This window comes from Triticum urartu, chromosome 5, assembly GCF_003073215.2.
Source record: "Triticum urartu cultivar G1812 chromosome 5, Tu2.1, whole genome shotgun sequence".
NCBI classification, from domain to species: Eukaryota; Viridiplantae; Streptophyta; class Magnoliopsida; order Poales; family Poaceae; genus Triticum; species Triticum urartu.
The window spans coordinates 6,327,625-6,398,713 of record NC_053026.1 but is presented as its reverse complement, the minus strand read 5'-3'; the positions used below and the strand labels follow the sequence as shown (position 1 = coordinate 6,398,713).

The 71,089-nt window shown below is 43.4% G+C and overlaps 4 protein-coding genes and 1 pseudogene across 10 annotated transcripts; 2 read left to right on the top strand and 3 right to left on the bottom strand.

Annotated features, from left to right (window-relative positions):
• Nucleotides 1–16,035: 16,035 nt before the first annotated feature.
• LOC125555411 (MEIOTIC F-BOX protein MOF-like) lies at nt 16,036–17,572 on the top strand. Its single transcript, XM_048718379.1, has 3 exons — nt 16,036–16,871; nt 17,096–17,251; nt 17,347–17,572. Exons 1-3 carry the CDS (start codon nt 16,044–16,046, stop codon nt 17,542–17,544), a joined length of 1,182 nt encoding a protein of 393 aa, XP_048574336.1. The 5' UTR covers nt 16,036–16,043; the 3' UTR covers nt 17,545–17,572.
• An 835-nt stretch (nt 17,573–18,407) lies between these two features.
• On the bottom strand, nt 18,408–21,702 carry LOC125555698 (annotated as a pseudogene).
• LOC125555410 (obtusifoliol 14-alpha demethylase-like) lies at nt 21,586–25,342 on the top strand. Its single transcript, XM_048718378.1, has 3 exons — nt 21,586–21,680; nt 23,447–23,950; nt 24,236–25,342. Exons 2-3 carry the CDS (start codon nt 23,462–23,464, stop codon nt 25,217–25,219), a joined length of 1,473 nt encoding a protein of 490 aa, XP_048574335.1. The 5' UTR covers nt 21,586–21,680; nt 23,447–23,461; the 3' UTR covers nt 25,220–25,342.
• Nucleotides 25,343–36,110: 10,768 nt separating this feature from the next.
• Nucleotides 36,111–51,148, bottom strand: LOC125506833 (protein ALWAYS EARLY 2-like). Of its 3 annotated transcripts, none has more exons than XM_048671541.1 (21): nt 50,999–51,148; nt 50,613–50,710; nt 47,296–47,426; nt 46,536–46,631; nt 45,750–45,812; nt 45,244–45,321; nt 44,524–44,713; nt 43,449–43,708; nt 42,989–43,361; nt 42,408–42,491; nt 41,278–41,558; nt 41,132–41,179; nt 39,986–40,297; nt 39,708–39,886; nt 39,358–39,640; nt 38,313–38,471; nt 38,022–38,186; nt 37,782–37,922; nt 37,474–37,698; nt 36,574–36,864; nt 36,111–36,472 (listed from the first exon to the last, which is right to left on the bottom strand). In XM_048671541.1, exons 3-21 carry the CDS (start codon nt 47,398–47,400, stop codon nt 36,299–36,301), a joined length of 3,507 nt encoding a protein of 1,168 aa, XP_048527498.1. In that variant the 5' UTR covers nt 47,401–47,426; nt 50,613–50,710; nt 50,999–51,148; the 3' UTR covers nt 36,111–36,298. The 3 variants fall into 3 exon arrangements, with proteins under 3 accessions (XP_048527498.1, XP_048527500.1, XP_048527499.1); XM_048671543.1 differs by having other exon boundaries at nt 43,449–43,696; XM_048671542.1 differs by lacking the exon at nt 50,613–50,710 and having other exon boundaries at nt 50,999–51,142.
• A 3,496-nt stretch (nt 51,149–54,644) lies between these two features.
• LOC125506832 (cysteine-rich receptor-like protein kinase 26) lies at nt 54,645–61,382 on the bottom strand. 5 transcript variants are annotated; one of them, XM_048671538.1, is made up of 11 exons: nt 61,215–61,382; nt 60,606–60,656; nt 60,313–60,497; nt 59,974–60,229; nt 59,508–59,730; nt 59,285–59,405; nt 58,858–59,070; nt 58,524–58,577; nt 57,867–57,983; nt 55,493–55,544; nt 54,645–55,039 (listed from the first exon to the last, which is right to left on the bottom strand). In XM_048671538.1, the coding sequence occupies exons 3-9, from the start codon at nt 60,472–60,474 to the stop codon at nt 57,909–57,911; spliced, it is 1,104 nt and encodes a 367-aa protein (XP_048527495.1). In that variant the 5' UTR covers nt 60,475–60,497; nt 60,606–60,656; nt 61,215–61,382; the 3' UTR covers nt 54,645–55,039; nt 55,493–55,544; nt 57,867–57,908. The 5 variants fall into 5 exon arrangements, with proteins under 5 accessions (XP_048527495.1, XP_048527496.1, XP_048527494.1 ...); XM_048671539.1 differs by lacking the exon at nt 60,606–60,656 and having other exon boundaries at nt 61,215–61,359; XM_048671537.1 differs by lacking the exon at nt 61,215–61,382 and having other exon boundaries at nt 55,493–55,547; nt 60,606–61,205.
• Between the last annotated feature and the right edge of the window lie 9,707 nt (nt 61,383–71,089).

Genomic DNA, 71,089 nt, shown 5'->3' with positions numbered 1-71,089 from the left:
GGAACGGTCTCGGGACGGCGGTGTGGACCACGTGACGTGGCACTACGACCCGAAGGGACGACGCAATGGCGGCGCAGATCGGTGCAGCCATGGGGAGAACCACAGGGTGGCGGCACTGCGGCCCAACGGGGCGACATAGCGGCAGCCCGTTGCTTGATCGGTGGTGGGGCGCGCTGAACTTGGGAACATGGCGGTGATGGCCGGTGCAGGGCGACAGGAGGGCCGACGCGGACGGCGACGGGAGGGCCGACGCGTGGACGGCGGCGGGCCCTGACGGGCTGCCTCAGCGTGCGTGGGTGTCGGGTCGGTGAAGAGGCCGGTCGGTCGTGCCGATGTCGGAGTAGAGGCGCATGGGGGTCGACGGCGGCAGCGGTGGGCGACGCAAACCGATCAAGATTAGATCGAAAAACTAAAAAGAAAAACGCCGATCAAAACGACCGGCAAGAGAGCGAAAAACCCGGAGCAAGGGCTCGGGAAAAAGACTCTCTAGGGCAGCCGGCCAACACGGCCGGCGGACGAACCCTAGGTACAGGCGGCGCGGCCCCCGGCGGTGGTCATGGAGGCCGACTGCACCGGGGGCGGCGCGCGGGTGCGAAAGCGGTGGCGGCTAGGGTTTAGAACGCGAAAACTGATACCATGTTAGAAGGGAGAGAGAGAGAGAGATTTGATGGAATATTTTGACGTATAAGTGTGTTACCTAGTCTCTTACATCAGATCGGTCTGATGGGTGAACTGGTTAGGTGCATAAACTTACAACCAAGAGGTTCAGGGTTTAAAACCCAGTAAACGCAATTAATAATTGCGGCCTGCCCCCGCTTTCGTTGCTCACGTCATATAGCTCCAAAGAAGAATAGACGTGAAGGGGAGTATTGGAGCATAATGTCGTCCGGCCCTCTCCCTTAGATCGGTCTTTTGGTTGCATTGGCTAGAGCATGCACTTCTACATGGTATTGGAGCTAAGAGGTATTAAGTTCAAGACTCGGTTGGCGCAATTAAATTGCAGCCCACTTTCGGTCCATGTTTAGGCCTAAGGGAGCCACACGTGAGGGGGGTGTTGACGTATAAATGTGTTACCTAGTCTCTTTTATCAGATCGATCTTTTGATTGCATTGGGTAGAGCATGCACTTCTACACTTCTCATTCAGCTCAAGACCAATTTTAACATAGTATCTTTTTTAAAAGCCCTAGCGTTGCTGCTTCAAATATCTTGAACCAAAGAATGCGAAGATCGACAAATATTTCACTTTTTTGGAAAAGGAGGATGCACCCCCGGTCTCTGCATCTGGGTGATGCATGCGGCGATTTTATTAACTATTCACAAAGACCTTACAAATTAATACATCAGTAAGCCCGAAGGCACCACCTAGACGACACATGTCACTACTCCTATCTCCTTGATGAAGGGGTGCCGAATGTCCGAGCCAAGTACCAAACAGACATCACACCAAAGTCTAACATCTAAAGCCGGATACCCCATCTAAGCCACAAAGCCGGGACTGGGTGACACACCGGTCCGGCGCACTCTCAGTGAGCACCACACGCGCATGCTGCAAGGGTCGTCACCTCCGTCTTCCATCGATCTATCCTCAAAGAAGATACTGACGCATCGACCTTGTCAGGTCGACGCCACCATGACGCCAGACATCGTCGTCCTCCTGTGCGAGTCCATCACCACACATCAGACGCCGAGCCTCCACTGCTCCACGTTGTCGAGATCCGCCGCCATGAATATCTAGAATGAAAAACCGCGCCACCGAAGATGTTGTCCACTGGTCCCTTGAGCCCGAGTGCACCTCCAAGAATGCCACCCCCAAGGGGTAATGACACAAGATTGCCGCCGTCATCCAATCAACTGATCTAGGGTTTCCCCCGGAGGTATTGGGTGGGGTTGGGGCCTTCACCTCGATGATGCCTTCATGAAGGAAACGGTGATATGGGCGTCGTCATCACTGGCTCCGGCCACCGACCAAAGACTAGGTTTTCACCCGGATCCGTCCCAAGAAATCCACCCGACAACATGTGCACCGTCTCGATCGCCTTCAAAGCCCCAGATCTAGCCACCTAGATCTGGCGACCAACCACAACAGCAGTGCCACCGTAGGAGTCCTGCTGCACCGGCCACTGCTAGAGTGTGACACCATTGGAGCCTGGGAGGTAGGCTCCCACCCAACCTCACCAATACCGGGAGAGCCTCCGAGATGGACCCTGCGCTCGTCACTATCTCTGATCCGAATCAATCCATAGCAAATACCACCAGATCGCCAGTGCAGATCCGCCTTGGACAGGGACTGCACCACGCCATGCCACCGCGGGAGCCTGAGCTTCACCCGCCGCCACCTTCCAGGGTCGCCGCCCCGGGATCCAGACAAAACATCGTCGCTGCACCGGCCACCGTGACCAAGGCCGCCATGACCAAGCGAATCCACCGAGTGGCCAGTGCCACTAGATCTTCCATGAAGCCTAGCAGCTCCGGCGCCTCCGCCTAGCACCATGGCGCCACCTTGCGCCGTCGCTGGAGGCGGACAGTCGCACCACCGCAACACAGATCAGGGAGGAACGCCCAGGTGCCACGGGGTGACCCGCCTCACCCAATTCGGCGCGGGAGGGAAGAGGGCCTCCGCCGCCGCCGTCAGCCACCCAGGGCTTCGCCCGACGACCTCCTCCAGCGGCGGCGGAGGGGAGGATGAGGATGCATGTGCCCGGTCGCCCTAGCCTCCCGAGCTGCCCTAGCGGGGGGCGACGCGGGGGTCCTATCTGTTTTCAGCCATCGGCAGATTCTTGGTCTTGGATGACTCGGCACTCCTCCCCTTTTCCCCCTTTTGTATATGGACGTGGATAGACAGCGCTCGTGCGCTCGATGAATCGTCTAGGCACACTTTCCATATAAAGCAAATATGGTTCGATCAGACATCCAGACATTAAAATTAGAAAAAAGCACCCAGTCCCCATGTCCATGTGCATCCTCCGCACCATGCTTTCTCAGACAAGATCCGTGTCCATTTATTTGGGATTTCAAAACTTTAAAAAGCTGTAACTTTTGATTCGAGTGTCAGTTTTCTGATCCGTTTTCACCACTGGGTTTCTCTTGACGAGTTCTTCAGAACTAGATTCCATATGTGTATGTTTCTATGAAACTTTTTTAGAGCAACTTTGGGTGCTACATAGGAAACTTTAGTACTATAAGAAAACAACTTATTAGTTTTCCTAATATGACTTCCTACCAATGGGAAGTCCTTACATAGTTGGCTACCATGACTATTAAGTTAACTAGATTCACCTCTAAGTTGCCTACCATAAAACTATGGTTCAAATTATAACTACTCGAGCAACGATGATGGACAACTTCCATAATACTATAGGCAACTGATTATCAATGTGATCCTGTTGGGCATCATTGGTAAGAAACTAGTTAACAATATCTATCACCCTTATAGCACCCATCATAGGCAACTAACTATTAATGACAGACAACTGAGCATCGACGATAGACAACTTTGTAGTATTCGAGGGAATTTAGAAACAACAACATACAAGTTTCAATGGAATGCAACCTGGAAGTAGTAGTGAGTAAGTTAGCAGAATGTTAAACAAAATTATCTAGAACACTAAATGTAGTTAAGTTGCCTTTTGTATAACTTGAGTTGTCTCTCGTAGAAGAAAAGTTGCTTAGGAAAAGTGATGTGATATTATCGACATCTGTTTTGAAGTTGTTCACTGTTGCTAACTAGTTACACATTGTTGACTACTGGTTTCTTTTAATGGAGGGAAGTTGTCTACCTTTTTAGCACTAATCCTAATTTGATCGACATTTTACATTGTAGGCAACTTCAAAGAAAACTAGGAGGATGTTTTACCGCCTTTTTAGAAAACATGGATACGATAATAGGACTGTGTATGCATAATATATGTTGTATGCACCTTCATAACATGAGTTGCTTTCTTTAGTGCCGAAGTTACCTCTGTGTAATGCCAAAGTTGCTTACAGTTGATGCTTAGTTGGCTATATATAATGAAAATTTTTCTAGCATGGTTTTTATGCTAGCTACAATATACTTGCTAGATAAATCCACTAGTACATGGGGCACAACAAAGTTGCTTCTGTTTAGCACTGAAGTTCCCTCATCTGGAACCAAAGTTGCTTTTGAAAAAATTCATTAAAACATGTCCATATGGGATCTAGTTCTGAAGATCTCGTCGCGAGAAACCTAATGGTGAAAACGAATCTTAATATTGACGCCCAGTTCACAAGTTATAGCTTTTCAAAAAAACTGAGATGAAATAAAGTAGTATAATGTTAGCACATGCATGCAACTAATCTTTACGGACCATCCATCATTAGATTATGCCCAAAATAACTATACATTACATGCGTGGACATTTTCCCCTGACGCATAGCTGTCAATTCAAATCAGACAGCCAACACGAGGGTGCGCCCGACACAGCAAGATAGCGCAGCTGCACTATTAAGTAATTAGGTTTGTATATTTGCTTGCTGAGGAACGCTCCCTCCCCGACAGCATAGTTGACGGAGATGTCAAAGGGCTCTCTCATCGTCTGCGGGGATTTGTGCCCGGTCTTGTAAGTCAACTCCGGCCATTGGAGGCCAGAAGAGAAGACGATGATCACGTATGTGTCGGGCACTTCGGTCAATTACTTCTTGGCCCAATCAGTTACTAAGCTTTGAAAATGTGTTGCCCAACTTCATCATAAAGAGAAAAAAATTGCTGTTGTTACATGATTGTATAAACCTTAAAAATCTTCTCACATAAAGTCATTCCATCTCCAAAAGCTACAATTGTGCTATTTGTGGTGAGAGTCAGGAGGAAACTCTTTCTTCATCTCTGCTGGAACTGTCCTTTGGCAGAAGACTGTTGGCAGAGTTTTCTTCCTAATAAGCGAAGGGAAATTTCTTTATGATGAAAGCCTGTGAGCAATGCAAGAACTGCCTAAAGCTATTGCTCTAGACATCATGATCAGATCATGGAATGCTAGAGAATATGAAACCAACGAAATGGTAATATCTTTCACGATGCCACTCCTTATGTGCAGAGTTGGATCATAATCTTCAAAGATGGCGTCAAGATCACAGAATTCGGAGCTAAACGTCAAAATGGACCCCATGTCAGGAATTAAATAGATCTCAGCCTCTAACGCTCCATGTAAGATGTAACTGACTTGCTTCTTTCTTATCTTAATGTAAATAACTAAATATCTTGTACATCAACGCTTTTTAACAAAAAAATACCATAGACCGATACAGGGTACAAAAAATAATTCTCCAATGAAGTGCGGATGACCGGAATCGATTTGGTGGTCAACTGCATAAGCGGTCTTCCAGGGCGCCCCTATGTCTCGCTTATAGTGAGATGCAAGGAACCCGAGGTGAAGGCAAGCGCCAGATGGGCCGGCACAGGTGCATGGGAAGCCACAACCTTGTTATTTTTCACTTTTTTTGTTTTTATTTTTTTACTTTTGTCTATACTTCCAAATATTCTAAATATACATATTAGGGAAAAAATCTACATAAAACATTTGGAAAATGCTAACCAAGCACTTGAACAATGTTAAAAGTATATAGAGAAAATGTTTCTCACGTGCACAAAAAATGCATACAAAAAATACAATGTGTATGAAAACAATTGATCATGTATTTCAAAAATGTTAATCAAGCATTTTGGAACAAGTATTTGAAAAAATTTAATCAGGCATTTGAAAATGTTAAAATGTGTATATAAAAGTGTTGGCCATGTATTAAAAAATTTAATTTTGTATTAAAAAATGTTAACCACGCATTTGAAAAAAATGTGCATAGAAAAAAGCTGAACATGTATTAAAGAAATCTTGTATTTAGAAGATGTTAATAAAGCATTTCTAAAATGTGTATAGCAACAATGTTGACCTTGTATTCAAATAATATTAAATTTTATTTTCAAAATGTTAAAAATGTATTAGAAAAATGTATTAGATATATATGCCAAAAATGTATAATGTGTATGGAAAAAATAGACATCAAAATATATCAATTTAAAAAGATGTTAATCATGTATTTTCAAAAGTGCTAAATGTGTATATAAAATGTGTCTGATGTATACAAAATATTTTGATTGTGTCAGGAAACAAAGAAACAAGAAGAACCGAAGAAAACCAAGAAAGAAACCAAACAAACAAAGGAAAAACGATGGAACCAAAGAAATAAGAAAAACAAAAGTAAAACTGAAAAAAAACAAGTGCAAAAGAATGAAAAACAGTGATACCAAGAAATAAACAAAAAAACAGATGAAAATCAAGAAGAAAAACTGAAGAAAGAAATGAAGAAACTAAGTGAAAACCAAGAAAGAAATAAGAAAATATCAAAGGACTACCAGTTGAAACCGATAAAGGAATAAAGAAAACCGGTAAAAAAAGAAAATTCGGAGAAAACCGAAAAACCAAAGAAAGAAACAAATCTATACTTCTCTACCTCTCTATCTCTAATCTCTAACTAATATTAAAGGACGGATCGTTTCTCCACTTTTTTTGGTTTACAGTGAGACCAGGTAATTTTTCGTCCGTCGGACCCAGACGCGCAGCTTTGAACAAAATACGAAAAATAAATCGAACTCCCGATCTAATGCTGTATACCAGCGAAGCCAACCATCCGAGCTAGCGACTTAATATAACTACAAGGCGGTCCAAAAGTTTTTTAAACCCTAACAACAGCAGCAAGTCCGTTTATTCGAGATTTTTTTAGATGGTACGTCGCTCGCATCCAGTCCCGATTAAAATTGGCAGTCGCTACTGCCTGGGCCGTAGCCCATAACCTGCACTATGGCCCAACTACCCTGAGAGACGGCCAATTAATGTCCATGTGTGAAACTTCACGTACTAAGCCAGCTCCAGGATGATTGGTACGTCGGCTACTTGGCTGTGTACGCCAAAAAAAAAACGGACGCCAGGAGTCCAAGGACGCTACAAAAAGGTCGATAGGTCTCACGCTTTCTCAAATATAAGATGGGAAATTAAGTCGAACAAGGACGCTACTACAAAGGCCAACTATATATCCAATTAATTAACTCGTACGTGAACATCAGTTCCGTGCAAAATATGGATTTCTTCCATCAGTGGAATAAAGCAAAAATCATATCCTTCCATGGAAAATATGAATTATTTCCATGACTGGAATAAAGCAAAAATGCCAAAGCAATTGGTCAAAAATGCCAAAACTACGGTACAATTGGAAGGGGAGGGTGTCTTGGCGAGACGCGGGAGAGAAACAAGTTGGCTTTGCTTGCTGTTGTTAGTTGTTACAATAGATTATGTATTTAATGTTTTGTTAATTTGGTAATGTTATTTTTTAAAAATTACTTATAAATTTTGGATTGGAAGGCAGAGGAGGTCAAAATCTTTTAATAATGTTATTTTTCCAAATTTAATTTATATTTCAGAATGGAGTAATAATTTAAACTTGACGTGGTTCATCCTAATCCATTGACCTGGGACCACATCACATGGTCTAAACTAGGGTCTTGAAAAACTCTACCTTCAATCAATCCAATGTTTGACATGTCAGAATTATAGGACGTAGATCTGTGGTCTGTGGATGGTCTTGAGCATGCTTATCAAGCTATGAGGTGTGCTATTTTTTATGTCCCGTTGCAATGCACGGGCATGTTTATGACTAGTACTAATAAAGTACTGAGCGTTTCTACCCATCTGTCGTATTTTTTTTTAAACAGATGTTTTCTTTAAGTAATCCGCAGTCCAGCGTTTAGTGCCCTGTCCTTCCTGTATCTATATTGGTCTTTGGCCCAACACCAGTAGCCACTGTCTCGAGCGCTTGAGCACTGGTTAGTGCCCCGCGTTCAATCATAGGCCTAGTTCGCTCTATTTTCAGCCCTTTTATGTACCTAGCCTTTATTATATATGGAGAATATGTTAAACATGATCCTGCTATAATTTTGCAATTGTAATTTGGACTAAAATAATTTGTATATGTAATTTGACCCAAAAATGCATAGTTTCTAACTGTGCTATTATTTTGTTCCTAATAACCACTTTAAAATTATGTTTAAGGCATAACATGTCAGGACCCCGATTTTAAGTCACACCGATCTAGCATGTAACACATTATATCACTTTGCAGCCTCACACACGGTATTCCCACGGGTGCCACCTTATCTGGCCCGGAACCGTTTGCGCCTTTTGGCTCACGTATATAATAGTGTCGCTAGCATTCATATGACAGAGAATCCGGGCAGACATGACTAGTTGTAAACCCAAAGTGGCGCTAAGTCACAGAGACAGGCATAGATGACCCAGCAATGAACGTGTCGGTCATCAGCGAGTGAATTCGGGCTGTAGCAACTGGGCTAGCAGGACTCCGGAAATCCGGGCTGTACCAGGCTAACAGGACTCCAAAGGACACCGCGTGACATTTTTCCCAAAGGGACAGACACATGATCGAAGAAGGACACATGCCGACCAGGGCCGTACTTAAGAATCTGGGGGCCCGGTGCAAAATTTGAGATTAGGCCTTTACATGGAAATACTAATTAAGTATTTATTAACCAGAAGTAATAGGGTTCAAACTCCACGGAAACCGAAATTCAAACATTTTTCCTTCAAATTTTATGTTTCAAAGAATACACACATACCTATCGATGTATATTACTTTTTGCAAAGTTTAATGCCAAAATATGTTTTATGCAGGTACACAAAAATAACCAAATTATGTATTTCTTGCACATACTATCCACTATAAAGTAGTACATACAAGATTTGTTTTTTGTACAACTCATACCAAAATGTATTTCACAATGAAATGTTTACACAAATCTACAAGTACTTGTGTGTTTATATTCTGTTTTTTTAACTTTAAAAATGTCGATGTTTGAAAAAATAAATAAATGTGGAGCCTGAGAGCTAAAAAGGCTCACTCATTTATTAGCATACAATAAACATAATCTTCTGAGTAATAACACAAGAGCGATGGATGATGGGAAGAAAAACTAAATAGATGACAGCAGAGCGTATGAATCCATTTCTTACCTCAAATATCTCTAAAGAATTTGCAAAGTGATTCGCTGAAATGAGAACAGAGAAGATGTCCCTTTGGATTATGATGCATGCGAAATTTTCTAATTAAACTTATCGTTGATTAATATCACTAACTACTACGTACTATTAGAGAGAGAGGATGGGTACTGGTTGGCGTTGGAAGCTGGAAGGTTCCACTGGACGTTATACATTCCTTCACTGTCCTCTTGATTAACGGTGTTAGTTGCTATTTAAGATAAATTTGGGGGCCCTAAAATTTTACGGGGCCCTGTGCCGTTGCACATCCTGCACCTGCTTGTGGTACGGGGCTGATGCCGACCAGTCTAAGTGTTCCGGAGTAGTAGCAACTGGGCTAACAGGATTCCGGTAAACTGGGCTGTAGCAGACTACCATGACTCAGTGGAAGCACTAGACTACAATTCCCCATAAAAGAGGCTACCAAGGATAACAACTAGGTTGTCGGATCCCACACATACCAAGCATTTCAATCATACACACAATATGCTCGATGTGTGCAAATACAATATGGCATCACAACAAAACTCTACGACTCAAAGTATTTATTCAATAGGCTCTGAGGAGCGAGATATTACAAACATGGATCTCATGACCCAACATTCAGAGCATACAAGTCAAAGCACATGCGGAAGCTTAACATGTCTGAGTACAGACATCTACAAATGAAAAAGGCTGAGAAGCCTGACTATCTACCAGATCCTGCCAAGGGCACAAGATCGTAGCTGAGGTATCAAGCTAAACGTCGAAGTACACGCGGAACTACTAGCAAGACTGAAGTCTCTCTGCAAAAACATAAATTAAGCAAACGTGAGTACAAATGTACTCAGCAAGACTTACATCAGAACTAGCTACATATGCATCAGTATCAACAAAGGGGGTGGTGGAGTTTAACTGCAGCAAGCCAGCTTTGACTCGGTGGCTAACCTGAACTATGGTTGCAAGTAACTCTTTTGAGGTGGCGCACACGAGTCCACATCTTCACCAATCAATACACCATTATGGATCCGCTCCCGTCTCCTTACGAGAACGCCATCCATAGCACTCACGCTTATCTTGCGTATTTTAGAGTATCTACTTTCACTTGTCTATGAACTGTTATAGGCAACCTAGAAGTCCTTTACCGCGGACGCGGCTATTCGAATAGATCATTTATAACCCTGCAGGAGTGTACTTCTTTCATACATGTTTCCACCACTTAGCGTCTGCACACGACATGTGCTCGGCAAACTTCAAGCGAAAGCCGGCGTGGGTGTAGACCATGACCTAACTAACCACACAAGTCTCTAGTCCAGGTTTATCGCCTATTCAGGTTTCATCCGTGAGGAGATCCGGCCGGGGTTTCGCTCACAGCCCCAAATGATGTGTGCAGGGTTCCCGAGGCACCAAACGGGTGCCGGTACACCGTGCCACGGTGTATCTACCGCATCATAGCCCACCCCTAGGGTCAACGCTACGCACGACCTCCAATGCATATCCTACAAACACCAGAAACTAGTTGCAACTCCTGGACAGAGGACATGGGCGGCTAATAAGTCAAGTGGGGTCATATTTCAGGGCCCAACGTGTGGTAGTAGCTGTTCATGGATCACAAACACAGAACTCAGTTCCTAAGGACGCCTTCAATGAGACAACCGACCATGTACTCCTACATGGCCTCTCACCGCTACCTTTACCAAATCGTGTTCACACACTTAGCTCACACACAGTAGGACATGTTCATCACCATTCCAAATCATCCCCGATGAATCAGACCTGACTCAACTCTAAGCAGTAGCAGGCATGAAAAACAAGCATGAATGAGTAGGCACATCAGGGCTCAAACTACTCCTACTCATGCTAGTGGGTTTCATCTATTTACTGTGGCAATGACAGGTCATGCAGAGAAAATGGTTCAACTACCGCAGCATGTAACAGTTGAATCGTTGTTGTCCTAATGCAGTAAAAGAGAGTAGGAGCGAGAGAGTGGGATTGTATCGGAATGAACAATGGGGTTTTGCTTGCCTGGCACTTCTAAAGATAGTATAGCTCTTCATCGGTGTCATCGATCACGTCGTCGGAACACGTCTATCGAGAGGGAACAACCATCGAGAAACAAAGAAGAAACACAATCAATGTCATGCAACAATATGATGCATGAATGTGACATGGCAATATGTTGTTGATTGGCCTAATGCAACTAGCAACAAGTTAAATGGAGTTGGTTTGAACACTAGGTTCAAATTCAAACTCCATATGTGCTTTCTTAAATGCCATTTAATTGAATTGTCCTAAACAGAGGACATAAGTTGCTCTAACATGCATGCAAATGCCATAAACAGATTCTTTGGATTTTTCTGATCATTTTTCATATATAAATTATTTCCATTGGAGTTATAGATTATTTTCTATGGATTTTTTAAGTTTAAGTCATTTTCTGAAATTTTTGGTTATTTCAAAAATAAACTAATTCCAGAAAAGATTAACTACGTCAGCATGACGTTAGCAAGTCAACAGGGTTGGTCCAGGTCAAACCTGACCAGTGGTCCCACTGGTCAGTCTCATAGTGCTGGCTCGTGTCACAGACAGGTGGGACCGGTCCACGGACACGTCAGCAAGGTCAATGCTGGCGTGTGGGCCCCCCGTGTTTGATTAAATCTAATTAAACTTAACCCGAGGTTATTTAGTCGGTGGGTCCCTATTGTCAGTGGCTGAGGTGATTGAACTAAATGTGATTAGGCCATAATTACGACGCCACATCAGCACCACCGGAGTGTAAACGCCGGCGACCAAATCCGCGGTGGAGGGCATCGAGAAAGCGCTATGGGCGGGGGTTTGGCGTGCTGAGGGCACCAGGGCATAGCCCGGGCTCGTCCGCATCCAGGGGAGCAAGCGGGAGGCTGCGGGGACGCCGGAGCTCGCCGGAAACAAGCTCAGGGCGGCGACTGAAGCACGGCCAGGTGCGCGCACGGGGCTGCAGTGCATGACAGGAGCTGCGGGCGGCGGCCAAAGCACGGCCAGGTGTGCGCGCGGGGCTGCAGTGCATGGCAGGAGCTGCGGGCGGCGGCGTTGGCCTTCTGGGAGGCTGCTGAGCGCGGGAACACGCGCGGGCGCGAGCTGCGGTGGCCCTGGCCATGGTGGCGACATGAAACGGTGGCAAGGAGCTACGGCCATGGCGGGGAACGGAGCTAGAGCGCGCATAAACGAGGGGGAGAAGAGAGGTTCGAAGCAGGATCTCACAGCGGATCCAGCGGCGTGTTCTGTGGGCTCGTGGAAGGACGTGTGGCGACGGGGCGTTGACAGCGATCTCAGGCGGCCTGCGATGAAGAAGACGGCGGTGACGGGTCCGCGGGGCGTCCGGCGTCTTGTGGCTTGACGGAGAGGTAGCAAGCGACGTGGCGGAGCTTCTGGGCGCATTGGCGAGGCGTGGGGTGGCCGGTGGCCGCGGTGGTGCTCGGCGGCGCGCTGCGGTGCGCTCGGGCGTGAGAGAGAGGAATCCAGGGAAGGGGGTGAGAGCGAGGAAGAGTGAGAGAGAGACGCAGGGAGGTGCGTGGCGCCATATGGAGTCGTCCAGGGCGTCGGCAGAAGCAGGAGGTGGCCGTCAGTGGCCGCGAGCGTGCTAGTGCACCGCGGGCACACGCCCTCGTGCCCACTGGCACGAGGTTGAGGACGACTGGCGCCAGCAAGTGGACTGGGCCGGCATAGTGCCAGGCCGGCTGGGCTGGACAGGTAAGCCAGGTGAGTTTCTAACCCTTTTCTATTTTTGTTTCTTTTTCTATTTCTGTAATTTGTTTTGGCTTTAATAAAAATGCCAGAGCATTATCAAAAACCCTGAAAATATTTGTAGGCTCTGTTTGGATTATTTCCAACAGCCATCATTTACTTTCAAGATCATTTGGACATTTAAAATTATTTGTAGCATTTAAATGTCCAAGAAAAAATAATGTATGATTTAATTCAATAACCCAGAATGTCCTAAAAAAGTGTGCATCATTTTTGGCAGAGGTTCTGGACCAAAACAAAAATGATGAACATTTATGAGGGGCATTTTGTGTTCATTGAAAAGATTTAACTTGGCCCTAGTTGAAATTCATTTGGTGCTAGGGTTTCAACAATCTCCATTTCAACTTCCAAAGAAATTTAGACATGATGCATGGATACTTGTGCAACTATTTGCAGTCAAATTCTAGGGTTGTGACATAACATTAATTAACCTAATTAATTGCTATGGTGTATTAAGTCATAGGTATGTTTTTATGGCAGCTCGCTGGCGAACGCGGGCAGCTGCCCCAAGTTGTTGGGTACTGTCACTGGCTTGATATATTAGGCTGGTCGTAATGGGAATATCATAAGCAATATCATGCATGCCAAGTAGACTTTTTGAATGATGTGGCACACAATTAAATTAGGAAAAAGAGGATGTGGTATCATATCATGATACCATATCATATTAAATGTTGTACTATCTTGTGTTATGCATGACAATTAATAAGGCAATCTATAAGATACTAAATTATGATACTATGCATTACGGAGGTAGTATCATATTATTTTGTTTTTCTTTTATTTTTTCTTATGCATGATACTAGTATATGATACTTTCCATTACAACCAGCCTTAAATGAAGTATGTTAGTGCGGCCTGCATTGCACCGTCCAGATGTGTGTGTGTGTCTATTAGAAAAAAAACATTATCATAATGGTGAATAAGTATTAAAAAATGTTGAACAAGAATTTTAAAAAATATTAAACAAGTATTTGGAAATGTTGAATAAGTATTATAAATGTTAAACAAATATTTAAAAATGTTGAACAAGTATTTTAAAATATTGAGTAAGTATTATGATGTTGAACAAGTATTTGAAAAATGTGAATATTCGTTCGGACAATGTTGAATGTGTATACGAAAACATGTTGATCACTTGTTAATCATTTTTGACATATACGAAAATGTTGAGTGAAAAAAACATAAGAAAAAAAGAAAAAGAAAAATAGAGAAGAAAAAAGAAATCCAAAAAATGGACAAGATAAATAAAAACCAAACAAGATAAATAGTCGCAGAGCGAATCAACCTGTGGTTGAGTTGGTTAGGTGGACAGTGGTATCTCCAACCCACCAGGGTTCAAATCCTGGTGCTCGCATTATTCCTGGATTTATTTCAGGATTTCCGGCGATACGCTTTTAGTGGGAGGAGACGTTCCCGTCGACGACGAGGCGCCTACGGTGACTTCGTAAATCTCAAGATGATATGCCGGCTCAGTCTTTCGGAGGTGCTCATAATGGTAGGGTGTGCGTGTGTGCGTTCATAGGGGTGAGTGTATACGCGTGTATATGAGCGCTTGTGTCTACTAATGCTAAAAAAAAGATAAATAGTCGCAGCGGGTTTTCAACGGGTCGGCTTTCCATTAGACGTTGATTTTGCTTAATGGTCTGCCACCAAACCGGGCCTAACTATTACAGCAGAAAGCAGTCGGTCCAGTTGCTCAGCAGGAAAAACAAGACGAGCCGACGCACAGCATGAGAGAGCGAGACGCCGCCGGTTGCTTCGCACGGCCGCGTCGCCGCCGACGACGCTGCCGGCGACCAGGAGGCAGGACGCCGTACCGCCTCGCTACCGGCTACTACAAGGCAAGGTCAGCGCGCCATTCCTCCAGCTAGTTAGTTTCTTTCTCACAATACGTACGGAGATCGATGGGAGGGCGAAACCCTAGCACTATATCTCTTTTCCCCACCCAACTGTAAGTAAATCCCAGTACATATCCATACATGCGTGCTTCGGATGATTCCATCGGTCAAAGCCCTAGGTTGCTATATACTACCCCTCAGTCCCACAATATAAGATGTTTTTACAAGTCATGTTAGCTTTGCCTGTAGAGCACCATCTTTTTCCTCTTGCTGCTCATCAACATCAAGCACAGCGTTTCTTGACCACCACATATGTATTTTCCGTTTTTCTTTCTCTACTTTTCTTTTTCCTTCTTTTTTCTGGAAATCGATGTAAGTGTAACCAAACTGCTCGATGACGGTAATCCTTTTTGATACTCCCTCCGGTCCTTTTTAGTTCGCATATAAGATTTGACTGAAGTCAAGCCTCGTAAAGTTTGACCAGTTTTGTCGAAAAAAGTGTCAACATTCACAATCTGAAATCAATACCACTAGATGTGTCATGACTTCAAGTTTCATATTATATAATTTTAGCATGGCAGATGTTGATATTTTTTCATATAAAAACGGTCAAACTTTGTGAAGTTTGACTTCAGAGAATTCTAATAAGCAGAGTAAAAAGGACCGGAGGGAGTATCTTAAGACTTGCTGGATTCCTGAATAGGCCTAGATCGTGTTTGGGTGTCCTTGGGTTTTCGCCCCATGGTAAGCTGCTCGATGACGAGTGCTTGCCTTGGGTTTTCCAAGGATGCGTTGAACTCGCGTTCCCCTTTCTAGTCTCCTTAGTAGTTTCAGTATGAGAACTTTGTATTTTCGTTATGTCAAAGTAATGGAAAGGGGTTACGCCCGGTTCAAAAAAAGTGTAACCAAACTGAGTTTCTTAGTTTGGTGCTGTACGAGGTTAATTTTATTAAGGTGGTCATCTTATTTCTGGAGTCTACTCTAAACTGGTAGGCAAGTCTGTTTAATACTCCCTCCGTCCCATATAATATAAGAAGTGTAAAAAACATTCTTATATTATGGGACGGAGGGAGTAATTTGTACCATGCTAGCTATCCGGTCCCATCAAATAAACTTCCTTTTTTTTCTTGAAGAGCGAAAGGATTCGTAGAATTCCTTGTACTGTTTTAAGGATTATTCATGATTTTTTAGCCCACAAAATAAAGGTGACGAGTTTGTAGATACGTGGTATTCATATCATGTTTTTGGATAAATCGTCCCATGAATGGAACCGGGTCATCTCTCTTTGTGTTTGTAACTTCTAACATGTCTCTGCGGAGTGTACATCTGTGATTTTGACTATTGATTTATTGCCCTGTGCTGGATACATGCAGCTGGCTGTTTGATGAGATGTCGGAACTAGCTTCAATCCCCTGCACTTCCAAGAGGGCGCGAGGCACCAGTGACGGTGTCGACAGGCTCAGCAGCCTTCCAGACGAGCTGCTACACTGCGTGATGTCCTTCCTGCCGATGCCGGAGGCCGTGCGCACAAGTCTGCTCTCGCCAAGGTGGCGTAATCTCTGGGCCTCTGCGCCATACATCCGCATCGACCACCAGGACTTTATGGATGACGACAAGCTGGAGAAATTCGGGGACCGCCTGCTGCGCATGCGCGATGGAACTACTTCCTTGGATAAAGCCTGGATCTCTGTGCACCATGCTGTTGATACGACCATGTGTTGTGACTGGATTCGTCATGCCATCATGCACAAAGTTCGTCTCCTTCATGTTTCTGCATCTGCCCTTTTGGATAGCACAGCCATGTTTCCTTCACAGCACCTCAAAACAGTCAGGCTCCAATATAACTTGTTGAGACATGGGTTCTTTAGGCCACTGAACTGTGACTGCCCAGTGCTTGAGCATTTAGAGCTGGAGCATTGTGGTTTGTGGGACCTGAAGGAGATATCATCGAGGTCACTCAAGGTTCTACGTATCATTGGTTGCCATATCTTTGGTGGTCTCGTGATTTGTGCTAGCAACCTTACCCATGTCTCTATCGTTGACCCAATGTGTGATCCTGGTGCTATAGTAACTAGGGATCTGTCTTCTCTAGTAACAGCCTCGGTTAGTCTAACATCTAGGTTTCATTATTATAAGCGAAACACAATAGCGGATCATCGTCTACTTGATGGCCTCTCACATGCCACCACCTTGGAGTTGCATGCACCATTACCTGAGGTACAAACTAGTTCTTCTTTTCATCATATTTGCTTCCTTAGTTAGATTTTGTTATATAGTTGCTTCTCGGATTTAAATTCAGAGGATCTTTGCGTTTTGAGCTTACTTGTTTCTGTCTTATGTGCTGGTCTTATTTTAACAAGCTAGCATGGAAATATCGAGTAATCAAACTATTAACCTCACTGTCTTTGATCATTTCGATTTTACCTCTGATATATATGAAGGTCTCATTCGAGAGGAGTTTGAGGACATGCCCTATGTTCAGCAACCTGACAAGCCTGGTGCTGGGTGAGTGGTGCATTGCTGCTGACTTCTACCCGCTGCTTCGCATTCTCCAGCGCTCGTGCAAGCTGAAGGAGCTAAAACTTAAGCTCACAATGGTATACTTGCTCAAAACTATGTATGTACAGTTATACACCAGTTGATCTGCTAGGGTAGTAGAACCTCTGACCAATAATATGTTGCGATTATGCAGGAGGAATTTAGTACATGCAAGGATTCTGAATCTGCTCTGTCGTCAACCAGGGGAGCACCGCTGTCGGGCTCAGGCAGACACCCTTGCATCGAGAGGGTCAAAATCTACTGCCATGAAGATGATCCAAGGGCCAGCTCGTTGGTGCAGGTGTTGCAGCCGGTTGTTGGCGATGTGAAAATCAGCATCGAGCATCACTGATCTATGGTAATCAAGACCTTGTTTTTGTTTGGGGGACCTGCAACCCTTGGCCAGTGCTGAGTTAATGTGTGGAGACAAGATTGCTTTGGAGACGCTGGCGTTAATGACACAAGGGCATGCTTTAGACAATGGGTGTGAATGTGGTCGAATTTTGCTATAATCCACATGTGATGGTTAATCTGAGTAGTGTCATTTGCATGATGGATTATGAGCTAGTTCTTTGAAAACGCTATGTAATGTTTTAGATAATGGGTGTGAATGTGTGATCGAATTTCGCTATCCACATGTGATGATTGATCCGAGCTAATTCGTCATCGTAGACTAGTTGTGTCATTTGCATGATGGATTTCGAGCTAATTCTTTGAAAATGTTATGTGTATTTGTACATATAGCAGTGTTTTAGCTAAATACTGGATTGCTATCTTTGTTTGCGTGCTGAGAAAGTGGGAAGGTCACAGAAGCCGATGAAAATGCGGTTGGTGAACTGCAGTGGCATCACAGCCTTTCTCATGATTTGCTTTCTATTTGTGATGTTGGCACAACTCATTTGTTTCAAAGTAGATTGTGTGAAGAATCATTTAGGAAACTGTGTGAAGGATCTAGATGCACTGTGTTCTCGTTGTTTCATTCAGCTCAAGACCAATTTTAACATGACTTTCTTCTTCAAACCCCTAGCTGCTGCTGCTGCTGTTTCGGATATTTGGAACCAAGGAATGCAAAGACCTTTGATAATGTTTCACCTAGCAAGGCTTCTTGGTTTGGCAATTTTTCAAAAGAGATCTCTTGTCTTTTCTTTCGGGTTGCCGTGCGCCCCTTTCTTTTGCACTTATTGGTTTTAATATTTTTATAGGGAGACTACACGATAATAGTATAATAATAACTAATAAGATAGGTTAGGTTCACCTTATCCAGACTCTTGTAAGCTTTTAGAAGACAAGCCACATACCATTGTCAAGTTTCTTTCTTCCTACATATGTATATATAAATAACAAAAGAAGAGAATGTTTGGCCATGCATGAACACTAGCCACTAGGGGTGGGTATATATCAGCGCCAGCATCTGGTTCTTGACGATACCCATGCACATCTCAATCTCTCTGAAGATGGGGACGTTCTGCGAGCTGCACGGTTGCAGCCGCGACAGCGCCGAGTCGAGGATGTGCGCCACTTCCGCAGGGTGATACTGCTTCTCGGTGCAATTCTGATGCATCAAAAAAGATGGCCCGTTACATTACAACTCGTAAGATGACCCCGGAAACATTGTGACTGAAGAAAGAATTCGTAAGATCTCTAAAGATTGATCTACTTACCTGTATCATCAGGATGGTCGCTAAACAGGACGAAATCGGCTCCGATGGGAACTGGGCTTCGGAGTCGCTGCCGTTGGGCAATACTCTTGGACTGAAATGTTATTAGTTGCTGCAGCAGGGTCAAAGCGGCCCGAGGCGCTGTTATCTGAATTCGCCTGCCCCGAATCGGGTGGTATCCGTCTTATGCCTAGTATGCTACAACCAGTGCCGGTGCCACGGAGGTTCAGATTGTCTAGTGCTTCCCCTATTTTGGCAAAAGCATTCTCTCCTTCACTTACTTTGCACGTTGCCTAGTTAAACAAAAAAGAGGCACAAAGCAAACATGTATATACATTAAAACAAAAGAGGCACAAATTGCAGTAAAAGTACTTATCTTTGATCAATAATCCTTTTATGACAATTTAGAATGCACATACGGATATAAATATCTGTATATTATTGTCTAAAAAGATACACTTGCCATGCTTCTTTTATTTAGCAAATATAATACAGTACAAACTTGTGGTCAAAACTGTGTTCTGGACACTATGTTGGTGTCCAAACCAACACTTCTTTGTGAATGGAGGACTAAGCAATTGGTAAAGATTGAAGATTCCCAGCAAGAAAAAAATTTGACAGCACCAAAAGTCAGAGGTGTACTTGGTCTAAGCATACTCAAATGTAAAGAGTAAAACATAAGGAACGAAAACATAACACATAAATGTATTCTCCTAGTTTCTCAGTTCAGCACTAAAATAATGATTCTCCTAGCTTTTTGGTTCATCCACACGGACATACCATCACTAACAAATGAAGAGGATCGGTTTAGTGAAACCATGCATTGCGGAGTAGAATCCAAGAAATCAAAACAATCAGCAGGAAACGTTTTAAACCAGAAGAGATAAAATAAAGCATGCCAACAAAATGGTCTAAAAAGAAGCTAGATAGATATTGGTTACCATCACAAACTCAATACCCAGCTCCGGCCGACCAAATTGAACCCGACAGCGATTGCGGTCGACAGTCAAAACACTCCCATCATGAAGTTCTCTTGTTTTGGGATGACAGGCTATAACACGCTGCCCAACTGCTAAGGGCCGAGCAAGAACAGTTGGTAGACCTTCTCGAACACCAGACTGAAGTCCAGCATAGTGTTGTCTGACTGACTCACGATACTGAGAAAGCTTTTCCCTCTCCTCTTGTAAAAACTGCTTTGACAATCGACGTAGCTTTCCAAGAGAACTGCAAAACTGTAGACTTGGAAAAACAAACAAAGCAAAAGCAAACAAAGCAATTGCAAAACACCATGCAGTTTTTTTTTTTGAAAAGGGGGTCAAGCCCCGGCCTCTGCATCAGAACGATGCATACGGCCATATTATTGATAAGCAAAAGGTTCAACAAAAGTCTTCAGGTTTCAAAAATAAAGAAGCTCACAAAGAGCAAAAGCAAAATAACAGGATAACCACAACCCGCGGGCAAAAAGATAAGATAGGAAACTAAACACATATCCTATTACATGACCGTCATTCAAACCGGTTGAAGATATCCCGTGCTACCGTCTCCCATCAGATAGATTCGGTAACCAAACGCTCCCTGGCCTCCGTCGAGTGAGTAGCGACCACATACGGATCAGTTTAGTGGTCCGGAAGATAACCTGCAAGAAATGAATTTTTGTTGTTCTGTTAAAAACCAAATCGTTTCTGCAGTTCCAGACTGCCCATAATAAAGCACATACTCCTACACGGATATGTGTCGCTGTTTCGAATCTATACCATCTAACCACGTCCCAAATAATGTGTTGATAGTATTCGGAGAAGTAATACTAAATGCTAAGTGGACTGACCGCCACAATTTTTTTTGCCAATGGGCAATCAAGAAAGAGGTGTTTGATGGATTCGTCCTTATCACAGAAACTACATTTTGTAGATCCTGTCCAATTGTGTTTTGCCAAATTGTCCTTAGTTAGAATGACTTGTTTATGGACAAACCACATAAATACTTTGATTTTTAAAGGCACTTTGACTTTCCAAACATGTTTCGAACGAGAAACAGAGCTAGAGTTGATGACATCCAAATACATGGATTTAACCGAAAACTCTCCATTCTTTGTTAGCTTCCAGCGCAACTGGTCGGGTTGTTGAGAAAGGTGAATATCCATCAATCTTCTCACAAGATGTATCCAAGCTTCCCAACGGTTTCCCGCTAGCGTCCTTCTGAATTGAATATTCAGAGGATTGGACTGTAATACTGTTGCAACGTAAGCGTCTCTTCGCTGTGCAATATTATAGAGAGAAGGATATTGGAGTGCAAGGGGTGTCTCCCCTAGCCATGTATCCTCCCAGAATCTCGCGGTAGTACCATTTCCAACTACAAATTTTATCCTGTTGAAAAAGACAGATTTTGCTCTCATCGGTCCTTTCCAAAAAGGCGAATCAGTCGGCCTCACCATCGCCTGGGATAGTGTTTTGGATTGAAGGTACTTGTTCCGCAGAATCTACTTGATAGGCTTCCATGCTGTATCATCCAAACATTGACCTCATCATTTTATTGGATATGTTCATGATTTTGTATAGCAGGCTTGATTATGCAGTCACCCTTTGTTATCGCACCCTCTTAATTAGTTTATGTGATTAGTTTATGTGCCCCCCCCCCCCCCCCCATGTTATAGCCATGTGTACACGCCACACCCTTATTTGACTTTGTACTACATCTATTATTTATTTTTTGTACACCTGCTGCACGTCAATGCTCAGCGACCTTATTATAAGTGTGTACACTAAGGGTTTGCTGCCGTTGTGGTTCATGGAGTAAAGGAATCGAAACATACCCTTTTGTGCTTCTGATTCAGGTTCGCTCTGATCTCTATCCATCTCTGCTTTGTGCACTTGGTCAGCTAGTTAGCGATCTGCATAGTTCAACTCAAATGAAACTGGCACCCGATTATGCTATCTATTACTCCCTCCGTTCCAATTACTCGTCGTGGTTTTAGTTCAATTACTCGCCGTGGTTTTAGTTCAAATTTGAACAAAAACCACGACGAGTAATTTAGAACGGAGGAAGTACGTGCTATAAATGTTTCCTAGCTAAGCTATTTGTTTCTCAAGAGTTTTGTCCCGTTCTCCGTTAGAGAGAAGAAAATCCCTAGGCGCCGTCGACCGGGTTCATCGTTTCCGTTGGTTCCCCTCTCCTCCCGCAGCTTATCTGGCTTCCGGAGGTGAGGAAAACTACGGATCAACGCTCGGAGTCCAGTTTGCTTTCCATCTATGTCTGATTTTTGGGTCCTTAACGGCAAAGTCTCAACTGTGGAGGTGGAGTCATATACAGAATAAAAGTCACATGGTTCTATCCTCCCTCTGGTCTGGTGTGGCTCTCGTGGATGCATGTGACCTATGCTGGGCAACAATGGTGTTTTGGTCCTATGGATCGACAACTCCCTTCTCGCCGACATGTTGATTTTTTTTTTTTTCTTCCGACATTCTTTCCCAATAGTACAACGACAAAGAAGCATTTCGGCAACATCTCTTGCAAGGGGTGTGCTGCCAGCCATAGTGTGTACAGTGATCTTAGGTGCTCATTTGTTGGGGGCTGCGGCTGATACGAGTTGTTCTTTCAAACCTGTGAGGTTAGTACAACTTGTGCATGTTTGGTCTTCTGCAGTTTCTTCACTAGATGTATAGAGAGAAGTAGAGATGCAAGGGAGGATGGATCCAGAGTCAATGAGTACAGAGGACTTTGATGTAGCATTATCTTTTATCTTGGCCTATTATTGCTTTGTTTTTGTTTGATCTTTTGTTGTAATGTGTCCGGTAGAATACTTTTTTGACCAATCCAGGAAAGTTTCATACTTCATTGACAACCATATTTGAAAATACAGTAGAATACGCTTTCAGCCCATTTTTTGTCAAATTTTGACCAAAAAAATTAAAGTGTCCACAGAAAATTGAAAGAATTCTGTAAAATCAACGCTAGCATGGTGACCAATCTAAGAAAGCTTCACACTTTTTGGCAAACAGATTTTGAAAAATAGTAGAAATACCCTTTCAACCCCTTTTTGTGACGCAGCAGTTGACTAGGTGGTCAACTCAGTCAAAACGAGTCGGACTGACAAGAAACCGGTTTGAGGGGTGGTAGGGCTGAAGTTTTGCTGGTTTCTAGAGTACAGAGTTATAGTAAGGCGGTTTTAAAGTTTGGAGTTGTTTCTTAGACATTCATGACAATTTGAGGTTAAAACATGGACTTCTCTCTTTACTAAAAAAAGGTAGCTGTGTTTCTATGTTAAAAAAACTAGCTGTTTCGGTAGGTACATTGTATATACATCCATTTCAGTTTTTTCAAAATCAAACTTTGAAAAGTTTGACAAAATCTAGAAAAAATTGTCAACATTTACAATACCAAAGCAATTCCATTAGACTCATATTGAGTACGACATGATATATATTCGGTATTATAGAAAATTTGAAGTAAGTGTACATCTATCATGTTGTCTGGGATACATCCTAGACAACCAAAACATTGAACTAGACTTGGCTGCAAGGAATTAATAGACGTAAAAAGAGGAAGGCAATCCACCATATAGATATATGTCTTCTCTAACTCATACTAATATAATCGCAGGTCAAATATCATCATATGGACTTGACAAGTAGCACCGCCATGTGGTGTGCCATTGTGGTCCTTCTCGTCATGTTATTAGCCACCCAAAAGATCTCAAGAGCTAGAAGAATGAGTTGCATTGATCCACAGTGTACAAGCCAACAACTTCCACCCGTGGTGAATGGAGTTGCTCTCCTGAGACTATTACCTACCCTCCTGAAGGAAGGCCTGCCTTCTATGGCTAATGATCTGTATGTCAAGTATGGCAGTGTCTTCACAGTAAGTTCATTTGGACTCAAGGTAACACTATTGATCGGGCCAGAGGTGACGGTGCATTTCTTTCAAGGTCTGGAGTCAGATATTAGCCACGGCAATCTGCTCGAGTTCACGGTGCCCATGTTTGGCAAAGCGGTTGGTTATGGCAGAGATAAAGCCACGCGAATTGAACAGATGCGCTTCCACACTGAAGCACTGAAGGCATCAGGGCTGAGGAGCCATGTCCATCCCATGCTTCAAGAAGTGGAGGTATATGCGTTTTTTACCAGTCGGTTGTAGACTAAATCCATTATCACAGTCTGGCTTTATTTATTTATTTTGGAAATGGAGGCGTACACCCGGCCTCTGCATCATAATGATGCATGCAGCCATCTTATTAAAATAGTCTGGCTTTATGCATCCTCGAGTTCTAACTAACTCTTAATATCGCGTTGGCATAGAGGTAAAGTGTAATTGGTATCATATTCATATTAATATATCCCTATTATCAAAATAATTGCACAAAGCTTACAGCGAGATTGATTGTATATGCAGGGTTACTTTGCGAAATGGGGAGAGGAGGGCATAGTTGATTTAAAGCTTGAGTTCGAGCAGTTACTCATGTTGATCTCGAGCCGGTGTCTACTCGGAAAAGAGGTTCGGGAGAACATGTTTGATGAGGTCCATGCACTTTTTCATGAGATCGAAAGCAGTATGACCTTGATCAGCTTCTTGTTCCCATATCTCCCTACTCCAGTAAACCGGCGGCGCGATAGGGCGCGGATCAGGCTAACACAAATACTCTCTGACGTGGTCGAGTCCCGTAAGAGCTCTGGTAGAGTTGAGCAAGACACACTACAAAAGCTAATCGACTCCGAGTACAAAGATGGCAACCCTACAACGGTAGCAGAGGTAGTCGGGCTTATCATGTCATTGATATTTGCTGGGAAACGCACAAGCTCTCTCGCTAGCACTTGGACCGCATCTTGTCTACTCAGCCATCCAGTCTTCTTGAGAGCTGCCATTGAGGAGCAACAACGAGTCACCAAGAAATACAAAGGTGGGCTAGATTACAATGCTTTTTCAGAGATGGATACGCTGCATAGCTGCATCAAGGAAGCCCTAAGGATGCACCCTCCAGCAGCAATGTTGGTTCGCAGGACACATAAGCCCTTCACGGTGGAGAAAAAGCAAGGCAAACAATATGAGATCCCTCAAGACCACATCGTGGCAACTCCTACAATAGTCAACAATAACATCCCTTATATATACAGGGACCCTCACGTGTATGATCCATATCGTTTTGGTCTCGAAAGAAGAGAGGACAAAGTAGGTGGCAAGTTCTCGTACACTTCATTTAGCGGTGGAAGGCACATTTGCGTTGGGGAGGCCTATGCTTACATGCAACTTAAAGTGATATGGAGCCGTTTGTTGAGGAACTTTGAGCTCGAATTGATCTCTCCTTTCCCCAAGACAGACTGGAGCAAGATCTTGCCAGAGCCACAAGGAAAGCTATTCATTAGATATAAGAGAAAATAATGGTGTTTTGCATTCGGTTATTTAGTTGACCTACTTGTGTACTTGCAACATATATGTATAGCACGTGTGTTTTCTGTTGTGAAATTACTATGCATACTAGATTGTGCCCATCAAGAAATAAAAATATTGTAGATGAACTACAATGCGTTAGATTCTTTGTTGTGGAACCTGCCCACCCGAGTTCAAGTCCTCGACTTGGTATGAATATTTACATTTTCCTGATTTAGCCAGCCAGTTCCTCTTGCTTACCTAAAAGAAGGTGGGCCCACCAGAATTGTTGCCCTGGTCTAGCCAGCCATTTCCTCTCGCTTGCCTAAAAAACAGTTCCTCCCGCCGCCGTTGAGCCAGCTCACCGTGCCGCCGCCGTCTTCGTTGATCAGGTGCTCCCCCTCGCCCCAGACTACCAGTAGGTCAGTGCGACATTCCTCCAGCTTGTTTCCTTCTAGCAATGGAGGTCAGAGGTTGAAACCCTAGCATTTTTTTTCAACTGTAAATAAATCCCTACTATAATACTATTTTGCAAATCAAAAGAATGAATTTTGATTTTGCCATGATTCGACGATATTTGTTGCCCTATGATCTTCCAAGCCTGCACATGTATGTGTATAAAATATTACTACTACATAATTAGTAAGTCAATTACATGTAACAGCTCTCGGGTGCGTCTACACCCTCATGAACAGTAAATTCGTAAAAGATTTAAAAACAATTAAAAAAATCTGAAACTTTCAGGGATCAAAGATGATCACAGATTTGATGTTCCTGCAAAGTTTCAGCTACAAATAGCATTCGCAGAGCCCTTTTGTTTCCTTAATTAGAACAGAAAGATAACGATACTAACAATAAATCTTAACAAGAGCTTGATGCCCTTTTGGCAATTTCTTGCGTGAAACACCAGACTCGACCCTGAGAGTCTAGTTTTAGGGAAGCAGCAGCTAGACTTAACGGTTCGGTGAAGCAGTGCTGGGAATGCGATCAATACACAGATCCAGATCTATTCACGGGTCTTGATGCAGCTAGACTTAACGCATATATAGTTTTGTTCCACATTGATAGCTTGGAGGTTTGACTAATACCTAGTTGCTGCAAGTGTGTCAGTTTCTTGCATATACTTAAAAAGTGCAGTTGTGCAGCTGGTACTTAAAACTGTAGCGTTTTTTTTAATGTTTGCCGAGGCAAGGGCAGGAGGTGCCATTCCATATACTCCCTCTGTTCACTTTTGTAAGTCCTTTAGGACAGCTGAAATTAAACTGTTTTAGGTGCTGTCTTAAATGTCTAAAAGGTCTTACAAAAGTGAACAGAGGGAGTAAGAAGAATGGAATTGCCCGGTTAATTAGAGGAAAACCAGGCAAAAACCAAAATACTGACACTAAAGTAGAAAAAAAAGAACTAGAGGTTGGGGGTAGGGTTTAACGCAAATATCATGGAACATCGTCTGAGCCAGACACGAGAACGTCGAGGCCCAAAACCGCGAGATGCAGCTTGTGTGCAACCCCCCCCCCCCCCCCCCCCCCCCAAAAAAAAGACTCGGTACCGCCTCTCCATGCAAGAATTAGCAAGTGGAGAGCAACCCGGGAGTCGGAATCACCCATCTTGACTAGGTCCTTCTTCGCCTTTCTGTTGATGCCCACCAAAGCACGGATCGCTGCGATCTCCTGCAAAGAAAGTGGCTTAATGTACATATCGAGGTAAGCTTGCATCCTGTTCGCAGAATGCTTGCTGCTCTTGCGCGACAACACTACTTCCTTGGATGAAGCCTAGATCTTTTCTCATGGTGCTGATAGAATCAAGACTTCTGAGTGGATCTGTCAGGCCATCATGCACAAAGTTCGTCCTCTTCATGTTTCTGAATTCTGCAATGGATTCTGTGACTATGTTTATTTGGAGTGAAGAACAATGTTGCCTTCTCAACACCTCAAAAGAGGGCTCGCGGCTGCTCCTGCGGCGAGTGAGCTCACATAGCGGCGCTCGCTCGATCTCGCTGCTCCGGCCGGCCATGCACCTACCTCCACCAGATTCATATAGCGGCGAAGCTGGTGTTTGAATTTGGATCTACTATATCTATATCTATACCAATATATAGTGTGTCAATAGATTCAAATATTATCTGTTGGATATGCTCCATCCAACGGCCGATATATGGCAAATCCGAGCATTATCATCCGTTGGATAAAGTTTTCAACTCAGATTCTGCCACGTTGCCTTCTAATTGAGCCCCCAACTCTACCATCTCATGTGTTCTAGAAGCATCTTTTCACATGCTTATCTGATCAAATGTTTTTATACATTTTTATATATGTGATAAACATTTTCTTTATTCACATTTAACATTTTTCATATGCTTGGTCAGCATTTTACAAAAACAATTATAGTGTTTCTATATTATATATATTTAAATATTTTAAAGCATAAACAAAAGTTAAAAATAAAGAAAAAACGAAAACAGAACATGTAAAAAAACAGAAAAGGAGGTTGTGGCCTCTGGCGCTCCTGAGCCGACCCATCATGGTCTCACCTTCAGCGAGCGTTCCCAAAGTCTCTCCGAAGGCAAGATATAGGGGTGCCCATAGCAACACACCCTAGGCCGCCCAAGGCGAGGGGCGGGGAGTAGGACGCACGTGCCGTCATGCTCTTTCCCGGCGAATACTCTATCGTAAGGAATGCTTATGTTGAAGCTGTCATGCTCTTTCCCGACAAATACTCTATCGTAAGGAATGCTTATGTTGAAGTTCTCTCACTTGTTTTGATCTTTTCTCAACCAAGGGAGAGTATGGTACCATCGTAGAGGGTACTGAGGTTTCCTCTTTTGCACACCTAGAAAAGGCGGCGTTATGTCAACCTACATGTATGCTTGATGGCTCTAGGCCGAGGCATAATGTCGCCTTTTCTAGCCATGCAAGAGATGAAACCTCAGTGCCCTCTACCAGATGGAAGATCAAGGTAACTGTTAGATGTATATAGTTCATTGTGTACATCCCCATTGTATAAGGGGCTTTTCTGCACTTTATCACATCTGTATATGTACTGGCCGTTGGCCCTCAGTAAAGCTTAGTTGCTCATTATCCAACATGGTATCAGATGTTAGGTTACCCTCTCTCCCGCACGATGCAACTCCATGCCTGCTCCATCCTCGTCGTCGCTGCATCTAGGCCCCGTTCTAGTCCCTGGCCGTCGTTCTGCTTCGTCTTGCCCTCGTTGGATCGTCGTCCTGCTGTCCATCTCCTCTCGAGCGGGTGCTCTCCAGCGAGCTCGGCTGTAGCCCGACGTAGGCCGTGCGAGGCCTTGCCGGCCCTCTTGTCCGGTCTTCTCTGCTCCAGCAAGCTCGGCCGCCTCCGCGGTTGCCTGGTCCGGCCTCTTGTCCGGTCTCCTCTGCTCCAGCAAGCTCGGCCGCCTCTGCGGTTGCCTGGTCCGGCCGCCGCCGCCTCCGTCCAGTCCGCCATCGCCGCCGTCCGGCCCTGGTCCGGCACCGGCCCTTCCCCCGCCCCCGCTAGTCGTCCCCGCCCCCTGCCTCCCTGGCTGCCTTCGCTGGCTCTCTCGCTTGCTTCCTGGTTCGAGGAATTCTCTCGATCCAGATCCAGCTGAGGGGCCGTTGACCAAAAAAAGGCAATAGCAGCAGAGTGACTTCCTCATGTCCTCTTCGGGCTATGTAGCGGTTCCTCGGTGCTCAGTAATCTTCGATGGCACCAACTATGCTGAGTTTGTGGGCTTCATGCGCATCCATATGCATGGACTCCTTCTGTGGGGTGTTCTCTCTGGCGAGGTCCCTTGTCCGCCATGCCCGGTTGCGCCAGTGGCCCCAATCTCACCAGTGCCGCCGGTCCTTGCTGCTGAGGCTTCTCAGGCTGATCGAGATGCCGCCAAGGCTCTCGATGATGCTGCGGTTGATGCTTATGATCAGCAGGTATCCGCCTATTCTGATGCTCTTTCTGCCTACTGGGATGATGTGTCTTCTTACACTCAGTGGTGCAATGATGATGCTCGAGCTGCTGCTGTTCTTACTGCGAGTGTCCTTCCTCGGTTTGCTTCGGAGTTCATGGCCCTCGGCACTGTTGCAGCAATGTGGTCATATCTTTGTCAGCGCTATCAACCCTTCGAAAATGCTCTCTACCTCTCTGTGGTGCGTCAGGAGCATGCTCTTCAGCAGGGTGACTCGTCTGTTGATGAGTTTTATTCACAGTATTCTGCCATCTGGCGTCAGCTTGACTCCCTGAGGACAGTTGTTTGTGGAACTTGCCGTTGCTGTCAGACTACTCGGTCCGATTTGGAGTTTCAGCGGGTTCATGAGTTCTTATCACGTCTCCGCTCCGAGTTTGAGCCCAGACGTGCTCACTTGCTTGCTCGTGGTCGTGTTCCTATCTCGGAGGTACTTGCCGAGCTTCGTGCTGAGGAGACCCGCCTTCGCTCTGCCGGTTTGCTGGTGGTCCCGTCTGTTTTAGCTGCTCGGGCTCATGTGTCGTCTGCTCGGCTCACCGCTCCACCGCTACTTCCCACACCTTCAGGGGGGTGGGTCGCCCTGCTTATACTGAGAGGGGCCGGTCGCGCCGTGACACCTTCTGTGGCTACTGCTCTCGGCCAGGTCATCCAGAGTCTGATTGCCGTGAGAAGAAGCGAGACCAGAGGCGCTCCTCTTCCAGTGGGACTCCTAGATCTTCCTCGACTCCGTCACTCACTGACGAGGACATTGTGAGGCTCAAGTGTCTCTTGGCTTCCTCCGGCTCTTCGTCGACCGGTTCCGCTACTGCTGTGACTGCATCTGCTTCTCCACCACCGCAGGCATCTACACAGTCAGGTACATCTTCGTGGGTTCTGGATTCTGGAGCCTCCTTTCACATGTCTTCTGATTCTTCTGTGTTGTCTTCCCTTCGACCTCTTGATTCGCCTGTTAATGTTCTTACTGCCGATGGCACACCACTTCCTGTTACTGGTCGTGGTCTTCTTTCCACTCAATCTTTTTCTGTTCCTACTATTTCACATGTTCCTCGCCTTACAATGAATCTTTTTTCCGCTGCCCAACTTACTGATTCTGGTTGTCGGGTCATTCTTGATACCGACTCTTGCTCCATTCAGGATCGTCGCATCAAGACTTTGGTTGGTGCTGGCCCCCGGCGCTATGAGTCAGAGGGCCTTTGGGAGGTTGACTGGCTTTGTGTTCCTTCCGCTGCCACCACTTCTGCCAGCTCCCATGCTCTCGCTGCTTCTTCGTCTGCGTCTTTTCAGCAGTGGCATCATCGCCTTGGTCACATCTGTGGCTCTCGCTTGTCTTCTTTAGTTCGTCAGGGCCTCTTAGGGTCTGTATCTGGAGATGTCTCCTTACATAGTAATGGTTGCAGACTTGGCAAACAGACCCAGTTACCTTATTCTACTAGCGAGTCTGTATCTCAGCGTCCTTTTGACTTAGTTCATTCTGATGTCTGGGGTCCTGCTCCCTTTGATTCGAAAGGTGGTCATCGCTACTATGTTTTGTTTATTGATGATTTCTCTCGCTATACTTGGCTCTACTTCATGAAATCTCATAGCAAGGTTCTCTCTATATACAAACATTTTGCTGCCTTGGTTCACACCCAGTTTTCCACGCCCATTCGTACCTTTCGTGCTGACTCCGCTGGAGAGTATATCTCTCAGCTGTTGCGTAGTTTTCTCGTGGAACAGGGCACTCTTGCCCAGTTCTCATGTCCTGGTGCTCATGCTCAGAATGGCGTTGCCGAACGTAAGCATCGTGATCTGCTCGAGACAGCTCGTGCACTGATGATTGTTGCTTCTCTTCCACCCCACTTTTGGGCTGAGGCTGTTTCTGCATCCACCTATCTCATCAACATTCAGCCATCGACTGCTCTGCAGGGTGGTATTCCTATGGAGTGCCTCACTGGTCGCTTTCCTGACTACTTTGCTCTTCGTATGTTTGGATGTGTGTGCTATGTTCTCCTTGCCCCGCGAGAACGCACCAAACTGACTGCTCAGTCGGTTGAGTGTGTTTTCCTTGGTTACAGCGATGAGTACAAGGGCTATCGCTGTTGGGACCCTGTAGGTTGCCGCTTACGCATCTCGCGTGAAGTGACCTTTGACGAGTCTCTCTCTTACTATCCACGTCCTTCTTCCTCAAGCTTCTCTGTGGACGATATTTCTTTTCTTCTTCTTCCCGATACGCCCTGCTATGTGCCTCATGTTTCACCTCCTCCTCCTACACCTCTCCTTTCTTCTCCTTCACCACCGACCCCATCGTCCCCATCCTCCTCCTCCACATCTCCACCACCATCTCCCGTTCGTCAACCTCTCTCACCGTTCCCTCTCCACTATACCCGTCGCCCTCGTTCTGAGGATGCTTTTCCTGACGCGCCTTCCACCTCTGGTGCTCCTCCTTTCACGCCTCCCCCGGTTCATAACCTCCGTGCTCGGCCTCGCCCCCTACCTGATCGCTACTCCCCTGATCGGTACGGTCTCTCTGTTCTTGCTGAGCCCACTTCCTATCGGACTGCCATGACTCAGCCTGAATGGTAACTTGCGATGGCCGAAGAGCTTGCTGCCCTTGACCGCTCCGGCACATGGGATTTGGTTCCTCTCCCTTCCGGTGTTCGTCCCATCACCTGCAAGTGGGTCTACAAGATTAAGACTTGCTCTGATGGTTCTCTTGAGCGCTACAAAGCTTGTCTTGTGGCCCGTGGTTTTCAACAGGAGCAGGGACGCGATTATGATGAGACTTTTGCTCCTGTGGCCCACATGACCACTGTCCGCACTCTTCTTGCTGTGGCTTCTATTCGTCATTGGTCTATCTCTCAACTTGATGTCCAGAACGCCTTTCTCAATGGCGAGTTGCGTGAGGAGGTCTATATGCAGCCACCACCAGGGTACTATGCCCCTGATGGTATGGTCTGTAGACTTCGGCGCTCCCTCTATGGTCTTAAACAGGCCCCTCGCGCCTGGTTTGAGCGCTTTGCCTCTGTGGTGACTGCCGCTGGTTTCTTGCCCAGTGATCATGATCCCGCGTTGTTTGTTCACACGTCTTCCTGTGGTCGGACTCTTCTCCTTCTCTATGTTGATGACATGATCATCACTGGTGATGACTCTGAGTACATTGCCTTTGTTAAGGCTCGTCTTCGCGACCAGTTTCTCATGACTAATCTTGGTCCACTTCGCTATTTTCTTGGGATTGAGATCTCCTCGACCTCTGATGGCTTCTACATCTCCCAAGAAAAAATATATTCAGGATCTTCTTGCTCGCGCTGCTCTCGGTGATGAGCGCACTGTTGTGACTCCTATGGAGCTCAACGTTCAGCTTCGTGCCTCTAATGGTGACCCTCTTCCTAATCCCACTCGCTATCGCCATCTCGTTGGCAGTCTTGTCTATCTTGCTGTTATGCGTCCTGACATCTCCTATCCTGTCCACATCCTGAGTCAGTTTGTTTCCGCCCCCACCTCTGTTCACTATAGTCACCTCCTTCATGTTCTACGATATCTTCGTGGCACGATCTCTCAGCGCCTTTTCTTTCCCCGCTCTAGCTCTCTTGAGCTTCAGGCCTACTCTGATGCTACCTGGGCTAGTGATCCCTCTGATCGCCGATCGTTGTCTGCTTACTATGTCTGTCTTGGTGGCTCTCTTATTGCCTGGAAGACAAAGAAGCAGACTGACGTTTCTCGCTCGAGTACAGAGGCTGAGTTGCGAGCCATGGCTATGTTGACAGCTGAGGTGATCTGGTTACGATGGTTACTTGAGGACTTTGGTGTGTCTGCTACTACCTCAACTCCTCTACTGTCCGACAGTACCGGTGCTATCAGTATTGCGCGTGACCCGGTGAAGCATGAGCTCACCAAGCACATCGGTGCGGATGCCCACTTTGTGCATGCTGCTGTGCAGGATCAGACCCTCGCTCTTCACTATGTACCCTCTGAGCTACAGTTAGCTGACTTCTTCACGAAGGCACAGACTCGAGCGCAGCATGGGTTTTTTCTCTTCAAACTCAGTGTTGTTGATCCACCATGAGTTTGAAAGGGGGTGTTAGATGTGTATAGTTCATTGTGTACATCCCCATTGTATAAGGGGCTGTACACAATGAACTATACACATCTAACACCTCTCCAAGGACTCAGTACCGCCTCTCCATGCAAGAATTAGCAAGTGGAGAGCAACCCGGGAGTCGGAATCACCCAGCTTGACTAGGTCCTTCTTCACCTTTCTGTTGATGCCCACCAAAGCACGGATCGCTGCAATCTCCTGCAAAGAAAGCGGCTTAATGTACATATCGAGGTAAGCTTGCATCCTGTTCGCAGAATGCTTGCTTCTCTTGCGCGACAACACTACTTCCTTGGATGAAGCCTAGATCTTTTCTCATGGTGCTGATAGAATCAAGACTTCTGAGTGGATCTGTCAGGCCATCATGCACAAAGTCCGTCCTCTTCATGTTTCTGAATTCTGCAATGGATTCTGTGACTATGTTTATTTGGAGTGAAGAACAATGTTGCCTTCTCAACACCTCAAAAGAGGGCTCGCGGCTGCTCCTGCGGCGAGTGAGCTCACGTAGCGGCGCTCGCTCGATCTCGCTACTCCGGCCGGCCATGCACCTACCTCCACCAGATTCGTATAGCGGCGAAGCTGGTGTCCGAACTTGGATCTACTATATCTATATCTATACCAATATATAGTGTGTCAATAGATTCAAATATTATCTGTTGGATATGCTCCATCCAACGGCCGATATATGGCAAATCCGAGCATTATCATCCGTTGGATAAAGTTTTCAACTTAGATTCTGCCACGTTGCCTTCTAATTGAGCCCCCAACTCTACCATCTCATGTGTTCTAGAAGCATCTTTTCACATGCTTATCTGATCAAATGTTTTTATACATTTTTGTATATGTGATAAACATTTTCTCTATTCACATTTAACATTTTTCATATGCTTGGTCAGCATTTTACAAAAACAATTATAGTGTTTCTATATTATATATATTTAAAATATTTTAAAGCATAAACAAAAGTTAAAAATAAAGAAAAAACGAAAACAGAACATGTAAAAAAACAGAAAAGGAGGCTGTGGCCTCTGGCGCTCCTGAGCCGACCCATCATGGTCTCACCTTCAGCGAGCGTTCCCAAAGTCTCGCCGAAGGCAAGATATAGGGATGCCCATAGCAACACACCCTAGGCCGCCTAAGGCGAGGGGCGGGGAGGAGGACGCACGTGCCGTCATGCTCTTTCCCGGCAAATACTCTATCGTAAGGAATGCTTACGTTGAAGTTGCCATGCTCTTTCCCGGCAAATACTCTATCGTAAGGAATGCTTACGTTGAAGTTGTCATGTTCTTTCCCGGCAAATACTCTATCGTAAGGAATGCTTATGTTGAAGTTCTCTCACTTGTTTTGATCTTTCCTCAGCCAAGGGAGAGTATGATACCATCGTACCCCCATCGTAGAGGGCACTGAGGTTTCCTCTCTTGCACACCTAGAAAAGGCGGCGTTATGTCAACCTACATGTATGCTTATGCTTGATGGCTCTAGGCCGAGGCATAGCGTCGCCTTTTCTTTTTTTCGAAAAGGGGGGATTCCCCGGCCTCTGCATCAGAACGATGCATACGGCCACATTTATTAAAAAGAGTAAATAAGGTTGAACAAGGTCTTAAAGTCTGCAAACAAAAGGAGCGGCAAGCTCACATAGAGCCTCAATGCCAAAACAGAAAGCCTAACAAGCCACAACCGGCTGGCAAATTAACAGATAGGTAAACTAATCGCCTATCCTATTACATGACCGCCATCCAAACCGGTTGAAGATATCCCGCGCTACCATCTCCCACCGGACAGATCCAGTAACCAAACGTTTCCTGGCCTCCGTCGGAGTGAGTAAGGACCACATACGGATCAGCGCAGTAGCCCGGAATAAAACCTGCAAAAAATGAATAGTTTCTGTTAAAAGCCAAATCATTTCTGCAGTTCCAAATTGCCCATAACAACGCACAAACTCCTACACGAATGTATCTAGCTGTTTCGGAGTCTATCCCAGCAAGCCACATCCCGAATAACGTGTTGACCGAAGTCGGGGGAGTAATGTTAAAGGCAATTTGCACAAAGCGCCACAAGCCTCGTGCCAACGAGCAGTCAAAGAAGAGGTGCTTGATGGTCTCCTCCCGATCACAAAAACTACACCTAGTAGAACCTGTCCAGTTACGCTTAACTAGATTGTCCTTTGTTAAAATTACTTGTTTATGTACAAACCACATAAACACTTTAATCTTTAAGGGGACCTTAACTTTCCAATCCTCTTTGAAACTAGGAATCACACTTGAGTTAAGGATATCAATATACATCGATTTAACTGTGAACTCCCCAGATCTAGTAAGCTTCCACCACAACTGATCGGGCTGAGGATTTAACTGAACCCCCATCAATCTCCGAACCAAGTGAAGCCATGCTTTCCATCGGTCACCCACAAGCACCCTCCTAAACTGAATATTGAGCGGAATGGACTGCAGAACCGTGGCAACAAGAGCCTCACGGCGCTGAACAATACGATAAAGGGACGGATACTGGGTCGCCAAAGGCGCGTCGCCAAGCCACGTATCCTCCCAAAATCAAGCGTCATTACCATTACCAACAATACAGCCATGCAAGAGATGAAACCTCAGTGCCCTCTACCAGATGGAAGATCAAGGTAACAACCATGTCGATATATTGATCCTTTTGGTTTCGAGTGGCGCGGCAAAGAATACATGTTAGGCAAAATATTGTCGAATATGGGCATTCGAGGTGACCACATGGATAGCCCAGCCTTCGCCCCGTATGTTGGCCCTTATTATAGGTTTTAATTCATATTTTACTACGATTTTCAGCTCGAAAAATTGTCGAGGAAGAGTATCCAAGTTAAATGTATAATTTCTATTGCTCAACAACAAAAAATAACTAACAGGATACGACAACAGTAATAATCATAATATAATACTAATAAGATGCACCTTGTCCAGAGTACAGACAGACTGTTGTAAGCTCGAGAGCACAAGCCACATACCATTGTCAAGTTTTCTTTTTCCCTACAATATTATATGTATATATAGATAACAAAAGAAGAGTCTTTGATACCCATGCATGACACTAGCTAGCTAGCCACTAGGAGTGGGTATCAAGGCCAGCATCTGGTTCTTGATGATACCCATGCACATCTCGATCTCCCTGAAGATGGGTACGTTCTGCGAGCTGCACGGCTGCAGCCGCGACAGCGCCGAGTCGAGGATGTGCGCCACCTCCGCGGGGTGATACTGCTTCTCCGTGCAGTTCTGATGAATCCAAATGATGGCCCATTAAATTTGTTAGAATTCATAAGATGACCAAGAAACATTGTGACAGAAGAATTCTCAAGAATAAATGATTTACTTACCTGTATCATCAGGATGGTCGCTACACAGGACGAAATCAGCTCCGACGGGAACTGGGCTTCGGAGTCGCTGCCGTTGGGCAATACTCTTGGACTGGAAATGTTATTAGTTGCTGCAGCAGGGTCGAAGCGGCCCGAGGCGCTGTTGTCTGAATTTGCCTGCCCCGAATCGGGAGGTATCCGCCTTATGCCGAGTATGCTCGAACCAGAGCCGGTGCCACGGAGGTTCAGATTGTCTAGTGCTTCCCCTATCTTGGCAAAAGCGTTCTCTCCTTCGCTTACTTTGCACATTGCCTGGTTAGACAGAGAAAAAAAAAGGCACAGAGCAAACATGAACATTAATTAAAACAAAGCACAGACTTGTACTTCAGAAATTGCAAAGACAGAATTAAATAGGGACATGGAACAACTCTACAAGCTGAATGCTCAATGTATCCAACACTAAACATAACTACGCGGGTAAAGCAGACTACAGAGCATGTAGTGCACATACGAAAAAGATAATGTGCTGATGATTAATGAAACTAATTCTGCCTCTTTACTTCCCTCAAGGACTGAACTTTACATATATGATTGTTAGATATAAGAAAACTTGGTTGTCTTTGCTACGTATGTACATCTTCACTTTCAGTTTCACATATTCTACCATTTGCAAAATATTTACTCTTCAATTACCAATTTTAACATATTGCTCAACTGGTTGAAAAGAGTTTACTTTCCTTCGTTCTGATAACACGTATACTTATGATTATTACCATGCAGTGAAACTGATCTTTACAGGATGCTGGTGGTGATGATTCGAAGTATATAAAGGCATGAATATATTATATTCAGAACATCAAGGACTCCTGGACTGGGAGGCATAACATGAAACTGACAGAAATACAAGTGTGACTGTCTAACCTGAACAGCGACATCAACCATCGTTTTAGCTTTGGACCTTGAAGTCTCAATAATTTCCATTACTTGGGATCCAGACTCCTGATTAATATAACCAAAAAGGTTACTAGATGGGTCTGGTGTTCTGTTAGAAGCTCCACCATTTTCCATGGATTTATTAGGATATGACTGCGTTGGCTGCCCATGAAATGTGTTCCGTTGCCGCAGACAAAGCAGGGCTGAAGCCACCTGAGTATGAAAACATATTGTAAGTACATAGAATTCACGAACGGAACCACTGCAAGTAACACGTAGAGCTGGGAATTAATTACATGATCATTCGAATCTCTCAGCTGGACAAGAACCATGGCGTATTGCTTCCTGAAGTGCTCCAAATCTCTAATAATTTCCCCATCCTTTTGCTTTCCAGACACTTCTTCGTTCATGTGCCTCAACTCTACCAGCAAGGCTTCCTACAAAAGATTATATAAGTTCACAACATAAATACAGCTGGATACTTGAGTCGAGTAAATATCCCAAAGCATTAGATAAAATTCCAGACACAAGCTTGCCTTCTTATCAAGAGCACGCGATAGTTCAGCAAGAGCCCTTATATCTGCTTCTCTTTCCTGAATCTGTGACAGCGTACATGGCTGGCCGTACATTGCCTGTTGTGCAGCGACTGTAGCCTCGTTTGCTGTGGTTTTGGCCTGTGCAATCGAATCAAATGCATCCCCCTGCAAGGGAACAGTTAAACACTGAGTATACAGATTATAGTAGCTTGCTTCATTTAAATACTTATGGGGTTGCTTCATTTAAATACTTATGGGGTAACAGTTTCACCAGCACTGTCAAAAACTCACATTTGGTATGAATCTTGGTGCACCTCCACCACCATACTCTTTGGACCGATCCTCAAACTTTACTTCTGAGAAGCTGCTGTAGTATTTATTCACGATATTTTGGCGTCTCAGAGACTCAGGGAAATTTTCCAGTGGGTGTAACGGCATACAATCAATATCCTGCAAAGTAACAATTTCGTCAACAATAACCATGTTTGGGTCAGTAACAGCAACCTATTTGACATACCACATATTTCATCTTTACATCAGTGTTTCTTATTATATTCCAACAGAAACAAAAAAGAATCAGTTGGCACTGAGTCACTCAGGTAGAAAATTCTTCCATAAGCATGCGCCTTCCCTGGATGCAACACAGGTGAAAGCATAGTGTGCAAGAAATGCAATTCACATAGTAGCCAAAACACAGGATGTGTACTCCACACATTGATAGGCATTGTCCTAGAATGTGCGGTCAAATTATTTACCTTTGATCAATGATCCGTTTATGATAATTTAGATTGGACATAAGAATAAATATTGGTAGATTATTGTCTAGAAAGAATACGCTTGCCATACTATAATTCTTTTAAACATTTACAAATAAATACAGTATAAACTTGTGGTTGAAATTGTGTTCTGGACACAATGTGGATGTCCAAAACAAAACTTCTTTGTGACTATATGACTAAGAAATTGCTAAAGATTCCCAGCAAAATAAAATAAAATTGACAGCACCCAAAAGCAATGCCAAACAGTTTTCAAAGCAAAGACAGGGGTGTACTTGGTCTAAGCATACTCAAATGTAAAGAGTGAAGCATTACAAAAATGTATTATCCTTGTTTCTCAGTTCAGCATTAAATACTTGCTCCCCTAGCCTTTTGGTTCATCCACACAGCCATACATCACTACCAAAGTAAGAGAATAGGTTTACTGAAATCATGCATTGCGGAACATATCCAAGAAATCAAAATATACGACAGGAAATGATTTAAACCAGAAGATATAAAATAAAACATACCACCAAAATAATGAAAAGAAACTTGATAGACATTGGTTACCAACTTACCATCACAAACTCAACACCCAGCTCCGGACGATCAAATTGAACCCGACAGCGACTACGGTCAACAGTCAAAACACCCCCATCATGAAGTTCTCTTGTTTTGGGATGACAGGCTATAACACGCTGCCCAACTGCTAAGGGCCGAGCAAGATCAGTTGGTAGACCTTCTCGAACACCAGACTGAAGTTCAGCATAGTGTTGTCTGACTGACTCGCGATACTGAGAAAGCTTTTCCCTCTCCTCTTGTAAAAACTGCTTTGACAATCGACGTGGCTTTCCAAGAGAACTGCAAAACAATAGACTCAGAAAAACAAACGAAGCAAAAGCAAACAAGGCAACTGAAGATAACAGACCTCCTTATAACACCCCACTCGACACGAGTCAGCCTTGGTACATGACCCAGCTTTACATGATTCAAGTACTCCACAAATTCACTCTTCGCAAACCATGGATAATCAATTGCACTATAGAACCACTCAGACATGCACCATCTCCGGAGGAAACGTGAAGATAAGCAGTGAGAGAGCTTGTCCTGCAACAGGTCAGGGTAAATTTAAGTTGTAACTTTCACACCTTGCAAATGATGGGATGCATTGATCAGCAAACTTATGTTGATAAAACAATATCAAACCTTGAGTTCAGTAACGTTATTCACTGGGTAGGAAACATTATCGCACGAATCATCAGCGCCCTCAGCAGGCTTGCTCTCTGGAGCAAGTGCTTTCAAAATGCCTAACTTGCGCCGGCTTTTAGACTTTGATGCCGAGTCCGATTGCTGAGTTATTGCATTTTCTGTCATGTCCACCGTATCCATGGCTTCTTTTCCAAAATCAGCATGTGCTGGAGAACTTTCCTGTGCTTTGGACTTGTTTTGTTTTGAAACTGGACTGACATGAGTATGCCTACCTTTATTAGAAGATACCTTCCCTTCTTCAGCGGAAGCCTAGCAAATGAAGATGTACAAGCAAATTTATATTCATTTACACACACAGGAGAAAAATAAAAGGTAAACTTGGCTATGTCAGGTTTAGAACAAATCCACAAAGCCTGAGGTTCTTAATTTGTTGGGAGTCACTGTAGTGGTAGTAGGTCACCCAGGGAATATTTACAAAAAAGGCAGGATGTTTGGAAGGGGGATACTTTGTCAATAACAAAAGAGTCACTTCGATTAAGGTACGTCTTAGCAGTACCCTGTTTACTATATATCAATGTATTTACTTCAAAACTATCTACCACATGGATAAGAGAAGGAGAAATTTTCTTTAAAACAAAAGGTCATACAACAAAAAGGTATCATCTCCTAAGGTGGAGAAGCTGCCTTTTCCCAAGGTTAATGGAGGTTTAGGGATTAAGGATTTGTGAAGGCCTAATTTTATTCTTGCTGAATGGTGGTGGAAATTAGATTAAGGGGTCTGCAGCAGGACATTGTCAAAAACACATATTGGCAGCCTCTTGATGTCACAGATGAAAAACAGACATAATCTCCTCGTTGGACTGATTTGTTGACTGAAACTATATTTCCAAAAGATCAAAACAAATCTGCACAATGCGGCCTGGTTTTCAGAAGATTATTTATTATGCTAATATATTCTGTGTTATATAATCAAATGGACAAAACTGCAATTACTGAGACTGCGGTACTAAATCCTTGCTTCAATCGTGCATTGGACTTAAATGCAAAAGAATCAACTGAAAGTTCGTAGTATTTTAGATGAGAACTTGAGAAGTGATTATCAGGAACCAAAGGAAAAGACAAAACTACAAAAGGACAGCACACCTCGGTCTTCTCACTATCTTTTAGTGTATTCTTCTCATCTTTGGAGATCTGTGCATAAAGCAACAAAATATATGCACATCATAAGCAGCATAGACTAACAATAATGTGGCTTGTGTCATATTGAATAGGTACAGTTTTGGAAATACCTTCAGTGTGGAAGACTTTCTTTTCTTTTTCTCCATTTTAACACCACATTTACAATCATCCTGCTTTACGTCAGAAGTACTCCCGTCATGATGGTGATCTTTAGAAAGTCTAGCTTTTTTCCTGGTAACCACCTCGTTGCTTGCAATTTCTGACTGCCTTTTGATCTTTTTCGTTTTTCTGGGCTTATCTTTTTTGTCAAATAATGATACTGCTGCAGGCACACTAGGCTTATCATCAGATTCATTGTCTTTGCTTCCATCCTTAAACTGTGCCGATGATTCTGGAAAATGGTTAGGGGTAGTATCAGTAGCACAATCAAACACAGAACATTAACATATCAATCAAAAGTCAACTCTGCAATATCATTTTTTATCCATATCTTTTGTGAGATTTTCACATGAAAGTGTGACGGTTAGAACTTACAAGCAATCTACCTGTGGACCTGGTTAAACAATTTGTTCACTTTAGTTACAAAGCTTATTATTGAGCAGTATCCCCAGTATGTAAAAGTCTTGTGTCGCAAATAGAAACCGGCAAATTGAGTGAAGTGTGTTGCACGTAAAACAGATTGAACGCAGCACAGCAAATCTTTGTTTAGAGTATATATCCAAGGCAGAGCACAACTACAGCGTTGCCCAGAAACTAGTCAACTGTAGACAGGTGCTTAATAGCATTATAATATTGATAAAACAAGAAACATTCATTGCATCCATTTCTTCCAAAAGACATAAAGCAACAACAGTGGTGCAGGCATGTTTAGAGCTGTAGGGTCTAAAAACAGCCCTTGTGTGGAAAGGAATTGACACAGAACTTCTTAAATGATTAGAGCTCGTAGATAATCAACTCTGACTCAACCACTATGCAGCACTGTCTCGTAGCTTTATCCCTATGACTGTATAAACTTTCTGTATCTCCGTGCAAAAACATAGTGAACAGGAATGAGATTGGCAAACTAATTTGGTTGCAACAACCCAAGTACTGAACTCTGCTAAATTGTGCATTGCATTTGCATGGTTCTACCACATAATTAGAGAAGTTGCATGATAATGGATAAAATGAGGTGCATGGAAATCGAGTAATGGAAGTATAGCTCACAACATCTGAAATTAGCACCATAGATAAGACTAACCAGATTCAGCGATAGAAGAAGGTTGTAGAATATTCACAGAGATATCAGCTAATGTATGTAATGCGTCGAGAGCTGACAATTCATCTGCAGAACAAAGACCAGTCAGTCAAACAGGACCAAATATTTGGGCTATGTAGATATCAAAGCAAGAAATACAACAAGTTATCCTCCTCAGGAAGTTTGTAGGCAGATTGACTGTTTATTTTGCAGGATGCAACAACCCAACAGGACAATCAATATTATGAAATAAAAACTGATGATAGACAATGCCAGCACAGGGCATACTTATTTTTCATCACATGGTCAAGAAATGCTGCACATATAAGAAGAAACTCAACCAATTTGTCCACCTTGCTGAATACTATTGCCATTTGACAGTTAGGATATGTCTATATTGTATTCGGTGGTTGAGAAAATACTGCACTGCACAACTTTGTAAAAGATGAGACTCAAGCCCCTTAAACCACCATACTGATAGTTTCACACATGCTAGAAGCCTAGAAGAAATAATGCTATGACTGTATTTCAATAATTTAATTACTTTTGCCCAAAAATAAAAGATATTGTTAGCACACACATACCGCCAAAAAATAGTTGGCGGCTTCTTTTGTTTGATTTGTTAGATGGCCATGAACCTTTACTTCCAAATACATCCAAATCTGATATATCCTTGGCCTTTCTGGAACTACACCCTTCTTCGGTGCCACTGCAAGCCTCTCTGTCATCCTCGAATTGATCGTCTGTTTTGTGTGCAGCTTTCTTTCTTCTCTTTTGCGACCTCTTAACTTTTGGCTTAGACTTGCCAGACGCAGAACCTTCGTTATTCAGAAAATAGGAAGCATCTTTGGGATAGTCGCCAGTTTCTGCTTCCCTGCTTCCTAAGCTACCTTCTGGATAATCAGCGTCTACTTGAAATCCATGCATCTTTGAACTTCCCATCTCTGAATCTGCATTCTGCAAGCATCATCCAGAAAATCTGATTATGCAATTACTTTGTGAGACGGGTGACCTAAAGATAAAGAAGAGATTATGGGTTCTTACTTTTCTGTCGATACTTTTACCAGGAGACAGGAACATTTGACCACTGGATCTTCCAGATGTTTGAGAAACCTGAGGTGAGCCTCTTTGACAGACCTCTGCCAGAGCTAAAGCAGCTAGAGCACCTTCTTCATCACCATTATTAGCATCTGGTTTTGCTTGTCTATTTGATGGACCTATCTTGTCATCTCGGTACATGCTTGCAACAGGCACTCGTGGAGTCCTTTTTCCAACAGCACGGGGCTTGTTACCTACAAACAAGTCTAGACAAGTTTCAGACCTCAATCCTGTTTTTCTTTGTTCAAGGAAAGTAAAAGGTGCACCATTGTTTGAACTAACTTCAGCTCCTGCCAGAGAAACTGAAGCTACAAAACATGCCAAGTATATATAATACTATCATGACTGTAATCCTGTGAGATCTTTTACCAAAACTGTTATGATCATAAGATAGTAGAGAATTCTAACTTAGAAGTTTTGATAGAAAACTGTAGGGGGAAGCCTCAACATTTGACACAACTAAACAAGAACCCAAATTCATGTCCGTAAGGACTTGAACCCAGGTTGTGGGATTGTCCATCCACTCCCCCGCCCAAGTGAATTAGGCTTGCTTCTAATTCTAGCTTAGAATTAGTGTGTTGTTGCTGCTTTGCTATAACATACTGTCAATTAGAAGTTTACGACAAAACATAGAGGTATCCATATATATTAAATAACAAAGGAAAACATAAAACGGTACACAGATTTCTTGTAGATTGTGAAATGTTTTCTGCTCACAGTTTCATTGTAGATTGTGAATTGTTACAGTAACTACCATGCTAACGTAGAATGAATTTGGACATAGAAACTTTTAGTGAATGAAATTGTGAACTGTTTTGTGTTTTCCTTTGTACTACCTCTGTATCAAAATAAGACGTTTTTGCAGTTCAATTTGAACTGCAAAAACGTCTTATATTTTGATATAGAGGTAGTACAAAGAACTTTATTAGATCCAAATGACAAAACTCTACTAAAAGATAAACTAAAAGGAAATACGAAAAGAAAAGGACACATGCTTCTTTGATTTCAATGTTCAAATTACCTCCAGAACGTTTCTTCTTCAACAAAGAAAGGCATCCATAGCTCGATGAAGCAGGCTGAGATTGCAATAGATCAGGGTAACGTGTATCAGATGCCTTCGACACAGACTGAAGCTTTGCACGGCCACGCTTCTGTGGCTTCCTAGAAGTTTTTGGTGAACCGTTACTCTCATGATCACTGTTACTCCCATCCTACAGTTCAGAACAGATGTCCATAGACATAAACATTCTTGATAAACGCAATAAAATGATATAGCATACTGACAGACAACTTCTCTAAACTGAAGCAAAGCTGCTCGAGCCACATATGAAAACATAAGTGCTACGTCCACCATTCACCTATGTGTTGTAATCTTCTTACGAGATAAATTCATTTCACTTAATGACGCTGAAGTAATTCCTCAAAAATGTTGCTATAAATGATGGACAAGCAATGGAGTCTGCCTGGAAACCATTAAATAGCTTAAGCTAGTCAACACAAATGACTATTACAATCTTAATAGTGGAGCACCTACGCATTTCAGTACAACTATATTATTAGGTGCAATAAATAGTTCTTGGTCTCAGAATCTGCACTTGATATAGTTTTTGCATATATCAAGAGTCGAATAACATTTCATACACTGCTTCTGGAATTCTTGTTCTACTTCCATAACATTTTCAGGTAAACTACAGTACAGAAGAAGCTTTTGAATATTATAGCCGTTCAAGTTTAACCTTACCAAAATATTATAGTGATCGGTCATCATCGCTATCAACCCTGCAGCAGTAGCAGTTCCCTCTGGAAGAGACAAATATGCCTGGACATGCAGCAAAGCTTGGTCGATTTATCAGCATAACCAAAAATAACAGAAAAACTTGAACTTAGCAAAAGAAAGACAGACACATGCAACATGAACTGTAATACTTATACGATCTATTTGACCGACCTATCATGAATGCATCAGTGCATGGTGGGGGATATGGTTGGAAAAGAAATGGATGGAATCCGAGATCTTGGTAGATGAAACAGAAAATTAGTAGATGGAATCTTATGCTATGAATATTTCAAGTATTGCTTTGCTAGAGATTATCCCACTGATCTACAAGAAGCAGAGCATCATAACAGCAAATTCATGTCACAAATTTTAATCGGGATTGAGAAGTTGAAACTAGGTGGTGCATGAAGTGGAATCAAGTGCAGACAATTCAGAAGAGCCACCGTATACAAAGGAAAGCTGGGATTTACCCTATTCATGTTGTAAAGAGCCTCCACCATATCAGATGTTCTATCATGGACAGCACCAGCCACCTGCAAGTTGTTTTTCATCAGTAATATGAATAGAGGTCTCAAACTAGATATTATTAATCCTTGCCCAAGACACCAGCAGGATCAGAGGAAACAAGACTGGTAACTTTGCCAGGCTAGGTGGCTTCTTAGGACCAGAGATACAGTTAGCCAAAAGATTGGCTGGCCAGAGTAGGATTTTGACTAAGCCGGCCAAGTCAGATTTGGGTGTGCACTGAGTTGAATCTTGGCATTTAGCTGACTAATCCCACTGCCAACAGTCCCGGGGGAATCCAAGGTGGGTACAACACTGACACTACTACTTGAAACTCACACGGTTGAACTTTCTTAAGGAATGCAAGGATCTAACAAAATATATTATTGCTTATCGGTAGGTGAGAGAATGATGTACGCATAATAATAATATGGTGCATTAGCTTCTCATATACTGTGTACATGATATAACAGCATGACCTGATGGATTACCAAAATTATTTTCCCTGTTTGTAAACCACATGTATTTAATAAAAGGGACCCTTAACAGAAAAAGGGAAATAACAAACATGTAGTCCGAGCAGCGACCCAGGTACACAGGACCACATTGCTGCTAGATATAAGGACTTTCTCAGGTAATCATGTTGATGTAGGACAGTACAACGAAAAGATGGCATGTGGTTGCCTAAATAACAAATTTCTAACTCTTCCATAAAAGTAATACCACTGTACAATAGAGGGTAGAGATCAAACCTTCCTCCAATCTTTTCCATATTTTCTATAAGCTGCATAGAAGCGCTCCAACTCATCTTTGCTCCACTGAGAACCAAGGTCGGATAGTTTCTTCTTCTGCAGATAAATGTTTCTTTGATCAATGGTCAACAATGTAATTGATATAATATAACCCACAGTGATCTAAATAAACAAAACAGATAAATGCATTACTGCATTAGCAATCCCCAATCCATGCTTGAAACTTCTTTCCCAAGGAAATATAAGGCAATTAGAAAATTTGACAATCCTTGACAGTGCACACCATGTACCAGATCATGTGAGCAAGCACAAGTTCAGACTTCAGAATAATACACGATAAGGAAAAAAGAGTAAGTTGCATGCGGGGAAAAAATATTTGTTTGTTGATTGACAAAAATATAATGTACATATACTGTTATAGTTGTCCTAATTGTTACATTTAGCAAGCATGTTAGTATCTAATCTATGCTACTTGCATCTTAATAACATCACACAATTGTACATATCATACAGAAGTAGTGACCATTGAAAACATATGGCAAGCAACATAGCACAGATTTTATAATAAAACCGAGATAACACCAAAACTCCGATAAAACCAGAGGCTGACTGACTTTTTTGTCCAAGTCATACCACTGGCATGTAATTTGGAGCTGCCATTGTTAGCATTTTGCTTATATTGTTATACATGTGCGGAATTTAGATGAATCAAATGCTGATTTAAGACATTTTCAAGACACTGCTGAGTGCAGATACTTACTCGCACTTTATTTTTATGTACAACTGTTGCATCCTTTTCCGGCCAATCTTCATTAATTTTGGCATAGCGCTTGTTTACATTTCTCACTTTTCTGGTGGAAGACATTGAAACTCACAGAACTGCCTGAAAGTCTGGAAGACAATTCACTTGAGATTAGCCAATTTTCTTCAGTAGCTCTTGGATGAAAAATGCAAAGGAAAACTGAATAAAAAAAGAGGTAAACAGGAAGGCTAACAATATTTTTCAGAATAAAACATGTATTTACATACACAATCTTCATGAAATGTTATATATAAGGGAAGTTTTTTTTTTGGGCGGGGGGGGGGGGGGGGGGGGGGGTAGAATGTTATGTACCAAAGAAAAGAACCACTCTTGCAAAATACAATTAAATATTTCTATTTAGCTCTGCCATCAAAAGAGCCTGTTAAGTTATCCATCTCCACCCTTAACTCTACCATTTTATATTTGAATAAACAGTCCCAACCAAGCCTAATCTAAGTATACGCAGCAAGACTGCTATTTTTTCAGTTGTTGCACAGCCTAGCCTTCTCTTCCTTTTCCCCTGGACTGTATTTACTTCATTTTCTTCCAAACAAGAGACAGCCTGTCATTCCTTCTATTCCAGCCGAGACACAACATAAACATAAATGCACTCACACATCGATACCCCAGGCTAAATGAACCATAAATCATTTTCCACTACAACAATTTGGCAGCACCCGTTCCCTTCCAGAATCTCAGCGGAATTAACTTTCTTCCACACCCGCTGAACTTTCCTCCGCAGTTTAGGAAGAATATATACTAGGGTTTCCTGCAGCGAATTGGAAGAACGGTAAGAAAGGATAACCTGGATCTGGATCTGGGAGAGAGGGGGCAGCAGGGGGGAATCGGCGTTAGGAGCATGGGCTGGCGCTGCTCCGGTTGCCGGTGGGGCACCGGGCCACTCCTTACCCCGGCGATGTGCCTTCAGGAGAGGACAAATTGCTCGATCTGTGTCCGCTTAGGGTGTGTGTGAGTGGAGGTGAGGGTGGGTGGGGGGGGGGGGGGGGGGGGGGGGGGGGGGGGGGGGGGGGGGGGGGGGGGGGGCAGGATAAGAAATAGGCACCCGGTTTATGGGGTGAAGTGAAGGAAAACGCGGAGCGAACGAACAGAAGGGCAACAGAATGGTAATTTCAGTAACAGGGTGTTCTTTAGGTGCAAAAGGGAGGTTCTTTTGATGGTCTGCGCCCACGTTTCTACATATAAATACCATGAGGAATCAGTTAACAAGTTCCAGGATCGTATACCTTGCTACAATTACAACATGAATAAAAGTCAGCACGCGGCACATGATTAATTTACATGACCAATTTGTAATATAAAAGGGTAGGAAATAACACTCAGACGTACATTCTTGACGCCCAGGTGGTAATTAATTCTTAGATGCAAAAAAGAACTTTGTGCTTTTGATGTGTCTACTCAATCTCTTTCCGTCTTATCATCGACGTACGGCACACTCTTTCTGTTAACTTGTGACTAATTAGTAATTACCAGCACTTCTGTTGATTAATTTCAAGTGTGTTTGACAGTTGTTGAGGGCACTTTATGGTTAAGATGGGGACATTGGGATCTTGGCATGGACAGATAGCTAGAAGTGTGTAAGGTGCATGCATTAACACAAAAAAGTGTGCGTATAATGTTTGAATATGGTCAAACCATGAGTGTCACACATACGGTGTTTTCTGGTCACTCTACTAAGTGGTTCCGTTCTATGGATAGCTCGATAAAGTTAAAATAGGTGCATCCTATACTGGCTAGCCGACATGATCGACAAAGCATGTAGGTTTAGCTTTAAGATAATCGAATGCCTAAGTACTAAAATGCATCACCATAAACTATAGAACAGATTGTGTATTTGCTTGGAATCTTATTAGTTATAACTTCTGCAAAATCAGATGATGAAAAAATTATGAAGTTGCTTAATTGTTCTCAACAGTGAAAGCTTGCATTGCCCTGCTGAACTAGGCCAAGCGTCCAGAATCTATCCTTGCATGGTGACTACTATGTGCCCACAGCAAGATTCTGCAACCTCACCATGGTTGGATGTTGACTAGGTCATGTAAGTTGAAGAAAGAGGCGTTGTACATAAAAGCGAGTGTGAGATCGTCGGAGTCGGGAGAGTCAATGAAAACCTTCCCAACATCGTCACTTGTCAAGCTGAGGGAGGCCTCAAGCCCTAAGTGCCCACGAATGCTATCGTCATCCAACATTCCTGCTCGATACTGTTGTTGCTTGTTTGTCAGAGCAGCTCCGAACAGTCTATACAATTAGGATGATTTACCAAAGCTTGATGAGTAATTTAGACTGGAATTGGTTGAAGTGTGTTTTTGCCTAACTTGACATTCCAGGAGATTCAGATGCGCACAAATGACATCTAGTTTTGGAAGGACGAATTTTCAAAGTTTGGTGCCCGTGAAAGTAAAAGCTAGCTGTTCCATTTCAAATACTTCTATGAGAGCACTCCCATTTCAAATACAACATTCCGCACTAAACCTGACAAGGTTAAGGTGGGGAGGGCAGGCCTGCACACTCGCCTGGAACATGTACACACTGGAAAACACTTCAGCGTGGAAGGTTCCTTCCGACACGAAAAGAGTGTTGCAACACATTCAAGGTCACAGAATGAAAAGGTGTATTTGTCACTCAATCTCACACCTTAAAAAGTATGGGTCCCACCGGTGGCTCCCTTGTATTTTGGTTGGGGTCTCCAGCGAAGGCTTTCCTAATAAGGCCAACACGAAAGCTCACCAATGGCATGAATGACTCCTTTGAAATAACGGCTCACAACTTCACCGCACCTACCAAAATCGCCCGTCCTGAAGCACCTTGCGGTCCCTAAAGGCTAAAGAGTCGGCAGAATTGGAAGGAAGGTGCTCTTCCAGTTCCAAGCCTAAGCATGTTCAGACAGATAGTGTCATTCTTCCATATTTGATCCTCGAGATTAATCCCTTGTCATCCCATCACTATTGTCATATAGTCCTGTTGTCCATCCACAACGCAATATACTACAAATTGTAATTTTGTTGGGGCATTCTACGCAATAACTGCTCACTAATGCCATCATCCATGGAGATAACTAAGCATACATGCCACAGCCGAACAAATTACTAGCATGTTTGTCTTGTTGTCCATCCATCGATAATTCAACATTACAAAAGAGAAACACCCTCTGCCAACAACCTAACGACATTTAGATGCCAAACCGGCATGCACATCCTGTGCCGAGCATTGGTGTTAAAAGAGGAAGTAGATTGGGAATTAGGGGCGGGAAAAAAAACCTCGGATTTGGCGGGAGGGGAATCGAGGGGGCGGAAGGCGCGGCCGTGAAGCACACCCCCCTGCGCGCGCGTCGAGCTCGCGTTCGTCCTCGGAGCTCCTGCAGCAGGAAACCAAGGGAAATGTCACGCTGCTGCTGCTCGACCGCACGCCTAGGGAAATGCCTAGCGCCAAGGAGCTGCCGCCCCCGCTACTACCACAGCCGTGCCGCGGCCCCCGCCCGCCTCCCGCGCGCGCGCGCGCCGGCAAGCAGCTGCCCCGCTCGCTCCGCTAGGGCGCGCTGCCGGCCCCGCTCGCGCGCGCGCTTGCGCTTGCTCCGACCTTCCCGCCGGCCGTCTGCCCGGCCCGCCCTATGCGCGGAGAGAGAGGGAGGAGGCGATGGACTCACCTGGCAGTGGAGCCGCCGCGGGAGGCCGCGGCGCGATCTGCGTGCGTCGCCGCGCGGGTCGGAGTCGGAGGAAATCGATGGGGTTTGGTTCGCTCGAGGTCGAGGGTGGGGAAAGTGGCTGGCGCACGCACGCAGGGGGCGGGCTGCACCCGGTGCACTGGACGGAGGACACCGTCGGTTCAAATTTGAATTTTTCTTTTTCTTTCTCAAAAAAGAATCTTCTGAAGAAAAAACTACTATAGCAGGTAGGCACAACTCTCTTTTTTCTTCGAAAATGGCTCGAATCAAATTATACAGGTTCACCAGAAATACAAAGAATTCCAATATTATTATTATTATAATAAATAATGTTTCGGGGCCATCAGGACTAGGAAGCGCCGCCATCCGCGAGGATCGCTTCTTCCACATGCCTCCCGGCAGTACAAAGCACCACCGAAACAAGGGTGAGGGCGAGCGAGCCTTTATTCCGTCCTGACGACACCGCCGACAATTTAAGACAAATCTTTAAACTATTCATATTGTTACCATGGATCGGGACACTCAAATTTGGGGTTCCCTCATGCCCCCACCATCGCAGCGCCCGACAGAGACTATGGGAACCCCTTGTGGCGCCGGCAGTTGAAGGAAGGAGCACCTCCTTTTTCATAACCCTAGGTAGACACAATGTGGATATATATATATATATAGTCACGGATTTTCCCTCTGATCCGTATTACTTGCCGCTCAAATGGATACGTGTAGCCCTGAAATTTCAAGTACAATATATAATTTAGTTTTTAACGTGACCAAGTAAAAAAATAGCCAATTTGTTGTCGAAAGTGACTACCCGCCAAATTTTAATCCATAATTACACGAAGTGCTGCTTGATGTCAGAATTATACGTTCCTTTTTTGTTCTGGGCAGCTTGTGTTTGTGAATTCTATTTTGACATGATAAATGCTACTATTATCTATGTCATACTTTAAAATAACTTTTTAAGTCTTCAACTGGGACTTTGTGCACAACGAGTCCCGGTGGACCGCATGTGTCTTCCTTTGGAGTTGAGACTAGCGGCGCCACAGCGGGGAAGGTTGATATTGAGAAAAAAAAATCTAAATGTACATACACCCGATGCACCAGACATCTACTCAAGCTAGAAAGTGTTTCATAAAAGAAGAATTAGGTACTTCTTCTGTTTTAAAATGTAGTGTATACTAAATTTTTTGAAAGTCAAACTTTGCAAATTCTAACCAAATTTATAAAGAGAACTATTTATATCTAGAATACATAATATATAAAATATGAAACTACATCTTGTGATGAGTATAATGATTATATGTTTGGCATTTTAGATGTAAACGTTTTTCTTCAGAAACTTGGTCAAAGTTGGTGAGGTTTAACTTCTTAAAAATTTACATGCACTACATTATGGAGCGGAGGAAGTAATATTTACAGCACATATAGGCAAAAGATTAGAATACATGACGTCAGGGTGATTTATGTATAAATTTTGGATTTTTATAACTAACTCAAAAGTGAAAAAAAATAGCATTGCTCTTTTTTAGTTGGAAAGGAATAACTTAGCAGCAATGATGGACTTTATTTGATACCTAAAATACACCAGCTTGGTTTCAGGTATGTCTACATTATTTCCTCTCGGTGGCTTCTGCAATGAATTCTTATCTGAAGTCTTATGACATGTTAGATACCAATGTTATCCATGTCATAGATATCTTTTTTGAAGATAATATTTTAAGATGTAAAATGGGCCTGGGTGCATCGCCTGCATATCGAGTCAGGGGCGAACCGGATGTTCTCCCTTAGAGGGCGAGGGTAGGCTAGCCGCGCCACAGTGCATTCCTTATACCTGCTCTTTTACTCCATTTCAGATTAGTTAAATCATAACCGTGCTCTGAGTCGAATTTCATTTGAGTTCGCCGAAGACGACATCGAAGAAGGTAACAGGCCACCTGGGTTCCCGCCTTCCCGGCCCTTCTCCATCCCCTTGGCTGTTCCTTCCCCGCCCCTTAGTAGATGGGTTTACAAAATGCTATTCAGACAATGACATTATTCAGTACTCCCTCCGTAAAGAAATACTATGAGTGTTTAGTATTTCTCTATAGAGGGAATACTACACAATATGCACAATAATTTTCAGACATACCTCACATACGTACAGTCTAGAAGCAGTGTTGAATTAGTGATTATTTCGGTGAGATCATGAAACAGCACACCGCCAAAGTTCCTTACTGCTAGACATGATCAGAGATAAAAACTGCTCCATGGCTGGCTGGTTATATCCAAGACTGCACTTGCATTTTGTGTTATTTCTTACTCCCTCCGTTCCAAAATAGATGACCCATCTTTGTACTATCTTTGTAATCTGAACTCATGTGCAATACGCTAGCTAACACTACGCGTCTAGGCTTGCTATGAAGAAACTGAATAAAAAGGTAAATGACATAATAAGTCTGAAGGTCCGAGCAGTACAACAAACACAGAGAACGTCACAGTAACTGAAACTCGCCTTCTCCATGTAGAATTTGAGAAGACTTTGTTGTCTGCAGTTTGAGATTCCATTTAGTGCATGATATCATACATGCTTTTTTTCGCGCGGTTTAGAGAAATGGCCAAATCTCATCACCATCAGATAAACGAGAGTCTAGTCGATTGGTACTCTGCGCCAGGCCTTCCCTTCCAACATCAGGCACCGAGCAGTTGTTAGGAGCATGCATCAAGCAACAGCTTGCTACCTCAGAGCAATGATCCTGCAATGGTGACAGTTGTAACACTGACTGACCGTTCAAGGCAAAATTATAAGCAGCAGAAAAACATACCTATAATTTCTTTTGAGATGCATACACTACTGGATATGAATAGACAGTTAGAAACACATGAACACAAGTTCTTTTTTTTTTTGAAACACATGAACACAAATCATTTGCCTGTAGCCCGAAAGCGCACCATTAAGGGCCATTAACAACGTCTGGCTCCTCCTTGTTAGATCCGGCAGGCTGGCGCCCTGACCTGCTGCCTCACCTCATCTGGGCTGGATTTACTCGCCGGCAGACAACTCTGCAGGCGGCTGCTCTATTGGAGGAGTTTGAAACAAGCTGGACTAACCAGTAGGGCGAGGGCAGCACCTTGAGGCCTTTACGCTGTTTCACATCGTTGCAGCACCAGCAAGGTTGTATTGCGAATCGATGGAGCACTGGACAGTACTAGCAAGCCCGTATATGTGAAATTTTGAAAATCACCCTTCTTCATTAATTTCAGTAGACTTGTTTTGATCCTTGATTTATTTTGACTCTGATTTTGACCACAAAGAAGACAAGCAAGCGACCAAATCGTGTTATCAGACTACTACTTATCGGAATCATATAACGCGGTGCGGCCCGGGTCGAGCGTCGATCGCCATGACTGACGGTGCGTGCGGTCCAGCGATCCGGTCGGGCTCAACGGCGCGGACTGGTTTCACATGAGGAAAAAACCCAGAAAAACCGACGACGTGGCATGGCACGTGGACTTTGCAATCGAGACCCATGAATCAGAATGCTCACAAAAAATAGAAGTGGATAAACCCTGGCAACACTTTTGTTAAATGGGGTATGCCGGATGAAATTTTCTTAAATGGGGTAATTAGCGTCAAAAATGTCAAACTTAGAGGTAAAAATTGGAATTCACTCTACTATATATTACTCCCTCTGTTCCTGTTCCTAAATACTGTCTTTCTAGATATTTTAAAAAGTAACTACATACGGAGCAAAATGAGTGAATCTACTCCCTAAAATACGTCTACATATATCCATATGTGATAGTCCATTTGATATCACGGTTCCATTTGATATCACGGTTACACTCCGAGTTGAAGGCCATCTCGATGTCACGGTTCCATGACTTTGCCCGTTTTATCGCCACCTCGCGCCCGTCACGGAGCGTGCCGCGGTACACCGACCCGACGGTCGTCGTCGAACCCCTCCGTCGGCGCGCGTAGGGTGTCCAGTGTGAAATGCTTCACCATGCTGGACCCAAGCCGCAGCTCATCCGGCCTGGTGCGTCCACCTGCAGGTTTATGAATTACGTATAATTTTCTGTCAGATACCGTGCAAATATTACGCAGGTTTATGAATTGGAATTTTTTTTTCAAATACTGTGCAAGTTTATGAATTACAATTTTCTGTCAACTGCCTCACTTAACTAATCACTCTACGTTTTGCAATGATAATAATTTCTTGGCGTGATGACTCCTAGCTTTGGTGCTTCTGTGCACCACGGGGGACACTGACCCAATGCCAATGAAAAAATATATACTGGCATGGGTCAGTGATCCTGGTATGCATATGCACATGTACTATGTATATATGGTTTATATTATGCATATTGTGTTTAATAATTATATTTTCTGAACACTAAACTCTTTATGGAGTATATAAGGTTTTCCTGGAGAATTCCGCGCAAAAAAGGTTTTCCTGGAGAAATAAATGTCATGTTGGAATGGAAACGTAGATGGATTACCTGGCATAGCTCGATCCAACAAGAAACTTGATGGCCCGGTGAATGATAAATGCTGCTGGCAACAAGAAAAGTTTATGCTCAGATTCTTTTAGCATGTACTTCCTCCGTAAACTAATATAAGAGTGTTTAGATTACTAAAATAGTGATCTAAACGCTCTTATATTAGTTTACAGAGTGAGTATAATTTTAAAGGAGCAATGATAAGAGAAACCGTGGAAAACTTTGTTTCTATAACAGTAGTTTGGCAGCAAAGTTTTTTTTAAACCGTGGTAATTGAAAACCACAATATTAGTCTAGGTGGGCAAAGAATACTACAGTTTTCTAAAACCAATGTTTTTTCTCAGTTTTATATGTGTTTGGTTGCTGCTGTTTAACCAAAGTTTTGACCAAGTATTTTAACATGGATGACTGAGTAATTAGCGGCTGCTAACGTCGACCGGTTGCATGCAGCTGCCATGCACACGATCAGTCAACTAGATTGAAGAAATACCATCCTAGGAGTAGTCAACTAGTAGATTGAAGTAATACAATCCTAGGAGCGTGTTGCCATTATATGTCTATATATGTGCATGTACTTTGAGCCGGTCCTAAATTCTTTGTGCGTGTATATGCGCCATTTATACTGAATCGGCTAGTTAGCTAGCATATATAACCTGCTGATTATGAGTGTTCTCCAAAAGGATCAATCAATCTAATCCGTGCGCTACTCGCGGGAAATACATAGGCAGCCAAGGACTCGAGAAATAGCTTGTTGCGGACGAGTGTCCTCCCTGGTGGTGAGCTTGATTCAGTCATGGCACTGCAGAGAGATAGAGAGACTCGCACGCGACGCCGGCTGGAAGGTAGACTAATCAAACTGAATCGGCTATAACCAGGAGATATAATATGATCGTTTACCATATAAGAGAAAGAGGGAAAATAGAATGGGATCACTCTGAATATTTTTATCTTGATGTAGACGGCAACGTCAAGTGTGATCTCCCGGAAGATTTCTCTCTGTTCTGTTTTAAAAAAAGAGGTCGGGACCTCTTTTTCGAATACTGCAAAAAAAACATGGTTTCTAGCATACCGTGGTTTCTAAAATTTTGGTTTTTTCTGAAGCCAAACGCATCAAAGTATTCAAAACCTTGGTATTTTTCAGAAACCATGGTATTCTTAGAAAACTTAAAAAAAAAACTTTGCTGCCAAACGCAGCCTAACTGGCTTAGTCATTTATTGTTTTATTTCTCAAGTTTTCTAATAAGTAATAGCACATGCATGGTAAAATCACTGGGATATCCTTCTTTTATATCTCTTAGAAAGTTACTAGACATCTGAAAAAAAATCCTTAATTTCGTAATTATTATAAATACTAGTACTAATATTTTTCTCCTATAAAGAAAGTAAACACCAATATTAGATCTTCTATATCTAAATGGCTAGTAGTCCTTACTAAACCTAGTTCTCTTAACATGCAGAAATTCTCATGCTCCTATTAAATAGAGAAGTTTTAACTGCTTCCACAATTGTCTTGTTTAAATATTTTGATCAAGCTGAAGTCACTTGCGTTATTGCACTACATAGGGGGTGTTAGAAGTCGTCAAAGTCAGTTTGAGTACAAATCATGGAAATCAGTTACTATTTTTTCCAACCGGACTATCACCCCTTTCCATTATTTTCTTAACGGAAGTAAAGCATTTAATATTGTTGTAGTTCATGTTTGTTATCTAGTCATGCTGGCAAACTTGTACTAATGTGGTGTTTGGTTCTAGGACTTTTTCTAGTCCCAACTAAAAAGTCCCTAGTCCCTAAAAAGTCCCTCTCTGTTTGTTTACAGAGACTAAGAAGTCTCTAGTCCTTTCCTAGAGGTTATTAAATGACCATGTTGCCCCTAGTATATAGAAAAATAACAATCAAACAACACCATGAGGTGGAGGGCCAATGGGTGTATGAAGGGGCATTGTTGAAAAAGTCCCAAAAAGACTCTCCTTGAGAGTCTTCTTCATTTAGTCCCAAATGCCTAGTTTAGTCCCTAAAAAGTCCCTCCCGTTTGGTAAAAAAGTCTCTAAGAGGGACTTTTTCTAGTCCCTACACAAAAAAGTCCCTGGAAACAAACATCCCCTAAACCAGCGACAATTAATATGAATCGGAGGGAGTAATAAAACAAGTAACAACCCATGGTTTGAGTTGAAACCATAAATGAACACCCTAAGCATGTAGAGTACAATGCTGCTCCTAGTGGTGGTGTTGGTACATGGTACTGCCGTGACAAGTTTCTGTATATCGTACTGGACGTGACATAGCAGCAGTGAGAGAAGCAGCGATAATGGCAGTGCACAAGGAGTATCTCTGTTCTGCGGAAAAAGGAAAAATGCCTTTTTGTGGTAAAAATTACCTCAGTGTTCGTCTCTCCTAGTCCTCTGGGTGGGCTAATTTGTCACAGTTGGTCGGATGGTGTTGCAGAAGCAGCCACCGACATCACCTCATCCACCAACTTAGAGACGGGGCTTATCTGCAGCAGCAATATCATCAACAACAAAGGCACACAAATTATATACTACTACCTAATTTGAACTAAAATCACAACACTTATTTTTGGATCGGAGGGGGTAATATTTTTTACAGTGTTGTGTACCTTTGGGATGAATCAACTTATCAATGGACCTTTTAGTACCGACAATTTACTGGCCACTGTGAGTTAAAATTAACAATCATGGCTTATGTACTAGTATGAACCGTACTGATTTCGTTGACTTTCTGCGCTGAATTTCATTGTCCTTTTGTTTAGTGCTTGTAATATACTTCATTTAATCTCTCTCTATATATATAAATTAAGGGCCTCTCTTACTAATAAGGAACACAAGCAAATATGTTGGAATGTAAGTATTTTATTTTGTGGTACATTAATTGCAACAACTGCTCTATCTAATTACCAATGCATATGTTGTGATTATTTTCTGTTATTTTGGATTAATGGAAGTTGAAGGATAGATAATGGAACACTTAAGTAGTGCTCGTCTGGAATCAAGAGTTATATGTTGGGATAACTCACCTCAGAGCTTTCCTTAAGTGCACCACGATGCGGATCATCGGAATCAGCTTCCACCTGCATAACAAGCAATGACACTTCATCGGCTCATCCACCGCCAACAAATAAAAGTGGAAACACAACGGATCTACTTTCTGAAGTCGAATATGAACCATTAAATAACTATTTAAGGTTGGCTAAAAAGTAAGGATATAAAAAAGCTCCCAAATACTCCCACTGTAACTTAATACATAAGATGTTTTTTGACATTGTCAGAGTGTAAAAAAACGTCTTATATTAAGTTATAGAGGTAGTATAAGATTGTTGGAGGATGACATATTCCCAGAGTGAACATTACTTGAGGTCTTGATGATCTTGTCATGGCATCTTCGATAGAACCGTCCACACTTCTTGTTTCATGGAGCCGAGCGATTATATGTTGCACACTAACCGGTCTTTTCGCTGGGTTGGACTCAATACACTCTATCCCTATCTCAGAACATACCCGTACTTGCTCCAGTTGTATGTCTCTTTGTGATTCATCCAATCTGTTGCTCCAACTTTGAAGTATCTACAGATTGTATATGTACTTCATGAAAATAAGTGTTATAAACTACATATGTACTTTAATATACTATCCCAAAACACGATGTATTGTGTAATTTATTCTAAATAGAGTGAAATCATACATGCAACGTCTAAAAAGTATCATGGAACTAACAAAATAAATTAAGTCAAAGTTAAAATGAAGCCTTTATCTTAGAAAGGTGGCAAGGTGTTCTTACATCCTCAACAGCTTCATACCCCCTCTTTCCGGTTAGTATCTCTATGATTATAACACCAAGACTGTATAAGTCAAACCGGTATGTGACTTCACGGCTGCCGGATTCTGGTGCCAAATATCCCCTTCAAAAAATTAATATTTATCCAATCATTTAATAAGCAAAGGGTCTAATATAAATCATAGCATAAAGAAAAAACATATTTCAATAGGCTTAGCTAGCTCACATTGTTCCCCATATTTTTGTTGTGAAAGCACGACTTTGCTTTTCATCAAAGCACCTTGCTAGACCAAAATCAGCAATTTTTGGTAACATATTATCATCCAACAAAATGTTTTGAGGTTTAAGATCCAAGTGAAGAATTCGATTTTGGTGCAGGTAGTGTAAACCCTCGCAAACCCCATTGATTATTTTGTAGCGCTTTCTCCAGTCAAGTCCAGTAGATGCATCTATGTAAGGGAGAAGAGAAAGTCAGTTTAGTACCAGTTGACATACATGCAAACATTAAATCTTTGGGTCGTAGGTACTATACTGCATGGTAAGTTTTATACCGATGGGATATTTGGAACAAATAATCTTAAAAAGGAAATAAATGTGCAAATCAAACTTTGTCTGATATTTGGATTATGGACCAACTAATCTTTAAAATAAATTAATATGCAAATCAAACTTTGTCTGCCACATGATCCTACCAGTGATATATTTATCAAGAGTTCCATGAGGTAGGTACTCAAAGCAGAGCAATCTTTGTAGTACATCTGCCATGACAAATTTTCCATTGTAGCTTTCTGCTCTCCCTTGTGAGTCGACACCATATCCAATAAACCGTACCACATTTTTGTGATTCACCTTTATCAGACATTCAACCTCTCGGTGGAATTCTTTCTCGCACATATATGTCTTAGATAGTCTCTTCACAGCAATTGCCGCACCATTCTTAAGCACTCCCTACATTCGCAATAGTTTGATGGCATGAACTAAAATCTTGAGATCAACTAATATGTTAGTTGGACAGTTGAGAGTTGTTGTACCTTATAGACCACTGCAAACCCACCTCTGCCAATTTCCCGCTCCTCAGAAAATCGGTTGGTGATATCCTCCAGCAGCGATAATGGAAGGGCCTTCGGTTCTACCTTTTCATCACATAGCATGCGCTCCAGGTCGCTTTGTGTAGTAGTTGAATGGCGATCCATTTGCAATTACACACCACAGTATCCTGGAGAGTGAAAACAAGAGCAACCTTTCTAAATCATTGCTAGTGCCCACGTAATAAAAAGCATCGTAAGTGACCGGGAAATATTGTTGAAAGGTAAATAAGAACAACCTACGGACAAGGGCTTCGTTTTCCTCTTGTGGCAATCCCCACAAAATCAACCTAAATAGGAGGAACAGGGAATTAAGATTTTAGGTGTTCAAAGTGATCTGCAAAGTAGTCGATACAGCAAAGTGGATGGAAACCCCTTCATGGCCTTTAATAAAAGAAATGGATGGAGACAACCAAGGACAAGAACAGTTTTTTCTCGTCCAGAATCTTCGTCGGATGAACTAAGCCCGCGGATCCCCCGACCACACACACAAACGCAAAAGAAGGACCAATCCTTGGGGATGCTCGTTGAACCAGAAAGGTCCAATATTCACTGGAAGCAGGAGAATAGAACACCCGGGCTTGATCCAAGGAAAATGGTAAGTAGAATGATCTTCTAACCACGATCTTGTCAACAGATGCGGAAATTTTCCAGTAAGGGTAGCTAAACCACCCAATCGATAGAATCAGAGTACTTAACAGGACTGAAATCGGCTACGAACTATTTACTCCCTCCGTTCCGAATTACTTGTTTTAGATTTGTCTAGATACGGATGTATCTAGCTAGCGGAGGGAGTAGATCAGAGAAGAAGCATAAGATGCCAGTAGATCTGACAGGAATTTGCGCACCTGGTTGAGTGGCTGACAGCAATGAAGTAAATCCTGCTGATTAGTGAAGACCTGGATGCAAAGGTTAGGAGTCAGGCCGTGGGAGAAGCGATTGATGCGACATATGACCAACCGCTTGCTTCTTTCTGCCTTATCTTTTCCTTTCCTCTGAAGCTTTTTTTTAGAGAACCTATAACAAAAGGAAGGGCATAGAGCATCTCTAGTAGACCCCTTATATTGCGGACGCTTATGGTATATTTACAGTTTGCAAAAAACATGTTTTGCGGAGCAAACCCCGAACAGACCCCGCGAAGTGGAACAGACCCCAATTGCAGAATATTCTGTTTGACAATTCCGCTTCGCGGGAATATTCACGGAATATTTTGTTTGCCAGTTCCGCTTCGTAGGGTCTGTTCGACAATTAGACAATTTGACCACAATTCTGGTGATTGGCTTCAAATTCGAACAATCAAACATAGTTTGCGCGGAAATTAACCATAGTTTTCAATCATCACGCAAAAGAACCTCATGCAAAAGCAACCACCACCTCCATCACCATCTTCATCATCGTAATCGCTCTCCACCACCGCCACCGAAGCCACCATCACCTCCATGACCATCACCATCAACATCATCACTCTCCACCACCACCACCCATTCTCCCACCGGCACCGAAGCCATCAGACCTTGCGGCTATCATCCTTCTCTTCAAGACCTCTCTCCTTGCGATATCATGTCATTCTTTGGTGATGTCGTCCATGTCATTGCGGTTCATAGTCATGATCTTGTTCTCCTCGGCAAGGGCTTTTCTCTCCTCAATGGCGGCCTTGCGCAACCCCTCTTCCTTCAGTAGTTGCCACTTTTCTTACTTCTCTTGTGCCTTCTTCTCGGCCAACTCCTTCTTTGCCTCCAATGTCTTGGCTATTATTGGAAATATGCCTAGAGGCAATAATAAATAAGTTATTATTATATTTCCTTGTTCATGATAATCGTTTATTATCCATGCTAGAATTGTATTGATAGGAAACTCAGATACATGTGTGGATACATGGACAACACCATGTCCCTAGTAAGCCTCTAGTTGACTAGCTCGTTGATCAATGGATGGTTACGGTTTCCTGACCATGGACATTGGATGTCGTTGATAACAGATCACATCATTAGGAGATGATGTGATGGACAAGACCCAATCCTAAGCATAGCACTAGATCGTGTAGTTCGTATGCTAAAGCTTTTCTAATGTCAAGTATCATTTCCTTAGACCATGAGATTGTGCAACTCCCGGATACCGTAGGAGTGCTTTGGGTGTACCAAACGTCACAACGTAACTGGGTGGTGACTATAAAGGTGCACTACAGGTATCTCCGAAAGTGTCTGTTGGGTTGGCACGAATCGGGACTGGGATTTGTCACTCCGTGTAAGCGGAGAGGTATCTTTGGGCCCACTCGGTAGGACATCATCATAATGTGCACAATGTGATCAAGGAGTTGATCACGGGATGATGTGTTACGAAATGAGTAAAGAGACTTGCCGGTAACGAGATTGAACAAGGTATCGGGATACCGACGATCGAATCTCGGGCAAGTATCGTACCGATAGACAAAGGGAATTGTATACGGGATTGATTAAGTCCTTGACATCGTGGTTCATTCGATGAGATCATCGTGGAACATGTGGGAGCCAACATGGGTATCCAGATCCCGCTGTTGGTTATTGACCGGAGAACGTCCCGGTCATGTCTGCATGTCTCCCGAACCCGTAGGGTCTACACACTTAAGGTTCGATGACGCTAGGGTTATAAAGGAAGTTTGTATGTGGTTACCGAATGTTGTTCGGAGTACCGGATGAGATCTCGGACGTCACGAGGAGTTCCGGAATGGTCCGGAGGAAAGATTTATATATAGGAAGTCCTATTTCGGCCATCGGGACGAGTTTCGGGGTCATCGGTATTGTACCGGGACCACCGGAAGGGTCCCGGGGGCCCACCAGGTGGGGCCACCTATCCCGGAGGGTCCCATGGGCTGAATTGGGAAGGGATCCAGCCCAAAGTGGGCTGGGGCGCCACTTCCCCCTAGGGCCCATGCGCCTAGGGTGGGGGGGAACCCTAAGGAAGAGTCCCAAGGGGGTAAGGCACCTCCTAGGTGCCTTGGGGGGGGGGGGAACCTCCCTTGGCCGCCAACCCCCTAGGAGATTGGATCTCCTAGGGCCGGCGCCCCCCCTTGGCCCTCCTATATATAGTGGGGGAAGGAGGGCTCTTTCATCCATGCCTTTGGTTGCCTCCTTCTCCCTTCTCCAACACCTCCTCCTCTCCCGTGGTGCTTGGCGAAGCCCTGCAGGATAGCCACGCTCCTCCATCACCACCACGCCGTTGTGATGCTGCTGGATGGAGTCTTCCTCAACCTCTCCCTCTCTCCTTGCTGGATCAAGGCATGGGAGACGTCACCGGGCTGTACGTGTGTTGAACGCGGAGGTGCCGTCCGTTCGGCGCTTGGTCATCGGTGATTTGGATTACGACGAGTACGACTCCATCAACCCCGTTCACTTGAAGGCTTCCGCTTAGCGATCTACAAGGGTATGTAGATGCACTCTCCTTCCCCTCGTTGCTGGTCTCTCCATAGATAGATCTTGGTGACACGTAGGAAAATTTTGAATTTCTGCTATGTTCCCTAACAGTGGTATCAGAGCCAGGTTTATGCGTAGTTTCTATGCACGAGTAGAACACAAAGTAGTTGTGGGCGTTGATTTTGTTCAATATGCTTACCGTTACTAGTCCAATATTGATTCGGTGGCATTGTGGGATGAAGCGGCCTGGACCGACCTTACACGTACTCTTACGTGAGACTGGTTCCACCGACTGACATGCACTAGTTGCATAAGGTGGCTAGCGGGTGTCTGTCTCTCCCACTTTAGTCGGATCGGATTCGATGAAAAGGGTCCTTATGAAGGGTAAATAGCAATTGGCATATCACGTTGTGGTTTTTGCGTAGGTAAGAAACGTTCTTGCTAGAAACCCATAGCAGCCACGTAAAACATGCAAACAACAAATAGAGGACGTCTAACTTGTTTTTGCAGGGTATGCTATGTGATGTGATATGGCCAAAGGATGTGATGAATGATATATGTGATGTATGAGATGATCATGTTCTTGTAATAGGAATCACGACTTGCATGTCGATGAGTATGACAACCGACAGGAGCCATAGGAGTTGTCTTAATTTATTTATGACCTGCGTGTTAACATAAACGTCATGTAATTACTTTACTTTATTGCTAACCGTTAGCCATAATAGTAGAAGTAATAGTTGGCGAGACAACTTCATAAAGACACGATGATGGAGATCATGATGATGGAGATCATGGAGCCCCGAAGATGGAGATCGAAAGGAGCAATATGATATTGGCCATATCATGTCACTATTTGATTGCATGTGATGTTTATCATGTTTATACATCTTATTTGCTTAGAACGACGGTAGTAAATAAGATGATACCTCATTAAAATTTCAAGAAAGTGTTCCCCCTAACTGTGCATCGTTGCGAAAGTTCGTCGTTTCGAAGCACCACGTGATGATCGGGTGTGATAGATTCTTCCGTTCGAATACAACGGGTGTTGACGAGCCTAGCATGTACAGACATGGCCTCGGAACACATGCAAAACACTTAGGTTGACTTGACGAGCCTAGCATGTACAGACATGGACTCGGAACACAAGAGACCGAAAGGTCGAGCATGAGTCGTATAGAAGATACGATCAACATGAAGATGTTCACCGATGTTGACTAGTCCGTCTCACGTGATGATCGGACACGGCCTAGTTGACTCGGATCATGTAATCACTTAGATGACTAGAGGGATGTCTATCTGAGTGGGAGTTCATAAGATGAACTTAATTATCCTGAACATAGTCAAAAGGTCTTCACAAATTATGTCGTGGCTCACGTTTCTGTTCTACTGTTTAGATATGTTCCTAGAGAAAATTTAGTTGAAAGTTGATAGTAGCAATTATGCGGACTAGGTCCGTAAACTGAGGATTGTCCTCATTGCTTCATAGAAGGCTTATGTCCTTAATGCACCGCTCAGTGTGCTGAACCTCGAACGTCGTCTGTGGATGTTGCGAACATCTGACATACACGTTTTGATGACTACATGATAGTTCAGTGAGTAATGCTAAATGGTTTAGAATTGAGGCACCAAAGACGTTTTTGAAACATCGCAGAACATATGAGATGTTCCAAGGACTGAAATTGGGATTTCAGGCTCGTGCCCACGTCAAGAGGTATAAGACCTCCGACGATTTTCTTAGCCTGCAAACTAAGGAGAAAAGCTCAATTGTTGAGCTTGTGCTCAGATTGTCTAAGTACAACAATCGCTTGAATCGAGTGGGAGTTGATCTTCCAGATGAGACAGTGATGGTTCTCCGAAGTCATTACCACCAAGATGCTAGAGCTTCATGATGAACTATAATATATCAGGGACATATATGATGATCCTTGAGATATTCGCGATGTTTGACGCCACAAAAGTAGAAATCAAGAAGGTGCATCAATTGTTGATGGTTGGTGAAACCACTAGTTTCAAGAAGGGCAAGGGCAAGAAGGGATACTTCATGAAACGGCAAATCAGCTGCTGCTCTAATGAAGAAACCCAAGGTTGAACCCAAACCCGAGACTAAGTGCTTCTGTAATAAGGGGAACAGTCACTGAAGCAGAACCACCCTAGATACTTGGTAGATGAGAAGGCTGGCAAGGTCGATAGAAGTATATTGGATATACATTATGTTTATGTGTACTTTACTAGTACTCCTAGTAGCACCGGGTATTAGATACCGGTTCGGTTGCTAAGTGTTAGCAACTCGAAATAAAAGCTACGGAATAAACGGAGACTAGCTAAAGGTGAGATGACGATATGTGTTGGAAGTGCTTCCAATGTTGATATGATCAAATATCGTACGCTCCCTCTACCATCGAGATTGGTGTTTGTGTTGAGCATAGACATGATTGGATTATGTCTATTGCAATACGGTTATTCATTTAAGGAGAATAATGGTTAATCTGTTTATTTGAATAATACCTTCAATGGTCTTACACCTAAAATGAATGGTTTATTGAATCTCGATCGTAGTGATACACATGTTCATGCCAAAAGATAGTAATGATAGTACCACCTACTTGTGGCACTGCCACTTAAGTCATATCGGTATAAAACGCATGAAGAAGCTCCATGTTGATGGATCTTTGGACTCACTCATTTTTGAAAAGTTTGAGACATGCGAACCATGTCTATTGGTGTATATGCATAAAGAAACTCCATGCAAATGGACCATTTGGACTCACTTGATTTTGAATCACTTGAGACATGCAAATCATACCACATGGGCAAGATGACTGAAAGCCTCAGTTTCAGTAAAATGGAACCAGAAAGCAACTTGCTGGAAGTAATACATTTTGATGTGTGCAGTCCAATGAGTGCCGAGGCATGTAGTGGATATCATTATGTTCTTACTTCACAGATGATTTGAGTAGATGTTGAGTACATTTACTTGATGAATCACGAGTCTGAATTATTGAAAGGTTCAAGTAATTTCAGTGTGAAGTTGAAATGTCGTCGTGAAGAGAGGATAAAAGATCTATGATATGATCATAGAGATGAATATCTGAATTACGAGTTTGGCACAGAATTAAGACATTGTGGAAATTGTTTCACAACTAATACAGCCTGGAACACCATAGTGTGATGGTGTGTCCGAACATCATAACTGCACCCTATTGGATATGATGCATACCATGATGTCTCTTGTCGAATTACCATGATAGTTTATGGGTTAGGCATTAGAGACAACCACATTCACTTTAAGTAGGGCACCACGTAATTCCGATGAGATGACACCGTATGAACTGTGGTTTAGAGAAAACCTAAGCTGTCATTTCTTAAAAGTTTGGGGCTACGATGCTTATGTGAAAAAGTTTCAGGCTGATAAGCTCGAACCCAAAGCGGACAAATGCATCTTCATAGGACACCCAAAGCAGTTGGGTATACCTCCTGTCTCAGATCCGAAAGCAATAAAGGATTGTTTCTAGAATCGGGTCCTTTCTCGAGGAAAAGTTTCTCTCGAAGGAATTGAGTGGAAGGATGGTGGAGACTTGATGAGGTTATTGAACCGTTACTTCAACTAGTGTATAGCAGGGCACAAAGAGTTGTTCCTGTGGCACCTACACCAATTGAAGTGGAAGCTTATGATAGTGATCATGAAACTTCAGATCAAGTCACTACCAAACCTCGTAGGATGACAAGGATGCGTACTACTTCAGAGTGATACGTAATCCTGTCTTGGAAGTCATGTTGCTAGACAACAATGAACCTACGAGCTATGGAGAAGCTATGGTGGGCCTGGATTCCGATAAATGGCTCGAGGCCATAAAATCCGAGAGAGGATCCATGTTGAAAACGAAGTGTAGACTTTGGAAGAACTACTTAATGGTCGTGAAAGTGCGTTATATCGACTAGAGGGGGGGTGAATAGGCGATTTTTATGAAAGTCTTCAAAACGTGAGAGTTATGAAGACAAACAGTGAAGATTATGCCTATTACTATGCAGCGGAAGTTAGATTACACTAGGCCAGCCATGGTCATGTATTCAATAGAGTGAAAGCGCAATGACAAACAGCTTCAGTGTAATAAGGATCAGGTAGGAAGAAGTTATGAACCCGAACAGATCATACATTCATGTTGTGAAGACAAAAGATAAAGCAAGCATGCAATGGCTTCACAATGAATAAATGTAAGTGAAAGGAAGTGAAGATGAAACCAGTGACACGTTGAAGACAATGATTTGTTGGACCAGTTCCAGTTGCTGTGACAACTGTACGTCTGGTTGGAGCGGCTAGGTATTTAAACCAAAGGACACACAGTCCCGGACACCCAGTCAAGGACACTTAGTCCAAGACACCCAGTCCTCACCGTTTTCTCCTTGAGCTAAGGTCACACAGACCTCGCTCAATCACTCAGGTAAGTCTTCAAGGTAGACTCCCAAACCTTCACAGACTTCGTTCACTGGCAATCCACAATTTCTCTTGGATGCTCAGAACGCGACGCCTAACCGTCTGGAGGATGCACAGTCCTCAAGTGTAATAAGTCTTCAAATCACACAGACACGAAGACTTAAGTGATGCCCAATTTACTCTGGCTCTGGGTGGTTAGGGCTTTTCTCCTCACTAGGAATTTTTCTCTCAAAGGCTTCGAGGTGGGTTGCTCTCAAACGACAAAAGCCGTGCACTGAAATCTGAGCAGCCAACCGTTTATGGTTGTGGGGGGTGGACTATTTATAGCCACTTGGCAACCCGACCTGATCTGTCCGAAATGACCCTGGGTCACTAAGGAACTGACATGTGTACCAACGGTCGAATTTTGAACTCACACGGCAACTTTACTTGGGCTACAAGTAAAGCTGACTTGTCTGACTCTAGACAAGATTTTCTCTCAAAGTCTTCGCTCGAAGACATAGGATTTGAATTAGGCATCACTACAGTCATTCTGACTAGTTCTTTTGGACCCCACTTAACAGTACGGTGATTCCTATGACACAACATAAATGAAATAAAACTACGAAGGATCTAAGTCTTCGAGTTCCATAAGCTTCATAGGGAGTCTTCTCATGTCATTGTCTTCAATATGAATATCTTCATAAACCACCATTGTCTTCAATGTCTTCGTACATTTTTAGGGGTCATCTCTGGTAATAAAACCGAATCAATGAGGGACTTCTACCTGTGTTTTCCTGCAATTCTCACAAACACGTTAGTCCCTCAACTAGGTTTGTCGTCAATACTCCAAAACCAACTAGGGGTGGCACTAGATGCACTTACAATCTCCCCCTTTTTGGTGATTGATGACAAACTAGTTGAAGTTTTCAACGGGAAACATAATTTGTGAGATAGTAAAGGAATTTGTCTTCATAAGTTGCAAGGGCTCCCCCTGAAGATGTGCATATAAGTAATTTGCCTTTTGAATGCAAATGCACATGGCAGGTTGTACTTGTGGAGATCCACTTCAACTTATGATGACAATCCACTATGCATGTGAAAGTATATGAAGATAATGACATGCATAATGGAAAATGGACGTCTGCAGTAAGAGATGAGTGCGGAATTTATCGTCGCACATGCGGAATTTATCTTCGCATAACGGAGTGACAAGCAGGTAGCAGACGGCCATCAAGGCTAAGTGTTACAACTCAAAGAAGCAAATGTAGCAAAAACAGGAGTTGTAAGCACGAAGCAAAATGTAGCAAAATATGGAGGCACCCGCCCAAAGTGACCCGCTTGAAGACTATAAACATCATGCTTCTCCCCCTTTTGTCAGTGATGACCAAAAAGGTTTGAAGACATAGAGTTTTCTACGCGTTCCCAGGCGCAGCAGGGTCGGTGGAGTTGTTTGGTGGCGGTGCAGATGAGCTTGGTGCAGATTCGACGTGTGTTGAAGCAGGTGGAGATGATGTCGCGTCGTCGTCTTCTTCAATAATCCGGGCAGACACGGTGGCAGCAGAAGAAGAGAATTCTGACTCTTCAAGTGATGGTGTGCTTCGCATCACAGCTCTTCTTGGAGGCGTGGAGTCAAATTGGAATCTCTCTCTGAAGCCATCCTCTTGCAGTTCAGCTTCATTGCTCATCATGGTGAGGCCTTTCCAAGTGCGGCGACAGGTCTCGTGTGCGACAAACGCATTCTTGGTTGCCAGATTTTTGATGCGATTGGCGTCTTGCATGATGCTTCTCATCTGCCGTTTGAGCCAGTCGTGATGCCTGTCTTGCTTTTGGTGAAGAGCCACAAGAAGCTCTCGGTCATTGAGTGCTCGAGCGCGCTTCTTGGGTCTCTTGGCAGCTGTACTGTCAGTGGCTTCAGTTGATGCAGGGGCACGTGTGGTGCCAGCCATTGGATACACTCGGGAGAGAGCTTCAACACCTTCAATATTTTGAGTGAAGCTCTGGTGTTCTGCATTTTTAAGACTTAATGGTTGCTTGCCAGGCTCTGGATATATTGCTTCAGCAGATGTGTCCACATCTGGCAAAAATATCCTATGGTTGTGGGCTGAGGGTTGATAGGAGATTGCAGAGTGAAGCTTGATTAGCCTCATAACCCAAGGAGCATAGACTTTAATCCAAACAGTTCTGAGGCAGACGCTGCAAAGTGACGGATGAAGAGATCCTATACATTGAAGCATTTGCCATGTAGAATGCAGAAGATGAGAGTCTTCATTGCACCATCAATTGTCGCATATCGAGAGTGTCCCTTTACAGGCCATAGAGTCCGCCTTATGATATGATATATTGTTCTGGGCAGGTACTCTAAGTCTTCAACGAAGAACCTAGTTGGATAGGGTGCATTAGGAGGCAGTGGCTTCATCATTGAGAGCATCTGACTCATATCTGGCTCAGGACGCTGAAATATGCTCTCAATTGCTTCAGCATGGAGTTGGCACCCTTCTTCAAAGAATTCGCCAGGAGTGGGAAGGCCGGTAAGCTCAATTAGGTCGAAAGCATTGGCTTCATGATGGATATTGCCTGTCATCCACTCCAGAATCCATGTCTTCGGATCTCTGTTATAGCCTTTGATATGCAAAGTGGCATAGAACTGGAGCAGAAGCTCTTCGTTCCAGTGCTCTTCATCAGTGATAAATGGCAGCAAACCCACTTTCTTGAAGCAATCCAGTGCTTCTTCCAGACCAGGCAGACCAGCAACAGCTTCAACCTCAAGGCGCTTGTGAGGAAAGATGCGGCCTTGGTTGTATAGGATGCATGAATAATAGCTGCGTTGTTGATGGCTCCAGAACCTATCTGATACAATCCGTTCCCTTGAATAAGGGTTCTTGGAGCGGTCGAAAAACGTGTTATCTGCCCTGAAGCC

Bases quoted from the DNA above. Each gene is read 5' to 3' on its own strand.
- LOC125506832 (XM_048671538.1), bottom strand. From the start codon at position 60,474: ATGGATCGCCATTCAACTACTACACAAAGCGACCTGGAGCGCATGCTA. The intron at 58,578-58,857 runs GTAATGTTCACT...CTTGTTATGCAG, and splicing joins CAAGATCATCAAGACCTCAA to GTGGAAGCTGATTCCGATGA. The intron at 57,984-58,523 runs GTGAGTTATCCC...TTGCTGCTGCAG, and splicing joins CACTTAAGGAAAGCTCTGAG to ATAAGCCCCGTCTCTAAGTT.
- LOC125555411 (XM_048718379.1), top strand. From the start codon at position 16,044: ATGTCGGAACTAGCTTCAATCCCCTGCACTTCCAAGAGGGCGCGAGGC. The intron at 16,872-17,095 runs GTACAAACTAGT...ATATATATGAAG, and splicing joins TGCATGCACCATTACCTGAG to GTCTCATTCGAGAGGAGTTT. The intron at 17,252-17,346 runs GTATACTTGCTC...GCGATTATGCAG, and splicing joins TAAAACTTAAGCTCACAATG to GAGGAATTTAGTACATGCAA.
- LOC125506833 (XM_048671541.1), bottom strand. From the start codon at position 47,400: ATGTCTTCCACCAGAAAAGTGAGAAATGTAAACAAGCGCTATGCCAAA. The intron at 45,813-46,535 runs GTTTGATCTCTA...AACAACTTGCAG, and splicing joins ATGGAAAAGATTGGAGGAAG to GTGGCTGGTGCTGTCCATGA. The intron at 43,362-43,448 runs GTAAGAACCCAT...TGATGCTTGCAG, and splicing joins GTAAAAGTATCGACAGAAAA to AATGCAGATTCAGAGATGGG.
- LOC125555410 (XM_048718378.1), top strand. From the start codon at position 23,462: ATGGACTTGACAAGTAGCACCGCCATGTGGTGTGCCATTGTGGTCCTT. The intron at 23,951-24,235 runs GTATATGCGTTT...TTGTATATGCAG, and splicing joins CCATGCTTCAAGAAGTGGAG to GGTTACTTTGCGAAATGGGG.